The 72,089-nt window shown below is 40.5% G+C and overlaps 1 long non-coding RNA gene and 1 pseudogene across 2 annotated transcripts; one reads left to right on the top strand and one right to left on the bottom strand.

The window, feature by feature from the left end:
• Positions 1 to 1,672: 1,672 nt before the first annotated feature.
• Positions 1,673 to 3,603, bottom strand: LOC122435531 (annotated as a pseudogene).
• A 20,873-nt stretch (positions 3,604 to 24,476) lies between these two features.
• Positions 24,477 to 42,614, top strand: LOC122435338. 2 transcript variants are annotated; one of them, XR_006267639.1, is made up of 2 exons: positions 24,477 to 24,674; positions 40,693 to 42,614. It is a non-coding gene; the product is annotated as an uncharacterized LOC122435338 (long non-coding RNA). The 2 variants fall into 2 exon arrangements; XR_006267640.1 differs by lacking the exon at positions 24,477 to 24,674 and adding an exon at positions 40,453 to 40,498.
• The last annotated feature ends 29,475 nt before the right edge of the window (positions 42,615 to 72,089 follow it).

A 72,089-nucleotide genomic window follows, 5' to 3' on the forward strand; every position in this document is an offset into this window, starting at 1 on the left:
CACTTCTAGTAGGGCCCGTCTGAGTGTCTGGAAAGCCTGTTTCATTGGCTCAGTCCAAGTCCAGTTTGAGGTCTCTTTACTTTCCTCATATAAGGGCCAGGCCTTCTCAGCAAACCCCATGATCCACAGTCTACAATATCCAACAGTCCCCAAAAACTCTCTCACCTGGCGGGGGGTCTTGGGCTCTGGTATCTGAAATATTGTTTCCTTCATGGCCTGAGTTAGCCACCTTTGCCCCTGCCTGATCTTATACCCCAAATAGGTGACCTCTTGCCGGGATATTTGCGCCTTTTTTGCACTAGCATGATATCCCAAGGTGCCTAGAGTCTGTAAGAGGTCACCGGTGGCATGGCTGCATGCCTCCTCTGTGGTTCCAGCCAACATAAGGTCATCTACATATTGCAGCAGGATGACCTCTGGGTGGCTGAGTCCGATATTCATAGAGGTCCTCACTCAAAGCCTCATTAAACAAGGTAGGGGAGTTTTTGAACCCTTGTGGGAGGCGGGTCTAAGTTAGTTGTACTACCGGTTGGCCTTCTCCCTCAGTCCACTCAAAGGCAAATATCTCCTGGCTCTGGGCCGCCAGGGGTAGGCTGAAAAAAGCATCTTTTAAGTCCAACACAGTGTACCAAGTGTACTCAGGCAGCAGACTGCTCAGGAGGGTATACGGGTTGGGGACAGTAGGGTGTATGTCACTCACCCGCTTGTTGACTTTTCGTAGGTCTTGGACAGGTCTGTAATCCGTACTCCCTGGCTTCTTCACCGGTAGTAAGGGGGTGTTCCAAGGGGATTGGCACCGCTTGAGAATTCTGGCACCCATGAGCCATCGAATGTGGGGAGTGATCCCCCACCGAGCCTCCTGGCTCATAGGGTATTGTCTCACCCTCACAGGAGTCGCCTCGGCTTTTAGTTCAATGACGACCGGATGTCTCTGTTTAGCCAGTCCCATTCCTGCTGTTTCTGCCCATGCCAATGGGTATTTGTGGACCCACGGTTGTATATCTGGTGCTATAACCTCTGAGGGCTTAGGCACAAAAAGTCTGTATTCATCTCTTAAAGCTAGAGACAAGACATGTATTGGCTGTCCAAGTCCATCCGTGACTGACATTTCCCCAGGGTCAAAATGGATCTGAGCATTAACTTTAGTCAACAAGTCCCATCCAAGTAGAGGGGCTGGGCATTCTGGTATCACCAAAAACGAATGGGACACCTAGTGGGTCCCCAGATTTACTTTCTGTTCCATGGTCCAACAATATCTATTTTGTCCCCGTGGCTCTCTGCACCAAGCTGGTTTTTTTTGACATTGGTCCCAGTTTTTGATTTAAAACAGAGTGTTGGGTGCCAGTGTCCACCATGAAGCCAACGGGTTTCCCTTTCACATGTATGGTTACCCAGGACTCGGGGAGGGGTGCCGAGTCTTGACTCCCCTAGTCACTGTCTTCCCTCGCATATAGAACTTGAGTTCCAGGGGAAATTTTCTCTCTCTGGGTTGTTCCTCTCTTTGGGTCCCTCTTAGGGCACTCATTTTTCTGGTGCCCCCGTTCTTTGCAGTAAGCACACTGATCTTTCTTTAGGGCCTGCCTTTTTGGTCTCTCTTTTTCTCCCGACAAAGTTGTTCCTCCCTTTCTTCTGGGGTCTCTCTATTATTAAATACCTTTTTAGCTGCTTTCAGTAAGTCTTGTATTGTCTATTCTCCTAACCCCTCTATCTTTTGTAATTTCCTCTTAATATCTGGGTCTGCCTGATTCACAAACACTAGTAGAACTGCAGCATGTGACTCTTCAGCCTGGGGGTCCATAGGTGTATATTGCCTGAAAGCTTCCATCAGCCTCTCTAGGAAGGCTGCCGGGCTCTCAGTGGGCTCTTGTCTTACTAAATTTACCTTTGCCAAATTTGTCGGCTTCTTAGCTGTGGCCCGCAGGCCAGCCATTAGAGTCTGGCGGTACAATCGGAGACGCTCCCTAACAAAATCCCAGTTAGGCCGCAACAGAGGAAACCCCTTGTCTACGAGATGAGGCCGGGCGGTTGGTCTCCCGTCAACCCCCGGGACCTGTTTCTGCGCCTCTGCCAGGATTCGCTCCCATTCTTCCGTGGTGAAGAGCACCTGCAACAGCTGCTGACAGTCATCTCAGGTGGGGTTATGAGTGAACAAAATGGAATCTAAGAGGTTAATGAGGCCTTGGGGTTTCTCCAAAAAAGGAGGATTTTGGGTTTTCCAATTATACAGATCACTCGTGGAAAAAGGCCAGTACTGATAGGTTTGCTTTCCGTCCAGGTTAGCTGGTCCCACTCGGACGGGGAGTGCCTGTACAGTAGATGAAGGTAACTCTGGGTCTCCATGATCCTGCTCACCCCTATTTTCTCTATTCTTTCTCTGGGGTCGGGGTTTCTTTATCCCTTCTGATTCATCGGGGGGGGGGAGCTCTTCCCCCCCCGGGGGGAACCTGCAACGGAGGAGGGGCATATGGCGGGGGCCTAATTTCCGTCTCCAAGTCAATCAGGTTCCGGTCCGAGGATTCCTGCAAGACCGGTTTTGGGCCCTTATTCTTCTTGGCTTCCTCTGGGGCAGTGGGAGTTTCTATAACCAGGGCCTGTACATTAGGAGAATCAGGGAGTTTGTGAACAAAAGGTTTTAACCATTTGGGCGGATCTTTTACTAGATCTTGTCAGACCATAACATATGGGACTTGGCTCGGGTGGCCCCAGGGATCAGGAGCCATAACTTTTTCTTTTACCGCCCAAATAATAGAAGGTTGAAAAGTTTTCTCTGGAGGCCATCTAACTTGGAAGGCGGGCCACTCTGCAGAGCAAAAGATTATTAATTTACTCTTTGTAACCAGTAGCGACAGATCATACGCTCTAGCCCTGACATCCGAGAAATGATCAGTCATGAGAGAGAGTGGGGTGGATTTTCTTTGCCCCATAGCGAGAGTCAGAAGAAAGTCACCGAGAATTACCACCAAAAAATCCTATCGGGAGTGGTGGCAGCCAGGAGGTTGGGCTTGTGGTATGCTTTGTGGAACTATTTGAGTGCCTTAGTCGTTGCACGGAAGTTTTCTTGTTGGGGGTGGGCACCCTAAGGGTTTCTAGCTCGTTCTGTGACCCCCTTATCCTTTCACAGGAGTCTTCCAGTGGCAGGCGCCCTATCGGCTCTTAAGTGCCTGTCCCGTGCCCACACAGACGGGTTTTTATTTGGCCAGATTCTCGGTTTAGAATACAAGAAAAAAGAAAAGAGTTTCACCCTCTCGGGCTCCCGTTACTGGGGCTGACTTGTTGGGAGGCCTTCAGAATCCGCCAGGGAGTAACCCTGGCCGGGACTCGTCAGTTGCCCCAACAACTGTCTGCCTGTTCACTGAAACTCCCAGAAACAGAAATGAGGCTCCAAGGCTCTATAGGAAGAAGTAGACAACGACACACCAGAGAACAACGAGACAGGAGACAATGCTGGCAGTTATACAGAAAAACACACAGACAGACACACATCGGCCGACAACACAGATCCTCTGGAACAAGGGTCACCTTACCGAATGGCATCCACTGTTCCCCAGATTCGGGCTTAGGAGAGCAGGTCTCCTTCCCGCAGAGCTGGCTGCCTTCCAGCATGCTCGCTGGCCTCGCCCTCACGCCAGCCGGAACGGCCAATCCGTTCCCTCATGGAAAGCTTTCCTTCACGCCAGACACCTTCCTGCCTTTTAGCAGGGCCTCGGATTTACTCTGGGCTTTCTGCACCAGATAACTTCCTGCTTCACAGCAGGGCCTTGGATTTACTCTGGGCTTTTCTAGACCTGCCTGAGCACTGGTGCTATTACCTGTCCTTTTTCCCCTTTGTTCCAAAGAGCGTTCTTCCCCGGTCAAGGGATCCCGGACGAGCCCCCAAATGTTCTGCCTGTAGTCCGAGTCCCTGGTCGGGAAAGAAGACTCCTCGAAACAATGCAACTTGCAATAGGGGAATTTATTATTGACTCGAGCCAGGGCCTCCCGCCCTCACCAAGTGTGTGAGGACGAAAGGCCCCGAGCCCCAGTTCTCTCGGGTATTTATTAGGTCAAAAAAGCAGCAGGTAGTTGGCGCAAGTGGATTGGTTACACAGCGGGTAGTTGGCGCAAGCGGATTGGTTACACAGTTGCAAGGTAATTTTTGTTGGCCCAACGTGGGGCTTTCAGCTTTCCCCTGATAGGTTCCCTTTTTTCTTGCTAGGCATATGTTGATTGGCTAGCTCCAGGAGGCCTGATAATTATGTTACCCCGGGAAACTACTCCTAATCTAGGCTGCCTGTCATGGCGTTAGCTGTGACAGCCTCACAGTATTAGGATGCATAGAAAATGGACCTTTATTATTTAAGTTTGATTTTCCTTTTGAAAAAGAAATCTGAGAATGTTCAGTTCCAGTTTCAACTTTTTATCAACATCACCTCCTCTGCTTAACTCCTTTGATGTCACCATTTGTTCACTCATTTTAAAGTATGAAATTCAGCCAGGCTGGCTATTTAAAACCTGGGACAGAAAATGGTATAAATGAATTGCTAAAAAAGAGTAAGTTTCACTTGAGGGCCAAAGCAAATCCATTTTCCCCCTAGATTTTGAAATTGCTTCCATTGTTTCCCCTCTACATTAGTACACTAAATAACGTGCTATAATAAGGCAGAGTATTATTTTTAAAAAATGATAGTCAAGAGCCACTAAATTGGTTCCTTTAAATTACAACTTCAATTTGACAAACACTGAACTCAAAGGATCAGAATTTTTTCTCTTAAAGGATTTTGTTCTGGGAGTAACACTGTAGGTACTTATCAACCCTTCACACCTTAGAGTAAATGAAGAATATGGCATGAATATTGATGAAAGGGATGGGATTATAAAAGTGAGAGAAAGAGGTGCCCAGAAGTGAAGAGTTGGGAAGGGAAGGGAAAAATAAGAAAAAAAAAAGTGGAGGTTTAAGCTCACTAGCTTTAAAAGTTATGACTCGCTCTCAATGAGTCATTAACTCTGAACTGTCATCAAGAGGACACAAAATCTTAGTGAAGAAGTGATGAGGAAAAGAAGAGTTCTCCACTCAGCCAAATAATTAAAGCAATACTATTACCACTGCCACTACTACTAATCACCATTTATTGAGCATATGCGGTGTGTCAGACATGGTACCAGGGCTTTGAAAGACTTATTTCTTTCAGTGATGCCAATGATCCTTTGAAATAGTATTTTGCCCATTTGAGAAATGAGAAAATTTCAAATAAAAAACATTGCATAATTGGCCCAAATGTATAGCTGCTAGGTGGTAGCTGCTAGGTGGTAGAATCAGGGTTCATACCCAGGCCTGTCTGGCTGACTCAGGCATGATGTTTTCCCCACCATAAAACACTGGCTCTGTGCACGTCCTAATGGTGGTGGAAGCCACCCCACCCTACCCTACCCCACCCCACCCCTCCCCCCTAATCACACATGTCTGTCCTGACCTTGTCGTAGGGGCTGATTTTCTGTATAGATAGTGCAACTGGTCTAAGGAGAATGTCCTCCGATCTATTCTAAGAGGTGCCTGTGACCTCTGCCACACTGCCCACATCCTTCTGCTGCCACCTCCCATTCCCTGCTCTGAGCTTGTGCTCAGCCAGGAGCCTGAAACATTCATTCATACAAAGATGCCAGCAGGGGCAAGTATATTTGTCAATTGCACTTTGAGGTGCACAAATATTTTTGTGTGCATTTATCAAGTATGGCCCAGTGTCAGGTGCGGTAGCCAGGGAAAGAAAAATGAATGAAACACAATCTCTGCCCTCAAGGAGATCTAAGTCTAGTGCGGGAGAACTGTATGGTTCTGAAATGTTCATTGATGAAGACTTTCAAAGAAGAGGATGCCTGTATTTAAAGGACAAGTCCTGATTTAGATTACATTAATGGCTTGAAAGCAACGAAGGGATTTCCACATGCCTGTGGAGCAAGCAGCAGCCTTCAGAGGAGCTCTGGTCTCCTGAAGGTGAGGACAGAGGGAGCCTAGCCTTTGAGACCTGATCTAGTTCAGCAGCATCAGACGCCCTGCTCACACCAGGCTGGGGTTGGGGAGGTGGGCAGTAAAGAGGGATTATGGGCCAACCATGGAAGGATTCACAAGTAGGGAGGTAAACAAACAGAGATGAGACCCTCTGAGGCAGTAACAAATGGTTCTGTGTTGTTTTCTGGGAGAATCCTTTTCTGCGATGCTCAGAGTTTTGATCTTATTTGAATGAGGACTTGTAGATACTTTGTCTCAGAAGTGAAGCAGTTATGTAAAATGTGAACCATGCTTCCTTTTTTTGACTCCTGCTTTATGCCACTGTATTGTCCTCGTTTGGAACATTGGGGTTCATGGTTGAAACCGTGGGTTGGGGAAGGTGCTGGCTTGTGCTGGCTTGTGCTGGGAGGAGAGAGGGACCCATCATCATCCCTTCATCCCTCCCCAGATGGCTGGGGAGGAGGGGTGGAGGAAAGCCAGGAGAGTGGCAGCAAGAGAAGCCAGCCAGCCTGGAGCCTGACAGAAGGAAAACACTAAAGGAGGAAAATAGAAGACGAAAGACTCCAGTTGTGTAGGGAAATACTGAGATAGAAATGATAACATTCAAGACCATAAACCTCTTGCATTTTTCTACTGTGTTAAAATTTTATGTCCCTTACTTGGGCCATTGAGCCAGTTCCTGTCTGTTTTACAAATGAGTTCTGCCACTCCTGTGCTACCTTGGTGACAAATCAGGTCTTTGGGGAGGGCCACCTGGCAAGAGGCTGGCAAGTGGGGACAAAAGTGAGGAGTGGGGAAGAGCCAAGGTGGACAGAATGAGGTGGCTGGATAGGTGATTTGGGAGTCTCAGGGGAATAAGACGACGTCCTGTGTAAGGCCACACCACTCAGGAGTCACTTTTTAAAAATTGAAGTATAGTTGATTTACAGTGTTGTGTTAGTTTCTGGTGTACAGGAAAGTGATTCAGTTATATAACTATATATTGTGAAGTAAAAATGAAAGTGTTAGTTGATCAGTTGTGTCCAACTCTCTGCAACCCCAGGGACTGTAGCCCGCCAGGCTCCTCTGTCCTTTGGATTCTCCAGGCAAGAATACTGAAGTGGGCTGCCATGTCCTTCTCCAGGGGAACTTCCTAACTCAGGCAGGGAATCAAACCCAGGTCTCCTGCATTGCAGGCAGATTCTTTACCACCTGAGCCACCAGGGAAGCCCTATATATTATACTATACTTCAATTAAATGTATATATTCTTTTCCATTATGGCTTATTACAGGATATCAACTCTAGTTCCTCATGCTATACAGTAATAGTTCCTTGTTTATCTACTTTATCTGTAATAGCTTGTATCTACTAATCCCCAGGAGCCACTTCTGTGCACTGCCCCTCTCCCCAGCTTGCTCTGGCTTCTTTGCTGCCCCTCACTTCTGCCTCAGGTGGCAGCCTACACTTTCCCCCAGGGGAATTGTTGACTACTTACATTATTGTTGGCCCAACAAAATACTATGCATGCATGCATGCATGCATGCTTGCATGCTCAGTGCTGTCTGACTCTTTGCCACCCCGTGGTCTGTAGCCTGCTAAGCTTCTCTGTCCATGGGGTTTTCCAGGCAAGAATACTGGAGTGGGTTGCCATTTCCTCCTCCAGGGGATCTTCCCTACCCAAGGATCGAACCCACCTCTCCTGTGTCTCCTTCATCATAGGTGGATTCTTTATCACTTGAGCCATCAGGGAAGCCCAACCTTACCATACTTCGATCATTAAGGTTATTAGGAAGAAAGTTGGGCAGGGAGAGGGATGAGGGATGGAACCTCCAAAACCCAAATTTAAGGAAGAATACACCCAGAAATCTTTGATAAGAAGCTTGATCAAATTAGCACTATCATTTTAAAATGGAAAAGTCAGTCCCTAAGCTGCAAAAGGCAGCATTAATATACATTTGTAGGCAATGGGGTCGGGGGAGGAGAGGTTGAACTCTTTGCTGGTGTCTACATGGGTTGGGCTTTAGCAGCTGAAGCTGCATGTGCAGGGGCTTTGGGGGGATTTAAGGACACAGGCTGCAAAAAATCTGGGGAAAACTGAAAATTGCTGGTGTGTGTTTGTGTTTGTGGCGGGGAGGGGGACTGGGGTGAAAGCTGCCTTGGGCATTTTTTCTCACCAGTATAAACACAGCTCTCTAATATAAGGTTTTACATTATTAGCTCTTAAAAATATAAAAAAAATTGTTTTTATCATTGTGTAGGCAGAGCATATTTGCATCACTGAACCTGCCTATGCATGCTGGGCACAAATATCTTATTCTTTCCTCTTCTTTTTTTTCTTGTTTTAAAGCAGACTTTGAAAGGTGCATATGAGCCCAGTTTCCATAGCAATTGCAAGCATCAGTGATAACCCAGAGCTTCTAAGTTATAATATACAGGCTACCCTATTAATGAGTTTCAAACTGCATTTCCCTGAGACAACGGCTCAGCCACTGATAGATAAGGTCAAACCCCATCTCCAAACTTTAAATTAAATCAGGATAGATCAAAATGCAACAGAAGGAGTGTCCTTTTGGAAAGTGTGCTGTTAAAAAAAAATACATTCTTTGTGGAGGCAAAACAGTTGCTTTTCTGGTTTGTAGTGCCCAGATGGAAAAATCCTAAAACAGATACTGCTTCTTCTGGGTTATTAATGGCATGTTGTCATTTCCTTATGCTATTTGTGAGTGAGTTTTTCCCATGGTAGCTCAGACTCTAAGAAAGCACATAATCCTTTACCCCAGGAAGAGCAGATATGATGGTTAATACTTAGTAGATCTGAAATGACACTAGTTCAACTGTAATTGATCAACTTGCTTATTCATGTACTTAGTGCCAAGACTCAGTGCCTGCCTTCAAGGAGTCCCCGGATTAGTGACAACTTAGCCTTGTCACCAGACCATTTCTATACTGTGCAAGAGAGCTGTAGAGAGGCCTTCAAGTGGCATTGCCAAGGTCTTAAAAGCCCTTCCCATGGAGTTGATTTCAAGGACAATACTTCCAAGTAAAGTGGAACTTAGCCAAATGAAGAGAGGTGGGCCAAGGGAGATTGGCATTCCAGATGTAGGTCAAAGGCAATGTGGTTTGTTTCAGGGACCTGCATGGTGTCTTATGAAAGAGAATTTGAGGGATTAAAGAGGTAAGAAGGGTGCTGAAAGGTTTCACCTACAGTGCCAAGGTCAAGGGAGCCATTGCCATTTTATTTATTTATTTTTAATCAGAAGAAAATTATTTTACAATGTTGTGGTGGTTTCTGCCATACATCAACATGAATCAGTCATTGTTATACGTATGTCCCCTCCCTCTTGAACCTCCCTCCCAACTCGTACCCCATTCCACCCCTCTAGGTTGTCATAGAGCACCAGATTTGAGCTCCCTGCATCATACAGCAAATTTCCACTGGCTATCTAATTTTACATATGGTAATATATATGGTTCAATTCTACTCTCTCAATTTGTCCCACCTTCTCCTCCCACCCCCGCCCCCGTGTCCACAAGTGTGCCACTGCCATTTTTAAGAAGGAGGGTGACGTAATCAGACGCCTGCTTTTGAAAAACTGTATGCTACAGGATGGGGCCTGGAAGAAACAGGGTGGAGGGGGGAAAGCTGGAGACAGGAACACAGACCTGACATTGGTCTCAGGAAGCTGATGATTTTTAACATTCTACTGTGGACCCTCTTCACTTCTCACTCACAGCAAAGGCACACCCCACTCTCCACCAGCGCCAGGCAAAGCTTGGTCCCCAGAACAGCAGCATCAGCATCACCCAGAAGCTGGTTAGAAATGCAAATTCTCAGGGCCCACCCCAGACTTATGAAATCAGCATCTCCAGGACCAGCGCCCAGCAATCTCAGCAGGCTTTAACAAGCTTCCTGGGGGATGCTCATGGATGTTCAAGTTTGAGAACTTCTGCCATACTGTACAGCTTTTTAATGAGCTGAGTTCAACTCTCTGTGGGACAAATCTCACTGTTACTCTGTGTGTGTGTGTGTGTGTGTGTGTGTGTGTGTATGTGTGTAAAGTGTATACAATTTTGCAAAAATTCATCACATTAGGTGTCACGACAATGCACAGCCATTAATGTGCACACACATTAGGTGTCTCAACAGATTTGGTGAGAATGAACAGATATGAGTCTTGATTCAGATTACAACTCTACTCCAGCTGTCCCCCACCTGTCCATATGTAACTCTTCCCCAGCCCCTCCTCCTCATCTTTCTGTATACTGCCTCCCCATACACATCCACACACTCACTTGTGCAGTGGATGTCCCTGTCACCCCCAGCTCAGAGTCCCAGGATTTATCTGTATTTTCATCTTCTCTTGGGCTATTCATTTTCCCCAGAATATGTGTCTTCCTGTTTTTATCACATATCTTATTCAGTCTTCCACATTTTGTATCAACCACACCTCAATCTCCTAAGCCAGAATAGTAGGTGCCAACCTTGGGGTAATACAAAAGAATATAGTAATTGACAGTGAAACATTTAGAGTCAAAAAAATCTAGGTGTGCCCTATGTTCATAGCAGCACTATTCACAATAGCCAAGACACGGAAACAACCTAAATGTCCATCAGCAGATAGATGGATAAAGAAGATGTGGTTCATATAGACAACTGAATACTCCTCAGCTGCAAAAAAAAGGAATGAAATAATGCCATTTGCAGCAACAGGGATGGAGCTAGAGATTATCATGCTAAGTGAAATAAGTCATAAAGAGAAAAACAAATGTCATGTGATATCACTTGGTTGTAGAATATAAAATATAACACAAATGAATCTGTCTACAAAACAGAAAAAGACTCACAGAAACAGAGAAGAGACTTGTAGTTGCCAAGGGGGAGGGGAGAGATGGACTAGGACTCTGGGGTTAGTAAATGCAAACTATTATGTATAGGATGGATAAACAACAAGGTCCTACTGTATAGCACAGGAAACTATATTCAATATCCTTGGATAAATCATAATAGAAAAAATATAGGAAAGAATTATATATGTATATAACTGAGTCACCTTGCTGTACAGCAGAAGTTAATACAACATTCAGTTCAGTTCCGTTCAGTCGCTCAGTTCTGTCTGACTCTTTGCGACCCCATGAACCACGGCACGCCAGGCCTCCCTGTCCATCACCAACTCCCGGAGTCCACCCAAACTCATGTCCACTGAGTCAGTGATGCCATCCAACCATCTCATCCTCTGTTGTCCCCTGCTCCTCCCGCCCTCAATCTTTCCCAGCATCAGGGCCTTTTCAAATGATTCAGCTCTTCACATTAGGTGGCCAAAGTATTGGAGTTTCAGCTTCAACATCAGTCCTTCCAATGAACACCCAGGACTGATCTCCTTTAGGATGGACTGGTTGGATCTCCCTGCAGTCCAAGGGACTCTCAAGAGTCTTCTCCAACACCACAGTTCAAAAGCATCAATTCTTCAGCTCTCAGTTTTCTTTATGGTCCAACTCTTACATCCATACATGACTACTGGAAAAACCATAGCCTTGACTAGACAGACCTTTGTTGACAAAGTAATGTCTCTGCTTTTTAATACAACATTGTAAATTATAATTCAATAAAAATAGATTTATTTTACACATGGTATATATGTCAATACTACTCTCTCCATTAGTCCCACCCTCTCCTTCCCCTACTGTGTCCACAGTCTTTTCTCTATGCCTGCATCTCTATTCCTGCCCTGCAAACAGGTTCATCAGTACCATCTTTCTAGTTTATATGTATATGTGTGTGTGTGTGTGTGTGTGTGTGTGTTAATATATAAAATCTATTTCTCTCTTTCTGACTTACTTTACTCTGTATAACAGGCTCTAGGTTCATCCAGTGGGAAGAAGCTATATGGGCACAGGGAGCTCAACCTGGTGCTCTGTGACAACTCAGAGGGGTGGGATAGGGTGGGAGGGGGGGAAATTCAGGAGGGAGGAAACATATGCATACTTGTGGCTGATTCACGTTGTTGTATGGCAGAAGCCAACACAAGATTGTAAAGCAATTATCCTCCAATTAAAAAATAGAATAATTTATTCTTTAGCAGGATAGTTCTCAGACAAACAAAACAAAACTAATACATTTTAACAATCAAAGTTTGAATCCAAGCTTTACCATTAATTAGGTGAGTGACCTAAGGGAAACCATGTTACCTCCTTAAAGCAAGTTTAATAATAACAGTGGCTTTCATGTATGATTGTTGGAATGATTAAGTGAAACGAGGTTAGTGAAACACATGGCCTCTAATAAGTACTCCATAAGTGGAGGCCGTTATTGTTATTTTTCTCATCTGCCCACATTCCTTTTCCCCATCTGTTAAACTGCTAATCATTTCTGGAAGAGTGCTGGACATACCCGAGTCTATTTCTTCTCTCCCCCTAGACTGAGGGCCACTTGAAGACAGGAACTGTGACCACATGTCTGATGCCTCCCGGCACAGTGCTTTCTACCCAATAGATGTGAGAGAACTGAGCTGAGAAGTTGAATCTGGAAACTTCTTCCTCCTGTCCAAATTGGATTCTCTCATTCACCTACCATTTACCTATTCAAACACAGTTGTTTCTTCCCTGAGGCTCCTCAAGCTTCAGCACCATAAGCTGTGAGGGGCACAGGTGAAAACAAAGTGAAAAGGTGACAGTCCCCAAAGCCACGCTTGAGTGGCAGCTGCTTCAAGTAACCTTCTCTTTGAAGATGTCCTTTGTGTTTTCATCACCACTAAGTCTGCAAAGTAGGAGATGAAATGGAAGGGCAGCAAGCAGGATTTAGATATAAAGCCAGTCTTAATTTTAATTTTAAAATGCATTGAAACTTCTAGGACACAGCCAAGTTTATGAAATAAAGGAATTAATTCTGTCTCATGAATCCAAACCACCGGTAAGAACTGCATTCCGTTATTAATAGCAATACCTGACACTTTATATTCTCAGGGTGTTTCTAAATCTTTTTTCTTCTGAATTTGCTTTATTAATTGTTATCAACTTTGATAGCAACATACAATTTTTAGAGCTGGGAGGAGTCTTAAAGTCCCTTTAGTCCAACTAAAGGGTTACCTCTAGCTCACCTTAGAGGTTAGTTTCTCCATTTCATAAGTACTTACAGAGACCAAAAAGGCACCCAAGGCATGTGAAGCCAAGGGGAAGTGATATTTGTATATAGCCACACAATCTCTCCCTTTATATCTGGGAAACATAAATTGAAGACAGATTGGAGCGTGTTTTCAAATTGATTCGGGCACTGCTCTTGTATTTAGAACTCAGAAAAGCCTTCAGGGAGACTGTCCTTTCTCAGAAAGCCTGACTCCAGACCAGCCCCTTATACCCTCTCTGGCTGACATTCTGCCTCTTCCAGCTGTGCAGGAAGGAGCACCTTGGTACTCTGGGAGTATCCAAGCATAAAGACAATGTGGGAAAATAAGAAAGATGGGCAGTGCACATGGAACCATGCATGACTCCTGAATTCCTCATCTTCTCTGAGTGAGGGAAGAGGAGACACCCCTGGTCCCTTCCCTGCCTGTGTCTCTTCAGCTTCCTTAACAAATGTGAGATGCAAAACTACCTGTGCCATGGGGTTGTGTGGAAGATTCATGAAGTAACACCTGGAGAAGGCATAGGACAGTATCCGACACCATTAGCATAACTTAATATTCTCGCTATTGTGAGAACTGTCATGAAGCACTCCATGGAGCTCTGGGATCAGTCCCAATCATCCAGGGCCCTACCTTTAGATGTGGCCTTAAACAAAGGCAAAATTTGCTGCTCACAGTCGAGGCAGTGCAGATCCCAGGAGCCAGTGTTACTTAGGGTTAGTCGTTCAGTCATGTCTGACTCTTTGTGACCCCCATGGGCTGTAGACCACCAGGCTTCTCTGTCCATGGGATTTTCCAGGCAAGAATACTGGAGTGGGTAGCCATTCCCTTCTCCAAATCTTCCTGACTCAGGGATCAAACCCTGGTCTCCTGCATTGCAGGTGGATTCTTTACCATCTGAGCTACCAGGAAAGCCCTGTATGCTAATGTCTAAATCAGAATCTGTTTCCCCAGGAAAACCAACCTGGGATTGACCTCTACCACATGCTGAGCTGAGTATGATATAATGTGAAACCTGAAGCTGTCTGCCCAGTCCTCAGAAATGGGCCATCTGAAGTCCATTCTAGCTGCTGAAGTTTCAGAGGTATGTCTGGCTACTGGGTTTTTCATAGCAGAGCAGCACACAAAGCTAGGACTAGAAGGTTGTTAGCAGCAGGAAATAAACAAGGGACAGATCACCCACCTTAAGCATTGCTACACTTAAGTACTGCTTTGACAAGACCCTCCTGCCCCCAAATTTTGACATGAGACCCAGGAAAAGCCAATGCTGCTTTTTCCCAGTTGGCTCTGTTGGAGCCTTAATCAGTTTGTTCTCAGGACCCTCCACTTTCCTTTTATCCAGAATTTATTAGGGATTTCTGACCCATGAGTTCATCTGACTCTGGTTGAGATGTGATTGTCAGTATGGACACTGTTTTGATGACAATCTTAAGTTCAACTGACAATAAATAAACACCAGCTACATTTTAAAAAATCTCTCCAACATACATAAAAATGTGAATGGCCATGCCATCTGTTAGAAAGTACATGCAAGTTATCATCATGAGATGGAAGCTCTTCCATGTTTTGAAATTTTAGTTTTAGTTTTGAAATTCACTAAAAGTTTCTCACCATTTTTGAATGCTATTTATAGCTTTGGTGTATCAATTCCAAGACTCTAATCTTTGCCCTTCTGATCCCCTGTGATAAGGAAGAAAAATTATATTCTAATATTGTCTTCCTCTTCTATTGATAAAAATGATCTTCTGTCTGTGACATAGGATTTATAGCTCAGACGGTAAAGCATCTGCCTACAATGCAGGAGACCCGGGTTCGATCCCTGGGTTGGGATGATCCCCTGGAGAAGGAAACGGCAACCCACTCCAGTATTCTTGCCTGGAAAATCCCATGGACCGAGGAGCCTGGTAGGCTACAGTCCATGGGGTCGCAAAGAGTCGGACACGACTGAGCAACTTCACTTTATGATGGAGAAGAGTGAAAGTAATGTGTGTGCTCTTTAGATATACTTATTTATTTTCATGCAACATCATTAATATCCCTGGTGTATCCAAACCTGTTTATATCCCATCTGTTTTCTTCCTGCCACAAACAAAACTTCCGTGCCCTGGAAGACTTTGATTCCACTGTTTTGAAGCTTCAGAGACAATGTGTGCAAACATTCTGCATTATATCAGCATCATGTGAGCAGAAGAAAAAAAAATTGGAAAAGAAAAACAATGAAAGCAAAGGAATTCTAGAATCTATAAAGTTAAATCTCATCTTAGGATCAGAAATGAGAGCAATCACAAGTGGAAGGTTATATGTGCATTGGTGGATTCTTGACCTGTTGAGCCTACAACCATTTTGTTTGCTTAAACATTAATCCTTCATGTATTGATGTGCTGCAAGTTTAACTCATCTGGGTTCATAGTGGCATGTAGTGGCATGCCACTTTCCTAAAGAACGGCAATGGAATGAACTTTCCTAAAAAATCCACATGGTGAGTCTCACTTTTTTAAGTTCATTGGCTCTAGAGGGCCCAAGAATGTAGAAGTGAGTATATAGATTTGGTATTGTCACTAATGTCCCTTTGGCTAAGTAACTTTCATAGAATATCCTTAAACTTGAAATGTTAGATATGTTTTGTTTATGTGGCTCTGAGAATGCAAAAATGAATAATCAGATCCATGCTCTCAATGAGCTCCTTTAACTGGGGCAAAGGTTTGCTTAATAGATAGAGCCATTTCCTTCTCCAGGGGATCTTCCCAACTCAGGGATTGAACCCGGGTCTCCCGCATTCCAGGCAGATGCTTTAACCTCTGAGCCACCAGGGAAGCCCAATAGATAGAGCATGTTGCGGCAAATATTTAATAGGTTAGTGTTGAGGAAGCACAGATAAAAGATATTGAATGTCTATTTCAAATAGACTATCTCCCTTCTCCCTAGCCAAATTTCTATCTGTAGCAGCACATCTTTGGTAAATGATTAAGGACAGCAGAATTTTCTGATCACCCCCAATGTCCATCTTTAATCTTCTTAGCATGTTGAAGCAACATGTTGTATTGGACATTACTTGAATTTGGAGTCAGAACACATTAATTTGTATCCAGGATCTGTGTCTTGTTAACTGAGTCTAAGACTTAACTGATGTCACGTAATTTTGTCATCTGTTAAAGGGTATAAGAGACAATTATGAAGAAAAATAATAACAATAGGTAATATTTCTTGAGTTTTTACTATGTACCAGGCCCTGTTCTAAGTGTTTACAGGTGTTTGCATTTATTATCATAATCCTTCGAGATAACTAACATTATTAATCTAAGTTTTCTGTGCTGCATGCTGTACTTAGTCGCTCAGTCATGTCTGACTCTTTGCAATCCCATGGACTATAGCCCACCAGTCTCCTCTGCCCATGGGATTCTCCAGGCCAGAATACTGGAGTGGGTTGCCATGGCCTCCCCCAGGGGATCTTCCCAACCCAGGGATTGAACCCAGGTCTCCTGCATTGCAGGTGAATTCTTTACCAGCTGAGCTACCAGGGAAGCCCAGTCTAATAAGTTTACAGATGAGAAATTGGATGTAAGAAAAGTTAAGTAGTTTATATGACATTACGATAGTTTCCTGCAAGTTAACTGGCTACTCCAGGACTAGAAACAGGACAGTCTAATTTCTTCACCACTATGCAGAAGCTAATATAACCTGATATACCTATCTCAAAGGCTTGTAATGACGCTCAACTGAGATATATGTAAATACTTTGTAAGTTATAAATTTTATAAACATGTGAATACAGATTTTAATAGTGCAGTATGAGTAGTTTAACAACAATTAGCATTTGCATACAATTGTTAAATTTGCATCATGTATAATTTAGTAATAGAGTATGCCAACCAACATTTTAATATTTAGAATGCCATGGGACCTTCTGGGAACAGAATTTGAAAGATGGAACTACTACATAAAAATTAGCATAAATAGCCTGACTACTTTCTGTAATTCTCTTTCCCTTGGAGCAGACTTCAATAGAATGAGGTTTATCTAAAATTCATTCAGCCTGCTTCAGGATGGCAGGCTTTACTTTTTTTTTCCAAACCTCACTGAAATGACAGTAAAGAAGTGTAAAAGGGAATACATTTATAATAGAACTGAAAAGGGGATAAAGGACCAAGGATTGACCAGAGATTTTGACAAATGTCTGAAAGACTGAAAACATATGGAGTTATTTAACAGATAAACTAGTTGTGGAAGTATCAGCTCACAACACAGAAAGCAGATGGGGAAGAGGCAGCTGAAGGTGGAGGAATTCTGAACGAGGAACTCGTAGATACAAAGAGTTGAATTGAGAAATGGTGTGGAACTCACAGTGATTAATTGAAATACTACATCAAAAATAGTTATACCATGTCCTTCACCCCCACGTCCTCATGTGAAGAGGCTGTCTCTACTTTCAAATAGGAGAATAGTTGTATAAAGGAATTGAAAGGTCTGGAGTCCTGTTGTGGTTCTTGGGTACCCTATGGTAAAGGTCCCTTTGTTTTGACTATATGAAAGATGTCCAATCTGCCTCCCTTATTTCTGCCCCTTCACCCTCCAAAATAAAGCTTCCCAACAAATGATATGCCTTCCCTTTCATATGGAGAAATATCTACTTAGCACCAAAGAAAATCAATGCCAATTATTTCTTTTTAATCAACCTATTTCTATACTTTAAAAAAAAATACTTCTTTGGCTGCCCTGCAGTATGTGGGATCTTAGGTCCCCAATCAGGGATTGAAGCTGTGCCCCTTGCACTGGAAGCACTGAGTCTCAACAACTGGACTGCTAGGGAAGTCTCTAATTCCACATTTATAAGTCCAAATATACAATGTAGGATGACATGACATTTGAAAAAACCAACAACTCACATTAGAAAAACCTAATGTAATTTTTTTTAACCCAGAGGAGAGAATAAAAAATAAGTTAAAGTTGAAGGAATAAAAAATAAGTTAAAACCAAATCTATTAAATATCCTTCAAGAGATTTGAGAAAATATTGCATGGGTAAAATAGTAATAAGATGTTTTAAAGAGGAACATGCAAAAAATAAAATCATGGAAGTTTAAAATATGATTTGTTAAATACACATTAGAAAAGAAAAAAGAAAGAGAAAACTAAGATACAAAGAAAATCACAAATTGGAGGCTAGATATCTAATCAGAGTTCCAGAAAGATAGAGCAAGAAAATGGAGAAAAGGAAATAACCAGAGAAATAATAGAAGAAAATTTCCTAGAGTTTAATTAAACATCATCAACTTGAAGGAGCCCAATAAATATTCAGCAGAATAAACACAGAAAAGCTCACATTGAGACATGTAACTAAAATTTTGTAATAACAATGATAAAGGCATAATCCTAAAAGCTTCTGGTGATAAAAGGTCAGTGGGAAATGGAAAAAGAAACCATCGTGATAAATAATATTACAAACACCACTTGCTAGAAGACAATGGGACAATGTCTCAAAATTTCAAAGCAAAATGTTTTCAACATACTATTCTTTATCCTAAATAAAGACCTTTTCAGACAAGCAAGGACTGAGGAAGTTTAACAACTACACACAGTTCTGAAAAAAAAATAAAGTTGCTTAAGAATGTGGTTCAGTAAAACCCAAAATAGAAGGAATCCAAGAATAAGAAAAATTAGGAAGACTTGAGAGCCAAGGATCAACACAACGAAAATAAATTCCAGGGCAACAATTCTATAGCAAGCCTCTAACACAACAAGTCATTAAATACAGACATATGAGGGCTCTATAAAGAATTTCTAAGCACATGGATTTATTTTAACCAAGTGTATGATTTTGAAGTGGGTAGTCTTGCTGATCAGGTGAAAACATGGACTGCATTTGTGAACAAGGAAAAAACTGGACAATTAAAAACACAAAGAAAAAAGATAATCAAAAAGAACATGGTCAATGGGAGTTCCCTGGTGGTCTGCTGATGAGGACTCTGCACTCTCACTGTCAAGGGCCCCAGTTTAATCCCTGGTTGAAGGAAAGAAAAGAAAGTACCACAAAATTTGATATAGCTTTTACCAGGTGAGATAGGGAAAGCAACACAGGGCAGAGGGTTTGAGGGTGTGTTTTGGTTGGGAGGGAAAAGTTGTGAAATAATAGTGTTCTAACAAGTGCTAATGCATTTCCTTTTATCTAAAATGTTATTAATAGGAATCAAATGTCCGCTAGCTAGAAACAAACTAACCACACCACAGTTGTGTCCAACTCTTTGCAATCTCTTGTACTGTAGACCCTCTGTCCATGGGGTTTCCCAGGCAAGAAAATTGGAGTAGGTTGCCATTTCCTCCTGCTGGAGATCTTCCTGACATAGGATCAAACCTGTGTCTCCTGCGTCTCCTGCATTACAGGTGGATTCTTTACCACTGAGCCACTAGGGAAGTGCAACTACACCTCATAGACATTTGCAGCTTTGCAAAGAAGTGATATGTAGAAAAATGCATTTAACACTAAAACCACTTTGAATGTAATTTAGTCTTGGATAACGCACAAGAAATTCTAAGATCAGGTGTTGATCAAAGGTCATGATTGTGAATGTCTTATCCTGATGTGGCATAGACATATTGGGTAGTTTGTCTGGAGGATAAAAAGCTAGAAAGAGGTCTTTATTTTATGGTACATACACACATACACACACACACACACACACACACACACACATACAGATAAATACTGAGGAACAGCATTCAAGACTATCAGAGTTTTCTAAACAATGACTGGTGCTATGAACACTCACACATGTTCTCCAGGGACATTGCACTCTAGAATGTTCTAATCATAAATTCATCAGTGGCAAGAAGAATGGGAACCATCTGTTTCAACTCTTCACCCCACCACCACCTCCACAAATGCTTTCCTCTGCTCTTGAGCAACAGAGAATTTTTTTTTTTTTCAAAGAATAGCCCATGGAACATAGAAATGGCATAGAAAGGATTCAGGTGCTCAGATTTTGGAATGGGTGGAGAAACACCTAATCTATTCATCTGTACTACTTCTTAATTAACAGGGAGGGAACACAGCCCCACCCATCAACAGAAAATTGGATTAAAGACATACTGAGCATGGTCCTGCCCATCAGAACAAGACCCAGTTTCCCATGTAGTCAGTCTCTTCCATTAGAAAGCTTCCAAAAGCCCCTTATCCTTCTCCAACAGAGGGCAGACAGACTGAAAACCACAGTCACCAGTCTCATCACATGGACCACAACCTTGTCTAACCCAATGAAACTATGAGCCATGCCGTGTAGGGCCACCCAAGATGGAAAGGTCATGGTGGAGAGTTCTGACAACATGTGGTCAACTGGAGAAGGGAATGGTAAACCACTTCAGTATTCTTGCCTTGAGAACCCCATGAACACTATGAAAAGGCAAAAAGATAGGAAACTGAAAGAGGAATTCTCCAGGTCAGTAGGTGCCCAATATGATACTGGAGAAGAGTGGAACAACATGATACTGGAGAAGAGTAGAGAATAACTCCAGAAAGAATAAAGAGATAGACCCAGAGCAAAAACAACATCCCATTGTGGATGTGACTGGTTATGGAAGTAAAGTCCGATGCTGTAAGAGCAATACTGCATAGGAACCTGGAATGTTAGGTCCATGAATCAAGACCAACTGGAAGTGGTCAAACAGGAGATGGCAACAGTGAACATTGACAGTTTAGGAATCAGCAAACTAAAATGGACTGGAATGGGTGAATTTAACTCAGATGACCATTATATCTACTACTATGAGAAAGAATCCTTTAAAAGAAATGGAGTAGCCATCATGGTCAACAAAAGAGTCTGAAATGCAGTACTTGGATGCAATCTCAAAAACAACACAATGATCTCTGTTTGTTTCCAAGGCAAACCATTCAATACCACAGTAATCCAAGTCTATGCCCCAAATGGTAATGCTGAAGAAGCTGAAGTTAAACAGTTCTATGAAGACCTACAAGACCTTCTAGAACTAACACCAAAAAAAGATGTCCTTTTCATTATAGGGGACTGGAATGCAAAAGTAGGAAGTCAAGAAATATCTGGAGTAACAGGCAAATTTGGCCTTGGAGTACAGAACGAAGCAGGGCAAAGGCTAATAGAGTTTTGCCAAGAGAATGTACTGGTCATAGCAAACACCCTCCTCCAACAACAAAAAAGAAGACTCTACACATGGACATCACCAGATGGTCAATACCAAAATCAGACTGATTGTATTCTTTGCAGCCAAAGATGGAGAAGCTCAATACAGTCAGCAAAAACAAGACCAGGAGCTGACTGTGGCTCAGATCATTAACTCCTTATTGCCAAATTCAGACTTAATTTGAAGAAAGTAAGGAAAACCACTAGACCACTCAGGAATGACCTAAATCAAATCCTTTACAATTATACAGTGGAAGTGACAAATAGATTCAAGGAATTAGATCTGATAGAGTGCCTGAAGAACTATGGACAGAAGTTTGTGACATTGTACAAGCGGCAGGGATCAAGAACATCCCCAAGAAAAAGAAATGCAAAAGGCAAAATGGTTGTCTGAGAAGGCCTTACAAATAGCTGAGAAAAGAAGAGAAGCTAAAGGCAAAGTAGAAAAGGAAAGATATTTCCATTTGAATGCAGAGTTCCAAAGAATAGCAAGGAGAGATAAGAAAGCCATCCTCAGTGATCAATGCAAAGAAATAGAGGAAAACAATAGAATACGAAAGACTAGAGATCTCTTCAAGAAAATTAAAGACATCAAGGGAACATTTCATCCAAAGATGGGCACAATAAAGGACAGAAATTGTATGGACCTAACAGAAGCAGAAGATATTAGGAAGAGGTGGCAAGAATACACAGAAGAACCATATATTAAAAAGATCTTCACAATCCAGATAATCATGATGGTATGATCACTCACCTAGAGCCAGACATCCTGGAATGCAAAGTCAAGTGGGCCTTAGAAAGCATCACTATGAACAAAGCTAGTGGCGGTGATGGAATTCCAATTGACATATTTCAAATCTTAAAAGATGATGTTGTGAAAGTGCTGCACTCAATATGCCAGCAAATTTGGAAAACTCAGCAGTGACCACAGGACTGGAAAAGGTCAGTTTTCATTCCAATCCCAAAGAAAGACAATGCCAAAGAATTTTCAAACTGCTGCACAATTGCACTCATCTCACATGCTAGCAAAGTAATGCTCGAAATTCTCCAAGCCAGGCTTCAACAGTACCTGAACTGTGAACTTCCAGATGTTCAAGCTGGATTTAGAAAAGGCAGAAGAACCAGAGATCAAATTTCCAAAGTCTGTTGGATCATAGAAAAAGCAAAAGAGTTTCAGAAAAACATCTACATCTGCTTTATTGACTACACCAAAACCTTTGACTGTGCAGATCATATAAATTGTGGAAAATTCTGAAAGAGATGGGAATACCAGACCACCTGACCTGCCTCTTGAGAAATCTGTATGCAGGTCAAGAAGCAACAGTTAGAACTGGACATGGAACAACAGACTGGTTCCAAATTGGGAAAGGAGTACATCAAGGCTATATATTATCACCCTGCTTATTTAACTTATATGCAAAGTACATCATGAGAAATGCTGGGCTGGATGAAGCACAAGCTGGAATCAAGATTGCAGGGAGAAATATCAATAACCTTAGATATGCAGATGACACCACCCTTATGGCAAAAAGCAAAGAAGAACAAAAGAGCTTCTTGATGAAAGTGAAAGAGGAGAGTGAAAAAGTTGGCTTAAAACTCAACATTCAAAAAACAAAGATCATGGCATCTGGTCCCATCACTTCATGGCAAATAGATGGGGAAACAGTGAAAACAGTGGCAGACTTTATTTGGGGGCTCCAATATCCCTGCAGATGGTGACTGCAGCCATGAAATTAAAAGATGCTTACTCCATGCAAGAAAAGTTAGGACCAACCTAGACAGCGTATTAAAAAGGAGAGATATGACTTCACCAACAAAGGTCCGTCTTGTCAAAGCTATGTTTTTTCCAGTAGCCATGTATGGATATGAGAGTTGGACTATAAAGAAAGCTGAGAGCCGAAGAATAGATGCTTTTGAACTGTGGTGTTGGAGAAGACTCTTGAGAGTCCCTTGGACTGCAAGGAGATCCAACCAGTCCATCCTAAAGGAAATGAGTCCTGAATATTCACTGGAAGGACTGATACTGAAGCTCAAACTCCAATACTTTGACCACCTGTTGCAAAGAACTGATTCATTGGAAAAGACCCTGATGCTGGGAAAGATTGAAGGCAGGAGGAGAAGGGGATGACAGAGGATGAGATGGTTAGATGGCATCACTGACTCGATGGACACGAGTTTGAGCAAGCTCCAGGAGTTGGTGATGGATGGGGAAGCCTGGAGTGCTGCAGTCCATGGGGTTGAAAAGAGTCGGACATGACTGAGAGACTGAACTGAAACTGAAATCATGAAGTATTGGACTATAAGTCTGTCTCCGACATGGAAATCTATAACATATTGTTTGACTTAGAGCAGTATCTCTGCTGCCTCTGGTCCTTTGAATCACATGGAACTGCCCAGTTTCATAGGGGCTTCCCCTATGGCTCAGCGGTAAAGAATTTGCCTGCCAATGTAGGAGATGCAAGGAGTGTGGATTCACGTTTGATCGCTGGGTAGGGAAGATCTCCTGGAGAAGGGCATGGCAACCCACTCCAGTATTCTTGCCTGGGAAATCCCATGGACAGAGGATCCTTGCTGGCTACAGTCCAGGGGCTTTCAAAAGAGTCAGACATGACTGAGAAACTGAGCATGCACTCAGTTCTATAAATACCCAGCCGCAGAGAGCATCATTCTGAAGATCGCACTGTACAGGGTCCCTTTCCTTTTCCCCTTAAGACTGTCTCCTTCTTGAATTCCTTCTCAAGCACTTCCTACCATTGGCACTGTACATTGGTCTCAGGACCTACCTTTGGATTTCCTGCTATGGCATCCCATTGAGCTGTTGTCAACTCACATCTCTCAAATTTCTACTTTGCCCCCACAGTTTGGCATTGCTCCAGATTGGGGGTATCCCTTAAGAACCTCAGACTCAACTCTGCCTCCCCTAAGGTTTCACTAAGATGGCTGATCAAACACAATGATGAACTCCCTCTGAAAACTCAGTTTGTGGCAGGCATGGGAAGAGAACCAGAAAGCATCCATCCACATGGATATGTGAATTCTGCAGGCTGCCTTCTGCCTGACATAGTCTGGGATTCAGGAAATCATGAGGCTGAGCATCCTCCAGGGGCCACAGTTCCGCCTACATGATCGCATTCCCTGAAAGGCAAACTCTGCCCTACTTATTCTATGACTCACTCGGCGCCTGTTCCCTCTTGGAATTCACCCAAGGAAAAGAGTCCTCTCAGCAAAACAAAGTTTGCCTGCTTCCTTGTGTGTGGCCTGCTTATGTTATTTTTTTGGAGCTTTACTTTACAAGTGTTCAGCAGCCTGAGGGCCCTTTCTCTCCATTTTGTTTTGTGTGTTGTCTTCAGATTGGATCTTGACTAGAACTACTTTTTCTTCATTGGTGGCTTTAAAACTCACAAGGTGAACTGTGACCCTGAAAGATCAAAAGGAATCCCCTCCAGGTAAGTAAAAAGAGTATCATGTATCTGATAAACATGCTTCCCAGGGCTAGAATGGGGGCCTCAGGAAGGATTCCAGTTCTTTCTTGGTTATTGGAAAATGGGACCAAGAGAACTAGAAGTATTAATATTTCAGGGTAATCTCAGGGCAGAGTTTATAACCCAGTAGATACCTGAGGCCAGGGAGAAGTGTATTTGAAAAATGCTCTGTGTTTGGGAATGAGATGACAAGACTATTTCCTCATTCCTCTGAATGGCAAATTCTGATGATTGGATTTTACAGGTCTTAGCCTGGGCTATGTAGGAAACAGAATTTTAGGCAAAAAGCTTATATGGTGACTTTATCAGAGGGAGCAAATCCGAGAATCCCGGAGTGAGGAGAAAGGGAAGAAGTACTTCCCTGAAGTAAGGAAGGCAGGACACAAATAAAGGAGATCATGTTTTCAAGCTAGTCACAGCTTCACAACTAGTGGAAGCAATTGCCTGATCTTACGAAGCCTCTTCAGAAAGGCTGTATGAGCTATTGCATTTCAGAACAGTTCATCGTAATGGAAGAAAGAAAAAAAAAATGTATCCTCTGGACAAAGCAGACTCCTGTCATGCGAGAAGGTCTCAAATGAAGAGATATAGATGCTGGCAGTTGGAAGTCAGGCCAGGGTGCACTAAAACTGTTTGTGCAGAGGGGAATATGAAGATTTCAATAGTATCTGCTGGGCTGATTTGGAAAATGTGCTCATTTTCAATTTCTATTAGTTATGTTTTAGAGATCATTTTTGGGTTATAGAACAATTGTGATGGAGAGATTCCAAGATGGCCCCCAATTTTCCCTGCCTCTTGCTATTCATATCTTTGTGTGATCTCCTCCACTCTAGTGTACGAGGGACCTGTGAGTTTCTTCCGACTGCTGGGAGAATTGATGGGCTGGCCCTTCCACAATCAGGCCACATAAAATTGTGACTTTTATCGGCCTAGCACATGTTCTCCCTTTCTGTATTTGATGAAGTAAGCCACCATGTTGGAGAGGTCCACATGTCAAGGAAACTTAGGTGGTCTTTTGGCTAACAGCCCCCAAGGAACTGAATCCTGTCACAATACATACACCTAGTGTTACCTAGTGTTAACACCTAGAGTTACCGAACTTGGGACTGGTCACCTGCGCGTAATAAAGCCAATTGACTGACATCGGGCTGTGGTGAAGGAAAGTGCAGTGTTTATTGTAAGGTACCATACAAGTCATCTGGGCCAGCTAGTGCTAAAAAAAACCCCAACTCCCCAGTGGGTTTCAGCAAAGCATTTTTAAAGGCCAGGTGAGGCAAGGGAGTCCCAGGGTACAAGGTCAGCTTGGGCACAATTTTCTGATTGGTCTATGGTGAGATAACTGGGCAGTTTCACAGGTGTTAACATTATCTACCCCTTGGCACCAGTAGGTCTAGGGGCTCATAGTCATGACGTAGTTACCATCTTCCATTTAGTGGGAGTGTTAGTATCTGTAAAACAACTCAGGAAATGTGCATCAGATGCTGTTATCTAGGTACTTCAGAGAGGAGCTACAGCAGAGGATCTGGGAGAGAAGTCTGTCCAGGGAAGGCCCCCATAACATCCTGCTCAATTATACTAGAAGCAAATCCTTCCCATTTGAGCTTCAGATGAGACTCTAGCTCTGGCCAACACCCAGGCTTCATGATGTAATGTTGTTGTTATTTAGTCACTCAGTCATGCCTGACTCTTTGCGACCCCATAGACTGTAGCCTGCCAGTCTCCTACCCATGGAACTTCCCAACCAAGAATACTGAAGTGGGCTGTCATTCCCTTCTCCAGGGGATCTTCCCATCCCAAGGATCGAACCCGCTTCTCCTGCATTCACAGGCAGATTCTTTACCACTGAGCCACCAGGGAAGCCCTTCATGACACACAGGACCCAGCTAAGCCATGCTGGATTCCTGACCTATAGACAGTGAGATAATAAGTGTGTATTGTTTTAAGCTGCTAAGTTTGTGGTAATATTGTTATTCAGCAACAGATAACTAATATAGAAGGAAGCAGGGCTACGAAGTTTGGTTACAGGACAAGATGAGCCTCTGGTGAATATTAGGAAATGTAAAATAAAAAAGACTTGGAGAATGGAACAGCCTGGAGATCAAGTGCAGACACGATGATCCTTTCAGCAACAGGAAGGATCCTGAAATGCTACTGCCAAGTGGAAAGAAATTTTTAGGACATTGTAATTAGAAATGCTCAATGGACAGAAACAGACTCACAGACATAGAAAACAAACTTATGGTCACCAAAGGGGGAAGAGGGTGGGGGAGGGGTGAATTAGGAGTTTGTGATTATCAGATACACACTATTATATGCAAAAAAGATAACCAGCAAAATCCTACTGTATAGCATAAGAAACTGTGTTCAATATCCTGTGTAACCTATAAGGAAAACAAATATGAAAAATAATATATATATGTATAACTGAATCACTTTGCTATACACTAGAAATGAACACAACATTGGAAATCAACTATACTTCAATTTTTTTTAAAAAGGAAATACTCAAAGACAAGAGTGTTCAATGAGAATGTGTGATTCGTGTGTTACAGCTCATTAGACACTGAAGAAGAAACATGTTTGGAGGACTTCCCTGGTGGTCCAGTGGCTAAAACTGTGAGCTCCCAATGCAGGGGGCCCAGGTTCAATCCCTGGTCAGGGAACTAAAGCCCACATGCTGCAACTAAGAGTTTGAATGCCACAACTAAAGATTATGCGTGCCACAATGAAATGTTTACATAAAGACTTGCACATAGTAAGACTTCTACAGATGACTTTGAGTTGACTGTGTCCCTTTGCTATAAGGAACTGTAAGCTTACAGTAATGATGCAGCTGGGCTGGGGGTTCAGTGAAGCAAAGATTTCTCAAAGCCCATACCCTCTAGGAGAGACACTGAGAAAAGGGAAGTGCAGTAGTAAAAGGAAGACTGTACTTAAGGCTGAGTGCTGAAGAGTTGATGCTTTTGAACTGTGGTGTTGGAGAAGACTCCTGAGAGTCCCTTGGACTATGAACAGATCAAACCAGTCAATCCTAAAGGAAATCAACCCTGAATATTCATTGGAAGGAATAATGCTGAAGCTGAAACTCCAATACTTTGGTTACCTGATGAGCTCACTCATTGGAAGACCCCAATGCTGGGAAAGGTTGAAAGCAGGAGAAGAAGGGGATGACAGAGGGTGAGATGGTTGGATGGTGTCACTGATTTAATGGACATGAGTTTGAGCAAGCTTCAGGAGATGGTGAAGGACAGGGAAACCTGGTGTACTGCAGTCCATGGGGTCACAAAGAGTCAGACATGACTGAGCAACTAAACAGCAACAACCTGTCCCAGGGGGACTTAGAAAAGAAGAGACGATGGAAGAGTCTCACTGGATGCATAGGACATGATATTGCAGCCCTGAAGGATGATGGTGCATGTGTGCATGCTCAGTCGCTTCTGTAATGTCTGACTCTTTGTGACCCTATGGACTGTAGCCTGCCAGGTTCCTTTGTCCATGGGGTTCCCCAGGCAAGAATGCTGGAGTAGGTTGCCTTGCCCTCCTCCAGGGGATCTTCCTGACCCAGGGATGAAACCAGGGCCTCCTGTGTCTGCTGCACTGCAGGCAGATTCTTTACCACTAAGCCACTGGGGAAGCCTGAAAGATGATGTTAGGATAATTAAATTTTTTCCTGTATTTGATGCTGTAGTAAGATAATGCATACATGCAAGGGAGAATCTCTGGTCTCAGGAAGACATGGTATGGTAGTTAGGCTCATGAGCGAATATTGTTTTATTCAGGCTTTCTTTAGCCACAGAAGCCAGTAGCTATATGGATTTTGTGTGCTCAGAAGGAGAGAAAGGGGAAATTTTTCACCTGTAATCCATATTTCCTACATATAGGCTGAAGCATCCTATTCTTTTTTCTCTGCCATTTTGTGATGGTTCGATTTCCTACAAATAGTTCTGAGGCTTAAGCTACAAAATAGTTGCTTTATAGCTAAATGAGAGATTTGAGGATTATCAGATGTGATATCCATGGTTGATTTGGGGCTAGGGAGTGGCCAGAGGGGGAGTATTCTAAATCCCAGAATACAGTGTTTCATTTCTTCCTCCAAGACTATGGCTGTTTATAAAATACTGTCGAAATTATAGAGTTCCTTCTATATTTGAAAGCACTGTCTTGGGCCTTCTAGAATAATCAAAGAAATAGCTCAAGGTAAAAAAAAAAAAAAAAAGCGCTTAGCAAGCACCTGAAGCACTGAGCTAACACCATCAAAACACTTTGGGTTAGAACACTTGGTGGGGAAACCATCACCAGAACAATTGATTTTTCAGTACATTCAACAACCGCCAAGTAGTTATACCCATCAGCTTAATGGGGAAAATATACACTGCCGTATAAACCTCTGAATGTGTTTTACAATAGCTACAATTTGAGAGAAGTGAGACCTTATTTAAAAGATGGATTCTTAAAGCTGTTGCAATTTTTGAGTAACACTAATGAGCAGGGGAGGAGCTGGCTTCCATAACAGTGCTTTATTAAAAAAAAATGCAACTCAACAGCCCACGTCCTGTTTCTTGCTCTAAACAATTCCTGTTACCCAAGGCAGGGTGCCAGGGAGAGGGGAAAGATCTAACAGAAAGATCGAATCACAGAGGACCCCAGCAAACAGGACCCCTCCTCACACTCTCACCAGCCAGCCATCTTCCTATCCAATATTGCTTTTAGAATGTGAACAATGTACAGATGTCTCTTAAAAGGAAAGAAACAAACACAAGTGCTACCTTCACTTATTTCTTCTTGTATTATTTAAATATGTAAGGAGATTATGCTAGGTATAAAAATCTGTTCATAGGTATTGTTATTGTACAAATGCAAATCCAAACTAGCTTAAAACATGAGATATAAGCAAAGCTACAAAATGACAAAGTACAATTTAACAACATTAATGTGATAAATAAGGTAAATGTGATGAAGTCAAACTGGGAATCACAGTGTAGATATTCATTCACTCATGCATTTGTTCATTCATTCAACATGCAATCACAGAATACCTGTTTCCAATAGCATTCTCCTGGCGGCTGCAGATAAGTCAGTGAGTAAGACAAACTTTTCTACCTTCATGGAACTTACATTCTAGTGGGATAAGACAGATAATAAACCAAATAAATAAATGAAATATATAGTGTTTCTGATGAAAATGAGTGCTAAGGAGAAAAATCTAGGGAAGGAGAGAGGAAGATGTGCAGGGCAAGGGAGTTGCAATTTGCAATATAAGAAAAACCTCAAAGAGAAGGTGGCATTGGTATAAAAACTTGAAGAAAGTGGGAGAGTGAATATTTGGGTATTGTTTGGGGCGGGGGGAGGCAGTGGTGAGTGTTCCAGAGGGAACAGTGGGTGTGAAACTTCTTAGGCAGAGGTGAGCCTGTTTCTAAATGGTTCTGTTATAAGGACGGGTGCTTTTGAGTTTAGCGATCTTTCATTGCCACTTGCCATAGGACAACTCAGTTTCCCCACCATTTTTCCTTTTTTTTAAAGCCACTATGAAACCTTTGCTTTTATTGGGTGGCTGTTAGATCATTAGTATTTTACTTGAGGCTAAAGATGTTCTTATTACATCCATTTTTCTTTTTTAAAAAATTATGTAATGTAATGGTTGGGGCTTCCCTGGTGGCTCAGCCAATAAGAATCTGCCTGCAACGCAGGTGACCCAGGTTCAATCCCTGGGTCAGGTAGATCCCCTGGAGAAGGGAAGGGCAACCCACTCCAGTATTCTTGCCTGGAGAATCCCATGGACAGAGGAGCTAGGCAGGCTACAGTCCATCGGGTCGCAAAGAGTCAGACACGACTGAGTGACTAATACTTAATGTAATGGTTAACTGTGTGTCAACTTGACTGACCTCAAGGATGCCCAGACAGCTGGTAAAACATTATTTCTGGGTGTGTCTGTGAGAGTTTCTCTGGAAGAGATTAGCATTTGATTCAGCAGACTGAGTAGAGAGATTCACCCTCACCAATGTGGGTGGGCAACATACAACCTCCACAGGCCCAAATGAAACAAAAAGGAAAAAAGGAAAAAGAAGGGCAAATTTTCTCTTCTTAAGCTGGAATGTCCATCTTCTCCTGCCCTTGGACCGCAGAGCTCCTTTGATCAGACTCCAAATGATCAGACTCCTGGGATTACATCCATGGCCCTGTGGTTCTCAGGCCTTTGGGACTTTCTCAGTCTTCCAGCTTGCAAATGGCAAATTGTGGGACTTCTCAGCCTCCATAACCACTTGAGCCAATTTCTATAATAAATTCCCTCTTCTATCTATCTATTCCCTATTGATTGATTCTCTGGAGAACCCTAATAGAGGTAATGACAGTACAGTGGTTGTGTAACATCAACATAAACTCCATCACATATAGAGGCATTGAAACACAGCAACACGGCTCACCAGTAATTAGTTAGTGGGGTTATATGGATGATGCTTAATTTAATACTTTTTCATTACCATCAAAATTGAAATACTGAATTAGCAGAATTTCACAGAACATTCACAAACTTCTAATGATATGTCCATGGACCTTCTATGATCTGGGGAGTCCCACTTTAATAAGCAAGGAGAGATTACTTTGAAGGTGGCCTTCTTATGGGCTAGTTTGTGGCTGTGCATTACTCCAGTGAATATGGATGCTGATATGGGTGAATGATTCAATACATGGTTGGGGAATTTTCAGGTTGTGTGGCTAGAAAAGAAATCCATATCAACATTCTTGGTTCTTTTTTGTCATACTCACCTGTGAGAAATGCTTCTGTGATTTAGACTATGTTATCACCCAGATCCTCTGTCCACAATCATTAGGGCAGGAAACAACTTTGTCAGTTTTTCAGCATAGAGAGATATAAGTCTGGGCAAAGCAACATCTGCACTTTTTCTATTGCACCTCAAATCTGTGGCTTAAACAGGATGGAGAGCCTGAAAGCAAATTTTGCCATGCTGCCCCATTAGTCAAATGGCAAGACCAGGTCTTAGGCGTGTAGGGGGAATGGCATGTCAGGTAATGAAAGCTCAGGCAAAATGTCTTTTCACCCATATCTAAGGAGGTTCACAGTTCTGAAAAAAATTTGTTTCCAAAAAGCATAACATTAGAGTGGTAAGTAAGACCCCATCATTAGAAATGAATGTAGTTGGCAATATATGTTACAATAAATGGTGCATATCTTTGACATTTAAGGTGAGATTGGAAGAACTCCAAGATACTTTGTAAAGGAGTTGAGCATAATTAAAAAAAAAATTTACCATAGTTACACGTTCTTGACCAAAGTTAACTTCACATGAGAAGTTATTTTACAGAAGAGTAAACTGAGGCACAGAGAAGGTTAAGTAATTCACTCAACTGATTTTAGCAGAGATTGGGAAAGCAGATTGTTTTGATAGGCTATTCAGATTAAACTGAACTGGATAAAACTGATTTAAGTTCTGTCCTTAAATTTTTCTCATCAGGAGTAATCTTAGACCAATCTTTCTTAGACTAGTCCTCCTAACTTCTGATGTAGATGTCCATGATATTCTAGGGTATAATCTTGGCAGAACTGTGTGATTATTGCCTTTTAGAATAAGAACATCAATTTTGTGGTACATATATACAATGGAATATTACTCTGACATAAAAAGGAAATCGTGCCATTTGCAGAGACAGATGGACCTAGAGATTGTCATAGAGTGAAGTAAGTCAAAGAGAGAAAAACAAACACGGTATATTAACACATATATGTGGAATCTAGAAAAATGGTATAGATGAACTTATTTGCAAAGCAGAAACAGACACTGACATAGAGAACATATGAATATCAAAGGGGAAAGGGGGGGTGAGATGGATTTGGAGATTGGTATCGGCATATATACACTACTATGTATAAAAGACATAATGAATAAGAACCAACTGTATAGCACAGGGAACTCTACTCAATGTTCTGTGCTCAGTCATTCAACCCTGTTAGACTCTGCAACCCCATGGACTGCAGCCTGCCAGGCTCCTCTGTCCATGGAATTTTCCAGGCAAGAATACTGGAGTGGGTTGCTATTTCCTCCTCCAGGGGATCTTCTCAACTCAGGGACTGAACCTGAGTGTCTTGCATCTCCTGCACTGACAGGTGGATTCTTTATCACCGGGCCACCTGGGAAGCCCTACTCAGTGTTCTATGGTGACCTAAATGGGAAGGAAATCCAAGGAGGAGTGGACATATGTATACATGTGACTGATTTATTTTGCTATACAGCAGAAACTAACACAACATTGTAAAGCAACTATACTCCAGTAAAAATATATATATATATATCAATTTCATCTGTGCAAAAGTCTTTCATTTATATCCTCTGCTTATGCCCTTAACACCAGCACCACTTTCCTTCCAACACACACACATTACGTACACAATGTACATTTGAGAGACAGAACTGTCTGGGATCCCAAAGGATTAACATATCATTTGATCAGCTCTAAGAGGTGAGAAATGGAAATCTCATATTCAAGAGCTTACTTCTTCTTTCCTGTGGGATATCAGAAGACTCATGGCCTCAGCATTAGATAACATCAAGGAGCATAGCATAAGGATGAGGAACAGGGACTCTAGAGATAGACTTCAGTTCAGTTCAGTTCAGTTCGGTCGCTCAGTCGTGTCCGACTCTTTGCGACCCCATGAATCGCAGCATGCCAGGCCTCCCTGTCCATCACAAACCCCTGGAGTTTACTCAAACTCATGCCCATTGAGTTGGTGATGCCATCCAGCCATCTTATCCTCTGTCATCCCTTTCTTCTCCTGCCCCCAATCCCTCCCAGCATCAGGGTCTTTTCCAATGAGTCAACTCTTCGCATGAGGTGGCCAAAGCACTGGAGTTTCAGCTTCAGCATCAGTCCTTCCAATGAACATCCAGGACTTATCTCCTTTAGGGTGGACTGGTTGGATCTCCTTACAGTCCAGAGGACTCTTAAGAGTCTTCTCCAACACCATAGTTCAAAAGCATCAATTTTTCAGCGCTCAGCTTTCTTCATAGTCCAACTCTCACATCCATACATGACCACTGGAAAAACCATAGCCTTGACTAGATGGAGATAGACTTACCTGTGTTGAAATCTCAGCTTTACTACTAACGAGGTGGGTGAGTTACTTAATCTTCTTTGTGCCTCAGTTTGCTCATCTGTAAAATGACTTTAATAATTTTACCTAATTCATCAGGTTATTATGAGAATTAAATGAATTAATATTTGCAAAGAACATAGAGCAGTGCCTGGCACATCATACATACTATATAATAATACACTGAAATAAATAAGTAAATAAATAATACACTGAAATAAATAAGCAAAAAATAAATGAAAAAAAGTAAGAGAATTATTATAAATTGTGAAGACATGACAATGGGGTTGTCATAAAGTGTCAGAATCCTGAAATAACAGTAGGTTTTTATTTCTCAATTTGTGTGGGGTTTTAGTTATGCAGATGTTGTTGTTCTTGAATAGAAAGCAATCAATGACCTCAGAACTATCAGAGATTTTTCCCCTTAAGGTGAGCATGAGTTGTAAGAAAAAAATAATACATATTCATGAAAACACACTGATAGGCTGAGAAATCAACAATTGCTTGGTATTCCTAAAATGTCTTCTTTTGGTATATCACAAAGGACCTCAGGAATGAGTAACATTTGTAGAATAAGAACTCAGTAGGCATAAAGACCCAGAAAGACCCAAATATCTTAATTGTTGCAGGAGTACTTGCTTTTTACTTTATAAGAACTGTAGTGCATGCTGTCATGCACTGCTAAGATGCTACCTGAGGGCCAAAGCACTTGTTTTCTCAACTTTGGGGACTGTTGGCAGCTAAAAGCCTTTAGCTGTTAGCCCACTCTAGAAATTATCCTCTGCTGAAGACATCTGCCTCAATAAGGTCAGACCCCCTTCCTATGGGTCCTTCCTATGAGAGACCAGGATCCAATGACTGCTCAGATGAATATATAAAAACCTCTCCCGCTTGATGCATTTTGGAACAATTCTTCAGGGCCATCCTAGGTCTTCATCTCCCCCACAGGATTGGCTAAGGCCTTTGTTGTAATTGCTTCTCAATTCAATGGCTCCATCTACCCAAACCTGCTTCTGTTCTCCCACAGTTGTTAATCCCCAAAGCACTCCACAATAAACCTTCCTCACAGAAATCTCTGTCTCAGAGCCTAATTCTTGGGAACCTGACCTACAACAGATACTTACTGAGTAGAGTGTATACCAGCTGCAGTGATATGAAGCCATGGGCATTCTGATATTTAATTTCCCTTTTTTCCAAGATATCTTCATGTTTTCAATCTTCTTTAAGGGTTTCCTTAGTTTCTTTAACCAGGTCATTATTTATTGGTCCCTGGATCAGATCTCATCAAAGCACCAGGCTACAGTCAGAATCCAAGAATGCAAAATATCCATAGAACAATGGCCAAGTCCAGGGTGAATAGAATTTCCTATCAAAGGTCCTTTACTTAAACTGATCTTTGATGAATGAGTGTTTAAGTGGTTCTGATTATGATTGTTAAAGGACAGCTAAGGTCCAATCATGCAACACCCTCCCCTCAAAATTACACAAAGCAACTTTCAAATGGCCCAAAAAAGGGATAGTTCTGTTTAAATGCCTTGTTCTTTGAAGAGCCCACATAATCACATCAAACTTACTCTTATCATTGAGCATAAATGGAAGGTATAATCAGTGTAGCTGAGAAAACTTGGACAATGTGTTTGGTTTAAAGACACCTTGTCTGAGTAAATGCTGAAGATTTTATTTTTCACCTTAGGCTTATAGAAACAGATATACTTCTATTCTTCATGTGAAGTGAGGCAAGATCTGGATCCAGCAGAAATGGATTCGTTTATCTTTGTGAGTTCCTAAGTTCTCACACAGTGCCTTGAGAATGCTATTACAAAATTCCTGAAGATACATAATTCTGACAGTAGTAATGGCCTGAATCCTGATACCCAGTATGAGAAACCAGCCACGTCCCAAGTTTCCTGTAGTCTTTTGTAACAACACATAGTATCCAACAGTACAAGTATATTGGATAAGTATCACTGCTTACTAAACACACAAAAGAATAGTGATGGTAGCAAAGTTAATTATGCCAATTTAGTGTAGATTATAGCCACATGATGAATTAATAAAGTTATGATGAATGGTATCTTGGTATCTTGATGAATACTTGGTAATTGTAACAACACTGACAAATAACATTTTGTAAAAATGAGATTGAAAATGTGGTTACCAATTATGGATTCAACACATCAGAGATACCTCCATTTGGAATCCAGAGCCAGCACTACACATTACTAAAAAATACCACATGGTGCAAAAGCATGTTGATAGTGAAGTGGGATCATGTGACCTGCTCTCATACCTCTTGGACTGAATTTAACAGGTTTTGATTGGCATCATCTTTCAAAGGCAGTCTAACTATCTGCATTTCACATCCTTGAAGGCATAAATATACATCTCCCTGTACCAGGATGGTTGATATATACCCAGGTTAATCAATAGACTTCCATGTTATGCCAGTCCAGATGACAAAAGGTCTAAGTCTCTGGCTTATGTACAACACTTACTCCATAAAACAAACTGTGTCTCATCTCTGACCCCTGCCCTCAATAGATTTTACATTCTGTTGAAAGTTATTTCAAATCTTGGTGAAGAATGGGTCTCTCTTGCTGGATAATTTTCTTGAGCATCAAAAATTATAACATTTCCTTTCATCAAGAAACTCTATTGAATTGCTTTGTCGTCGACTCAATGTACAAGACATGCCTTTATATATTATGGAAAGATATTCTCTCGGATTGCAGTGCTGAAATAAATGACACAGCACTGTGAGGCAAACAGCAATTCCTTTAGCAGATTGATTCTGTTTGTGACATTTAAGTCTCTACACCATGACTGATTGCACTAGGGAAGAGGGTGTGGCAGATTACATTGTTCAAAAATGGCCCACCCCACAGATTCTTCTGCAATGTGACCTTGCTCCAGACTCAGCAAGAGGTGGAGTCTATTTCTTTACCTTCTAAATCTGTAGGCCCAGTGACTGTCTAGATCTTTAGAATATGGGAGAAGTGACATTGCCAATTCTAAGCAAAGTCATTAGTTGGCCTGGCAAATTCTTCTTCCTACATACTGGAAGCCAGCCTCCAGGTTAGAAGTATCACAACACTGAAGGCACCATACTATGAGAAGTCCAAGCCACAGGGAGGATGAAATCCCATGTGAAGACAGAGAGACGGGGAAAGAGAAAGAACAAAGCACCAAGCATGTATATGAAGAAGTCACCTTGGAAGTTGCTCTAGCCCCAGTTATCCCAACTAATGCTGCATCGGTTCAGGAAGGGCCCAGCTAAACCCTCCCTGAATTTCTTTTTTTTTTTTTTAAACCTTCCCTGAATTTCTGACTCCTAAAATCATTAACAAAATAAAATGATTACTTTTTCCCATCCATGAAGTTTGGGGATAGCTTGTTACATAGCAACAGATAACTGAAGCAAAGGGCTTTGCTAATAACCTGATTAATGAAATGCTTAGGGATGCTGAACTGAACTAAGATCGAGAGACTGCCAACTTATTTTTTCCTGTGAACTTTCTGCATATATTGGCAGCATTGATCTTTCTTTATTCATCTAACTTTGGGCCAGCTACCCAGTTTTCTAAAAATAAGCAATTAATTTACTTATGGATTAAAAAAACCTGATTAATTGATTGAATATTCTGAAAAGTATAAGAAGTTAGGTGCATGATTGAGACAAAGAAGCCACATGCCTGCTTTTACATTCCGGCAGTGCCACTTGGAAGCTCTATGGTGTTAAGCAATTCATGCTTCGCATCTGTAAAATAGGGACAATAATAATAACTACCTCGCTGGGTTGTTAAGAGGATTTAATTAATTCAAACTTAAAATCATGTCTGGAACTTTGGAAGTGTTATATAGATTTTAGCTGGTATTACTTGGATATGTAGCTTGGCCTCTACAATGTTGACCATTGCAGTGCCCTTCTGTTCAGCATTGTGGGAGTTTATCTTCTGATTCAGACAGAGCTGAGGCTGAATCCTAGATCAACCATGTCTGTGTAAGTCTGGAACCCTGTCTGGGCCTCAATTTTCCCATCTGTAGTTTACGGATAGTAATACTGACTTCTCAAGTTGTTGTGAAGATTAGGTGTGCTCACCAGGCAAAGTACTGGGTTCGGAGCCTGACATGTGGGTTAGTGTGACGTCCTTGTTGATTTCTTTGGCACTCCAGCCTCCCTGTTTGTTTACACATAGGATGAGACTCGGGGCTTCCCTGGTGGCTCAGATGGTAAAGAATCCTCCTGCAATGCGGGAGACCTGAGTTCAGTCCCTGGTTTGGGAAGATCCCCTGGAGAAGGGAATGACTACCCACTCCAGTATTCTTGCCTGAAAAATTCCCATGGGAGGAAGAGCCTGACAAGAAGAGGCTGACTGGTTTTCAATTCTTCAGCCATGTTAGGCAGAGAGTGTATGTACTCAAGTCCATTCTGCCGTTTTCAAGAAAAACCTGGAAGCATACCTATTTCCAAGAGTAACCTGCTGATATCAGGCTTTCTTTTCTTTTAACAGAATGCCATTCTTGTCATACAAAACTGTACCGTTTGGGTAGCAGTAACTGGCTGAGGATGAGCGGCATCAATTATCTATTACAACTCCAAGCTATCAATCAAAACACATGCTATTTCCTATGCCCCAGGCAACCAAAGGCTTCAAACTAACAAGAACTCACAGGAGCAAATAAACATGAATGTTGAGCTACAAAGTTCCCAGGAACACAAAGGCACAAAAGCAGTCTTTAGTCCCCATCAGCTCACTCTGGCTGGTACCAGATACAGGTGGAAATAGAGGTGTGGTGGTGGAGGAAGAATGGGGTGAAAAAAAAATCCCATGATGGGGGCTGGCATAAACTTAAAAGAGAATATAAACACCAACTTTCTGGCAGGAAATAAACAAAACCTCATTGAAATCAAGTTAGGAGGGTTTGGCCAATGATTTCTGAAGACTTGCCCCTCTGGACAAAAGCAGTAAGAAAACTGAGAATGATGTCTACTCATGAGAAAATAATGGCCAAGTCAGAAAAAAATAGAGAAGTGGATCAGAATAAATCACCTTTTAAGTGAGCAGAGTCAGAGACCAGGAAGGACAAAATTCCCAATACCTGTTTTGTATCAGCATGGGAAACCAGCTCATTTTAACCTGTCACGGTACATAAATCACTCTTAAAAGTTGGTGGAGGCAAGAATTCTCCCTCTAATACATCATATTTACCTGAAAATGGGCTTCCATAAAACTATAATGGCGATGTAAAACCTGTAAGGATTAACCCCCAAGAGAAGATAATTTTGAGAGGAACAGGTGAAATGTATTCTTTATAGACATCAAAGCATGATCAAATTCTTGGTATAATGGGAAAAATAAAGGAAAATGTAAAATCACAGCATAGAGAGTTCTAACTAATAGTAGTAGGTGCACTCAATTCCAGATTCCTCTATCAGAAGTAATCTAGTGATCTCGAACCTACATCAAGACCCCAGTAAATCATATCATAATGTGGTGTTTATTGAGTACCAATTGTGTACTAGATTAAGTCCTCTTCCTTTCAAATGCCTGGCTTTATGTAATCCTTACAATAACTCTCTGGTGCAGGAACTGTTTCTAACCCTCATTATGTAGGGAAATAAACTGAGACAGAGAAATTGACTTACTTGCCCAAAATCACACCACGAAGTGTCTAAGTCAGGATTTGAATTTAAAACTCCTTGATTCCAGAGTCAATATTCTCAAGATCTGTGCTATACTACCTCTAGATAATACCTTCTAGATAATCCTTATGTACTTTATGAAGACTTCTCTAACTTGTTTACCTAGATCATTCCATGTCATCTGATCACTTTTACTTTCTACATTCTATAACTATAGAGTAAATAAAACTAAAAGTGAATATAAATTCCATGTATTATAACAGGAGAAGACAGCGCAAATGCTTTAGGAAATATTCAAGCATATTTTATACTATTCAAACACTTCCTACAAAGAAAAAATACACAACAGATATTGCTCACTGACTGACAAACCACTATCTGGGCTTGGAAGAAACATTTTTGTAAGGCTTAACAATGGAAACAGTGACAGACTTTATTTTCTTGGGTTCCAAAATCACTGCAGATGGTGACCGCAACCATGAAATTAAAAGACGCTTGCTCCTTGGAAGAAAAGCTATAACCAACCTAGACAGCATATTAAAAAGCAGAGACATTACTTTGCCAACAAAGATCCGTCTAGTCAAAGCTATAGTTTTTCCAGTAGTCACGTATGGATGTGAGAGTTGCATCATAAAGAAGGCTGAGCACCGAAGCATTGATGCTTTTGAACTGTGGTGTTGGAGAAGACTCTTGAGAGTCCCTTGGACTGCAAGAAGATCCAACCAGTCCATCCTAAAGGAAATCAGTCCTGAATATTCATTGGAAGGACTGATGCTGAAGCTGAAGCGCCAATATTTTGGCCACCTGCTGCGAAGAGCCGACTCATTAGAAAAGACCCTGATGCTGGGAAAGATTGAAAGCAGGAAGAGAAGGGGACGACAGAGGGTGAGATGGTTGGATGGCATCACTGACTCAATGGACATGAGCTTGAGCAAGCTCCAGGGGATGGTGAAGGACAGGGAAGCCTGGCATGCTGCAGTCCATGGGGTTGTGAAGAGTTAGATATGACTGAGCGACTGAACAACAACAACAAACAAAGTGAGTCAAGAGCCTATGTTAGCCTCTAAGAGGGCCCCTAGTGCGCTTCTGTCTCCTGGAATGCATGCCTTTGTGTAACCCCTTCCCCTTGAGGGTGGGCTGGACCTAGAAGCTTTATTCTAATTAATGGCAGCAGTCAAGAGATGTCCCTTGTGAGTTGAGGTTACAGAAATCCTTCTGTCTCTTTCTCTCAGAGTCCTCATTCTGGAGGAAGCAAACTGCCATGCTGTAAACTGCCCTATGGATATTTCCACATCGCGAGAAATTAAAGGTGGTCTCTGGCCAATAGCCAGCAAGAACCTGAACCATCAAACAATTACCCAAATGGAATCCTGCCAAGAACTATGTGAGTGAGCTTAGAGTTTGATCCTCACAGAGGCAAGACACCTTGATTGCAGCCTACCAGGGATCTGGAGTCAGAGGACCCAGTTTAGCTGCTCTCAGATTCCAGATCCACAGAAAGCAGGGGGTAGTAAATGTTTGTCATTGGAAGACACTAAGTTTTGGGGTAATTTGTTATGCAGCCATAGGTAATGAACACAGTGTCGCTCTCTTCTTGTGATATAAGGGTGGTGGTGCTGCAGATATTTCCATCTAAGTCAGTCAAGTTAGGAAAGAAAAAAAAAAAAAAAAAAACCTCTCCGAGGAAATCTTATTGCCGTGGCAACAGTTACTGTTTTTCTTTGTCCAATGTAAACACTGGATAAGAATCCCAGTAGTTCTTAGCCCACAATTTCCCCCATTAAAAGGGGAATTAAATGTTGAGGGAAGCGTAGCTAGTAGGCCTCTCATATGGCCTTTGGGCCAGGATTCATACCACAGTGGTTTCTCCCACATTCCAGTACTTACTTCAGGACTCAGTAGAAGAAACAGTATGGGGAGTTATTACTTAGTCTTTGGCCAGAAGAATGGTGGTAAATGCAAGCCACTTAGATCTCCCACTTCTAGCCAAATAAAGAGAATATTACTTTCAAAAAGAGAAATGGGAGTGGGGAAAACAAGCTGAATCCTTTGTGTTTGTTAAATGCTCCATCCACTGACATGAAGCTGTCTCATTGGCCCCTCACTGATTTACACTTGAGGTGGTCAAAGTATATTTTTGTGATTTTGGCCTTGTATTCAAAATATTAAGGGTAACTATCAGAGAAGTGACCATTCAGATACACAAATTTGGGGGCAACAGAAGTAGGGTGAGAACTGAGTGTTCATTTCCCCATAGCTAAGCCTTTCTTTTCCATGGCCCCTCTCTACTGAGTAGACATCTCTCCAGCTAACATTTCTGTCCTTCCCTGGTAATATGGAAGTACCACTTCAGGGACAGTGCCCCTGGGCCACCACCGGCTCCACAAAGTTCATATGTCTTTCCCAGGAATTTCTGCCCTTACGTCCCAGAGCCTGTTCACATTTTACAAATTGAGGTCATTCTTGAAACTTGTTTATACACCAGCACTTTTTAAAACTTGATGTCCCCAGAGCTACACAGGAACAGAGTTAGTGTTCAGAATCACAGGCCCTGCATCTCAGAAATTCTGACTCATTAGAACTGAAATGGGGCCCAAGACTGCATTTTTCCAAGCATTTCCATGCAATTGATTCTGTTGGAGGTGATACACAGCCATCTTTGATGAATGGCCTGGAAAACTCTTTATCAGAACTGTGCTGTAACAAAGAGCTGAAAGATACACATGAGCACATATAGGAACACAGACACACAGAGGAGTATCTTGTTATATGCAGTAAATTGTTTCTAAAAAGGTTGTATGTGTATCACATTTTATATATCAGTTCACATGTGAAATGCTTGGCATTCACATGGCATTTCCTTTCAGGAAAAGGACTGTACCTTCAAGTTATTTCATCCGTAGCACCTAGCATGGTGCCTGGCACTTGGTATTGGTTGAACTAGTATTCATTGAATGAATGACTGACTATTCAATTTGTTCAAAGTGAGGGTAAGTCCAAGGGTAATGGGATGATAAGTCAGCATATTCAATGTACAGCAAAGTATCTTAACATCATTTACTCCTATCTCCATTTAATAATGATAATGTACTGCTCTTATTTTATGTTTCAGAAGGGTGAAAACAAAATATAAGAGGGACACTGAAACAGCTCTGTGAATGAGAAGCCTGTTTAGTGTCTTCTTTTCCTCTCTAACCTGAAAAGTTATAACCTAAGCCTTGCCAGGAGACTTTATGATCTATTATATTTGTAACTCCAAGGAGAAAGAGAAAGGATGTGATAAATGGAACCAATGTAAAGCCTCAAATTCCTCTTTTGCAAGTAACAGAGAAGACAAGCTTTCTTCTTGAACCAACAAATTACAAGATAGTAGAGAGCCAGGTGAAATCAGACTCTCTCAAATAGGTATGGAACAGTGGTACAGATTCTAAAACAGAAACTGGTGAGAACTTTGCTAGCCAAGCATATGAAACTAAAAAATACCACAAAGAATTGCCTTTGGTTGGCCTCTGGAGCAGACTTTTTTTTTAACTGCTAATAGGAGGTTTTTCAGCTAGTTTGTTTATGTGACAGCTTGCCTGTTAACAGAAAAATATTGATTCCTCTGGCTTAGCAATGAGGACCCTAAGACATTTCATCCCCAAACTCATAAATTTGTAATAAAAAAATTAAGCTTTCCCAAGGAATTTGCTTGGCCTCAAATGCTTGATTGAACAAGGCACAGATATTTTTCCTGATTCTGCAGTTAAAACCCAGACTTTCCACTTTCTCTGGTTTGACTTATTAAGTAAGCCTTTTGAAAAATGGAACTTGTACTCAGTGTGTTTTATTTTAACCCCACTGATGATCTGCATCTCAGCGGTAAATTTTTAAATAGCTGTGTTATATATGCTGAATAAATGATGAACCCGATTGTGCTTTGAGCTATCCTCATAGAGCATCAGGCAGGGTCAAGATTGAGAGACAGAAAGAAAGGGAGGAAGAAAGATTTAATATATGGCATGTTCTGACAAGTGAAGAATTATTGATTGATGCCAAACTAGGCTCAAATAAACTAAAACCACCTTATATGGTGCAATCATTAGTGACATACTTGCCACATGACAAGAAGGATCTTCTGAAAATGTGTGCAAATAAACTTCATCGTCAACTTTTAATAAAGGTGATCAGGTATAAGTGCGGATAATAACAGCTGCTCACATTGTGTCCTTTCAAATAAGAGTTATGATCATTGTTTTTTTTTTAATTTTCAACAGCTTTATTGAGACATAATTGACATATGATAGTCTGCACATATTTTAAGTATATAATCTGATAAGTTTTGACATATGCACACACCTGTGAAGCTATTACCACAATCAGGAAGCTGAATATATGTATCACCTCTGAAAGTTTTCTTATGCTGCTTTATAATCTCTCCCTTCACTCCTCCCACCCCTTGCTCAAGTAGCCATTACTCTGCTTTCTGTCATAATGGATTAGTTTGCATTTTCTAAAATTTTCTGTAAATAGAATAGTATACTACATACTCTTCTTTTGTTGTTGCTGGGACTCACTCAGCAGGATTCTTTTGAGTTTCATCCATGTTGCTGTATGTATCAAATTTCATTAAGCTTTTTTTTTCGTTGTTGAGTAGCATTCCATCATAAGGCCATATGACAATGTTGATACATCAACCTGTTGAGGACACTTGAGTGGTTTCCAGTTTGGGGCTATATTACAAATAAAGTTGCTAGGAACATTCATGCACACATCTCTGTAAGAATACATGCTTTCTTTTATCTCTTGGATAAATTCTTGCTTGCGAAATACTTGCAGGAATCCAGACATGGCTTAGCTGGATGTCTCTGCTTCAGTGATTCTCATAAAGCTGTGATCAAGGTATTAGCTGTGTCTGTTGTTTTATCTGAAGTCTGAGTCTAGGGAGGATTTGTTTCCAAACTCACTCATGTGGTTGCTGGCAGGTTCATTTCCTCACAGGCTGTTTGATTATGGGTGTAAGTCCCTCTCTGGCTCTGGACCTGGGAATGCCGTCAGTTCTTTGACACATGGGGTTCTCCATAGAGCAGCTCATCTTCCCCTCAGAGCAAGACAACAATAGAGCAAGAGAGGGCAAGCAAGAAGGAAGTCATGTTCATTTTATAAGCTTATCTCAGAAGTGTCATCCTACTGCTTTTGCAGAATTCTATTTATAAAAAGTGAGTCACCCCTGGGTCTGGCCCACACTCAGGGGAAGGGCTTATATAGGAGATAACGATCATTGGAAGCCATCTTAGAGTCAGTTGTCAGCCTACCACAATGCCCTTTATCGAGCTGAGGAAGTTTCCTTCTGTTCATTTTTTAAGGGATTGCAGTTTTTATTTATTTTTAAAAGATATTTATTTATTTATTCATTAGCTTCAGATGCACCTCTTGCAGGATCTTAGTTCCCTGACCAGGGATTGAACCTGTGCCCTCAGTAGTGAAAGCCTGGACTCCTAACCACTGCACTGTCAAGAATTCCCAGAGTTTTTATCAGACAAGTATGCTAGATGGTGTCAAATGAATTTTACTACTGTTGAAATAATCACTTTTTTTTTTAGTTCATTAACATGGCGACATTTTAAAGTTTGTTTACATTGATTGACTTTCAAATGTTACCAAAATGGAACCTCTGGGATAACATCACTCCATTTTGATATATTAGTCTTTTTATATATTGTTTGATTCTACTTGATAAAATTTTATTTATAGTTTTTGCATCTATATTAATGCAGTATGAGGGATATTGGTCTGTACTTTTTTTACTTGTAATATATTTGCCATGTTTTCATGAGAGAATGGTAGTTGTTGGCCCCATAGAACCAGTTAAGAAATTTAAGTGTTTTGTGCTTCGTCACTCAGTCATGTCCAACTCTATAGTCCACGGGTTCACAAAGAATCAGACATGACTGAACGACGAAGCACAAAGCATCTCCTCTTAAATTTGGGGGAAAAGTTTGTATAAAATTGATATTATTTCTTCCTTATATATTTGGTAGAATTTATGAGTGAAGTTATTTGGGCCTAGAGTTTTCTTTGTGGGAAGTTTTTTCACTACAAGTTCAATTTTCTTAACAGATATAGGCCCATTCAGGTAATCTATATCTTCTTGAGTAAGCTTGGTAGTTCAGGTCCTTCAAGAAATCTTTTCATTTCATCTAGGTTGTCAAATTTATTAACATAAAGTTGTTCATAACATTCTCTATTTGCCCTAGAGATTGTCATACTGAGTGAAGTCAGATAGAGAAAGACAAATATCTATGATAACTTTTATATGTGTGTGCTAAGTTGTTTCAGTCATGTCTGACTCTTTTCGACCCCATGGACTGTAGCCTGCCAGGCTCCTCTGTCCATGGGATTCTCCAGGTAAGAATATTGGAGTGGGTTGCTATTTCTTCCTCCAGGGGATCTTCCTGAGCTAGGGATAGAACCCAAGTCTCTGATGTCTCCTGCATTGGCAGACGGGTTACCACTAGCGCCACCTGGGAAGCCCATATATAAAATAGATGACCAATAAGAACCTGCTGAATAGCACAGGAAACTCTACTCAATACAATGCAATTACCTATATGGAAGGGCTTCCCTGGTGACTCAGATGGTGAAGAATCTGCCTGCAATGCAGGAGACCTGGGTTTGATCCCTGGGTTGGGAAGATCCCCTGGAGGAGGGCATGGCAACCCGTTTTAGTAGTCTTGCCTAGAGAAAACCCATGGACAAAGGAGCCCGGTGGGCTATAGTCCATGGGCTTGCAAAGAGTCAGACACAACAGAGTGACTAAGCACAAAGCACCTATATGGAAAAAGAATCTAAAAAAGACTAGATATATGTGTATGTTTAACTGAATCATTTTGCTATACACCTGAAACTAATACAACATTATAAATTAACTATACACGAATAAAAATTTAAAAAACAAGACAAAACCCTCACTTCTTACTCTTTTAATGTATATAGGATCTGTAACACCACCTTTCTCATTTCTGATATTGGTAACTTGTGTCTTGTCTCTCTTTTTCCTGAGCAGTCTGGGTAGAGGTTTATCAATTTTATCTTTTTTTCTTTAAAGAAATAATTATTGGTTTCTTTGATTTATTTTGTTTTTTGTTTTGTTTTCTATTTCACTGATTTTAGCTTTGACCTTTTATTAACTTCTTGCACTTACATTACTCTTCTTTTTCTAGTGTCTTAGGCTGGAGGCTTAGGTCATTGATTGAGGCTGCCTTTTCTAATATAAGCATTTAGTGCTATAAATTTTTTGCTGAGAATTGCTTTGGCAGCAGCCCATGAATTCTAATATGTTGAGTTTTCATTCTCATTTAACACAAAGTATTTTATAATTTCTCCTTTGATTTCTTTTTTTATCCATAGGTTATTTAAAAGTGTGTTATGTTATTTAGTTTCAAAATATTTAGGAATGTTACAAATATTTCTGTTATTGATTTTTAATTTAATTCCATTGCCATTACAGAATCTAATTTTTATGACTTAAATACTTTAAAATTTATTGACACTTGCATAATGAATGGCCCAAAATATGGTCTATCTTAGTAAATGTTCCTTGTGTACTTGAAAGAAAGATGTTTTGATGCTCCTATTGAGTGGACTGTTCTATAAACATAAATCAAGTTGCTTGATAGTATTGTTCAAGTCTTCTATATCCTTGTTAATTTTCCATCTACTTGTTCTATTAATTATTGAGAGAGAAGTAGTTTTAAAATCTCCAGTTATAATTGTGTATTTTTCTATTTCTCCTTACAGCTCTATCAGTTTTTACTTCATATATCTTAAAGTTGTTTTATCAGGTTAATACATGTTTAGAGTTGTTGTGTCCTCTTGTTGAATTAACCCTGTTTTCATTGTGAAATGACCTTCTCTATCCCTGGTAATATTCTTTACTTTAAAACAGAGTTTGCTATGAATATAGTCACTAAAGTTTTCTTTGGGTTTCCCAGGTGACTCACTGGTAAGGAATCTGACTGCCAAGCAGGAAACACAGGTTTGATCCCTGGAGAAGGAAATGGCAACCCACTCCAGTAATCTTGCCTGGAGAATCCCATGGACAGAGGAGCCTGGCAGACTACAGTCCATGAGGTCACAAAGAGTCAGACACAACTGAGCACGCACATGAGTTTTCTTTTGATCACTGTTAGTATGATTAGCTTTCACTGTCCTTTTACTTTTTACCTATCTGTGTTATAATATAAAGCTGCCTTTAAATTGGATTTTTAGACCCTTACATTTAAGGTGATTATTGTCATTCTTTAGCTGATATCTACTATCTTGCTATTAATATTTGTTTTCTATTATTTGTCCCACTTGTTCATTGTTTCCATCTTTCTTCTTTTTCTGCCTTCTTTATATTGTTTAAAAATTTTATATCTTCTGTTGACTTAGTAGCTGTGACTTTGTTTTGTTGCATTAGTAGTTGTTTTATGGTTTATACTATGCTTCTTTCATTTATCATAGTTTACCTTCATGTGATACTATATTACTTCACACACAATATAAGAATCTTACAATAGCACAGTTTCAATAATTCAACTTGATTAATTAATTGATTGATTAGTTATTCTCCTCATTATGAGTCTTATTTTTCTGCTTCTTTACATGCCTTGCAGTCTTTGACTCGATGCCAGTCATTGTGAATTTCACTTTTTTGGGTTCTGTATATTTTTGTATTCCTATAATAATTCTTGAGTTTTGTTCAGTGAGTTTTGTTCAGGGATTTTTGTTGTTCAGTCACTCAGTCATGTCCGACTCTGCAACCACTGGACTGCAGCACACCAGGCTTCCCTGTCCTTCACTGTCTCCTGGGGTTTGCTCAAACTCACATCCATTGGGTTGGTAATGCTATCTAACCATCCCATCTTCTGATGCCTGATTACAGTATGTGAAGAGTCAAACCTTTTCAGGTAGTGCTTTTATGACTTGTTAGGCAGGTCTGGAGCAGTGTTCAATTGAGAACTAATTATTCCCTATTCCAGAGGCAAGAACTTCCTGAGTACTCTACCCAACACCCCATAAATTATGATTTTTCTCAGCCTTGCAGGTGATAACACATTATCCTGGCTCAATGTGGGTATCAGGCACTGTTCTTCCTGATTCTTTCTGATGTTTTTTCCCCCAACCTCACTTCTACACTTCTACCCTCCCTGGATCTCTGCCCAGCTCTCTCTAGTTGCCTTAAGCCTCCCATACTCTAGGCTCTTTATCTTCAACTCAGGCTCTGCCTGGGTTCCCCTTCCTGCACCACAGCCTGAAAACACTCTTAAATGGTGGGTTGGGGCTAATCATAGTTTTCACCTCATTTATTTCCCTCTCTCAAGGATCATCATCCTTTACTGTCTGATTTCCAGTGACTTGAACAGTGTTGTTTCACATATTTTGTCTAGTTTCTGTGGTTGTTTCAGGCAGGAATACAAATCCTGTCCATCTTGCTCTTTCCTGGCTAGAGGTAGAGATATGATTGTTCCATTTTAAGATGAAGAAATGATCTCAAGTCTGAGAACTTCAAGATGACTTAGTGTGACAGTAAATGACAGTGCTGGAATTCATGTGCAGTTCTTTTGATCCCTTCTTTAAAAACATTATCTTGGAAGTATCTGTATGACCAGAAAAACTACAGGTTCTTTTCCTCCCAGTGTATAGTTTTGTTTGTTTGTTTTAATAATTGTTCACTTTATGTTTAACCCTTGGGTTGTTTGTTTTTAGGAATAAAGGTTAGTAGCTATTTGGGGCTGTTTATCTACTGTCCATCTTTCTTTTCAAGGAAAATAACAACCTTAAGAGCGCCATCCCTTAATGCCTGGGGTTTGCTGTGAATTGATAGAGAAACTTTTCTATGTTTGGACCTTGGGTAAAAGTTCAGCCTCTGCTCTTACCTCTTAGGCTCCCTTATAGGTTATACCCTTGCCCAGTTCAGTTCCTTTGTTCATTCCTTCCGCTGGTAGAGTACTCTTCTATCATTCTTCTCCACCAATTCCACCCACCATTTCAACCCCATCTGAAACTCTGTTTCTACTCTAAAGCTTTCCCAGCTACAAATCAGGTTCTTTTGGACAAGATACTATTGGGGGGTTCCTTCCAGCCCTGAAACAAGTTTTGTGGGGAGCTAATATGCTCTCCCCCTCCCTTAAATTACATCATATGGCATTAATTGACCCTGTTCCGTGTGCTTGGTTGCTCAGTCATGTCCTACTCTTTGTGACCTCATGGACTGCAGCCTGCCAGGCTCCTTGGTTCATGGGGATTCTCCAGGCAAGAATACTGGAGTGGGTTGCCATGCCCTCCTCGAGGGGATCTTCCCAACCCAAGGATAGAACCCAGGTCTCCTGCATTTCAGGCGGATTCTTTACCAGCTGAGCTATTAGGGAAGCCCTAATTAACCCTGAATTATATTCTAAAATTGAACCATGTATCTTTCCACTCTGTCTGGCAAACTGCATCATTAACAAGTTCTGAATAAATCTTGTTGAAAGAGTGAGCGCATTTATTTCCTAGTCATTTTTTTTTCCTTTTTTATCGGAAAACAAGTTTCCTGAGGGCAGATTTAGTGTCTCTTGCTTATTTTATGTTACATACAGGACCTACACTATGCTGGAAGTAGTAAGTATCTGCGGACGTGTGTGCTCAGTTGTGTCCAACCCTTTGCAGGCTTATGGACTGTAGCCTGCCAGGTTCCTCTGTCCATGGCAAGATTCTCCAGGCAACAATACTGGAGTGGGTTGCCATTTCCTACTCCAGGGGATATTCCCAAGCCCAGAGATGGAACCTGCATCTCCCGCACCTCCTGCATTGCCAGACAGATTCTTTACCACCGAGAAGACCACCTGAGAAGACCATTGAGTGTCTTCAAAGATGCTAATTCCAAGAAACCACTGGCAACCTGATTTTCCAGAATCATGGTACTAAGCTCAACTGATAATATATAAGTAAAGTAAAGTAAATATATGTTGAATGTACAATGAGATGGTTTTGGAATAAAGAGTTTAGCAGGACATTCATGCTTACACAGAGAAACAAAGATGCAGATAGTGCAGACACACTCAAATTTTATTGTTTGTTTGATACATCTGCTGCTTTGAGGCTTATACTTAATGTGAGTCTGTTGAATGATTTACAGGTATACTTATGCACTGAGATGAAGGGCTTTATTATAAATCTTCCTCCTTGTGCTGTAGGATACTGTGCATTTTTCAATGCTGTAAACATAAATAGAAAAGTGTTTTGTCTGTGACAAGGACAAATGTCAGTTGGCAAAGCTCTTAAAGATGCAGAGTTTTGAATTTGAGTTCTCATTATTATAGTGTCCCGATTCAAGAGATAAGCATAAAAAAATGCCTTATTCTTATAAATTTTATTCCATAAACCTTTGCAAAGAAAAATGTAATAAAAGTTATTATACAAAAGAAATACATGTAGAAAATAGTGTTAAGCAAAAATAAGAAAATCCATCTCTATCTCCAACATAGTTAATGATGGATAACATTTTAGAGCATATTCTCCCAATCTTTTTATATACATATTTCATTCAAAAATGTAATTATACTGAACATATTATTTTGTTACATGATTTTTCATTTACTGTCATGGAAACTATTCAGTATATATTCATAAAAATTCTCCAGATCATCATTTCTCACTGCTGCTTAGAATTTTAATATATGGATCTACTGTAATTTACTTACCCAAACCCCTAATTTGGGTCATTTTGGTTGTTTTCAATATTTTTGCTGTCATGAAATTGGAAGAATGTGTCCTTGCAGCTAAAGCTGATTATTTCCTTAAAATAAATCTCTAAAAGTGGAATTCTTGGGTCAAGAAGTGTGCAAAATTCTAAGGCTTTTGACACCAAAACTACCCTCATTCCAATTTAATCTCCCAGCAATGCATGAAGCATCTTTTAAATGTGGTTTCACCAGTACTTATAACCTTTATGCAGGAGAATTTTAAAGCATTCACATTTAGTAGTTGGAGAAATCAGGGTGCAGAAGAATCAAGGGTACACAGCATCAAAAGCAGAACTATAACCCCACTTTCTACATTCCTTAGAATGTACTCTTAGAACAGTGCTCATTGCATCTAACCAAGTAGTGCTTGGAAAAAGTGAGTTTTGGAGATTTTCTGAGCAAAATTAGGGTCTTTTAGTCAAACATGTATTGAAAAGTTAAACTGGTTGCAAAGCCAATTGTGGTGATGGAATGAGTCATGTCTGTAGGGTGGTCTCTGCAATTTAAGTTATTTGGCACCAGGAGGCAGCAGAAAGTCACTTTTGTTCTTTTTCCAAGGGTGAAGTGTGGTTTTCCTGAGAAGATAGTCTCCTTTCCACCTTCCCACTTATGGCATAATCACAAGTTACAGATCTTGCCTTGTACCCATACTGATATTTATAAAATTAGGACTTTCAGTTTGGTTCAGATAGAGATAGAAAAATAAGTTTATGTGTTTCCTCATGAAATCTTAGCTCTTCTTAAACCTATTTTTTTTTTAAAAATAGGGGATTATTTCACTATATGCTTTGCACTAGACTTGAGAAAGTTGATTTCTTTTTAAAAACAAGATTCTAACTCCAATATAATTTATTGCTCTTGATCTAGATAGTTTTATGATCTCTAATTTTCCTGGATGTTATGGCAAATGAAAAAAAATTAAAATAAAAAGACACAGCATGAAATATAGATCAATGGAACAAAATAGAAAGCCCATAGATAAATCCACCCACCTATGGGCACCTTATCTTTGACAAAGGAGGCAAAAATATATAATGGAGAAAAGACAATCTCTTTAACAAGTGGTCAGAGAAGGCAATGGCACCCCACTCCAGTACTCTTTCCTGGAAAATCCCATGGATGGAGGAGCCTGGTAGGCTGCAGTCCATGGAGTCGCTAGGAGTCAGACACGACTGAGCGACTTCACTTTCACTTTTCTCTTTCATGCATTGGAGAAGGAAATGGCAACCCACTCCAGTGTTCTTGCCTGGAGAATCCCAGGGACGGGGGAGCCTGGTGGGCTGACGTCTATGGGGTCGCACAGAGTTGGACACAACTGAAGTGACTTAGCTTAGCTTAACAAGTGGTGCTGTGAAAACTGATCAACCACCTGTAAAAGAATGAAACTAGAACACTTTCTAACACCATACACAAAAGTAAACTAAAAATGGATTAAAGTTCTAAATGTAAGACCAAAAACTATAAAAACTCTTAGAGGAAAACATAGGCAGAACACTTTCTGACATAAATCACAGCAAGATCCTCTACAACCCACCTCCCAGAGTAATGGGGAAAAAAATAAACAAATGGGACCTAATTAAACTTAAAAGCTTTTGCACAATGAAGGAAACTATAAGCAAGGTGAAAAGCCAGCCTTCAGAATGAGAGAAAATAATAGCAAATGAAACAACTGACAAAGAACTAATCTCCAAACTATACAAGCATCTCAATACCAGAAAAATAAATGACCCAATCAAAACATGGGCCAAAGAATCAAACAGACATTTCTCCAAAGAAGACATACAGATGGCTAACAAACACATGAAAAGATGCTCAACATCACTCATTATCAGAGTAGTGCAAATCAAAACCACAATGAGGTACCATCTCACGTCAGTCAGAATGGCTGCTAGAATTGAAAGAGACAGATGTACCCCAATGTTCATTGCAGCACTGTTTACAATAGCTAGGACATGGAAGCAACCTAGATGTCCATTGGGAGACAAATGGATAAGAGAGTTGTGATACATATACACAATGGAATATTACCCAGCTCTAAAAAAAGAACACATTTGAGTCAGTTCTAATGAGGTGGATGAAACTGGAACCTATTATACAGAGTGAAGTAAGCCAGAAAGAGAAATGCAAATACAGTACATTAATGCATATACATGGAATTTAGAAAGACAGTAATGACAACCCTATATACAAGACAGCAAAAGAGACACAGAAGTAAAAAACAGGCATTTGTACTCTGTGGGAAAAGGTGAAGGTGGAACGATATAAGAGAACAGCATTGAAACAAGTATACTACCATATGTAAAATAGATGACCAATACAAGTTTGATGCATGAAGCAGGGCACTCAAAGCTGGTGCTCTGAGACAACCCAGAGGGATGGGGTGGGGAGGGAGGTGGGAGGGGGGTTCAGGATGGTGGGATACATATAAACCCATGGCTGATTCATGTCAATGTATGGCAAAAAAAAAATGCAATATTGTAAAGCAATTAGCTTCTAATTAAAATAAATTAATTAATTTATAAATACCTAAAAAAAGAAAAAAATGGGGGAATTTTTACTATATACTTTGTGCTAGACTTGAGAAAGTTGATTTCTTTTTAAAAACAACGGGGTTCTAACTCCAATGTAATTTATTGCTCTTGATCTAGTTAGTTTTATGATCTCTAATTTTCCTGGATGTGATGGCAAATGAAACATAAAAAGACACAGCATGATGCAATTCCTCACTAACAAACAATACCTTAATTCTTTCCAACCTGGGAGACATATTCTTAACCTGATAGGTGCTTTTCAATATTAAACCTCCTCTTCCAAGGTAGATTGATTGTAAAAATGGCACACTATCCATGCCCCTCTTAATGCATACACCTTTCAGCATGACTTTGAAACTTCTCCCATCAAGAATGGAGTTTATAGCCCCACCCTTTGAAACTGTGCCAGCCCTGAGTTGCTTTGCCAAGAGAATGCAGTGGAATTGATGTGTTGCAGTTCCAAGTCTAGTAGACCTCATGGGGCCTTGCACACTTCTGCTTGCTCTCTTGGACCCCAGAGACCTATGTGAATAAGACTGAACCAGCCTACTGGGGGATGAGAGATCAGATGGAGGAGAACCATCTCAAACAAGGCCATGAGAGACAGTCCAGTGCCCAAGAGATCAGCCAGCTAACTACTGACACATGAATGCTTCCAGACAAGATCATTTTATCCTGGCCCAGACCATAAGAACCACCCAGCAATCAGAGCAGAAAAAGAAATAAAAGCAATCTAGATTGGAAAAGAAGAAATAAAACTCTCACTGTTTGCAGATGACATGATCCTCTACACAGAAAACCCTAAAGACTCCACCAGAAAATTACTAGAGCTAATCAATGAATATAGTAAAGTTGCAGGATATAAAATTAACACACAGAAATCCCTTGCACTCCTATACGCTAACAACGAGAAAACAGAAAGAGAAATTAAGGAAACAATATGATTCACTATTGCAACGAAAAAAATAAAATACTTAAGAATATATCTACCTAAAGAAACAAAAGACCTATATATAGAAAACTATAAAACACTGGTGAAAGAAACCAAAGAGGACACGAATAGATGGAGAAATACACTGTGTTCACAGATCGGAAGAATCAATATAGTGAAAATGAGTATACTACCCAAAGGAATCTATACATTCAATGCAATCCCCATCAGGCTACCAACGGTATTTTTCAGAGAACTAGAACAAATAATTTCACAATTTATATGGAAATACAAAAAAAAACCTTGAATAGCCAAAGCAATCTTGAGAAAGAAAAGTGGAACTGGAAGAATCAACCTGCCTGACTTCAGGCTCTACTACAAAGCCACAGTCATCAAGACAGTATGGTACTGGCACAAAGACAGAAATATAGATCAATGGAACAAAATAGAAAGCCCAGAGATAAATCCAAGCACCTATGGACACCTTATCTTCGACAAAGGAGGCAAGAGCATACAATGGAGAAAAGACAACCTCTTTAATAAGTGGTGCTGGGAAAACTGGTCAACCACTTGTAAAAGAATGAAACGAGAACACTTTCTAACACCATACACAAAAATAAACTCAAAATGGATAAAAGATCTAAACGTAAGGCCATAAACTATTAAACTCCTAGAGGAAAACATAGGCAAAACACTCTCCGACATAAACCACAGCAGGATCCTCTATGACCCACCTCCCAGAATATTGGAAATAAAACTAAAAATAAACAAATGAGATCTAATTAAAATTAAAAGCTTCTGCACAACAAAGGAAACTATAAGCAAGGTGAAAAGACAGCCTTCAGAATGGGAGAAAATAATAGCAAATGAAGCAATGGACAAAAATTAATCTCAAAAATATACAAGCAACTCCTGCAGCTCAATTCCTGAAAAATAAATAAGCCAATCAAAGAGTGGGCTAAAGAACTAAAAAGACATTTCTCCAAAGAAGACACACAGATGGCTAACAAACACATGAAAAGATGCTCAACATCACTCATTATCAGAGAAAAGCAAATCAAAACCACGATGAGGTACCATTTCACACCAGTCAGAATGGCTGCTATCCAAAAGTCTACAAGCAATAAATGCTGGAGAGGGTGTGGAGAAAAGGGAACCCTCTTACACTGTTGGTGGGAATGCAAACTAGTACAGCCATTATGGAGAACAGTGTGGAGATTCCTTGAAAACCTGGAAATAGTACTGCCATATGACCCAGCAATCCCACTGCTGGGCATACACACTGAGGAAACCAGAATTGAAAGAGACACATGTACCCCAATGTTCATTGAGGCACTGTTTATAATAGCCAGGGCATGGAAGCAACCTAGATGTCCATCAGCAGACAAATGGATAAGAAAGCTGTGGTACATATACACCATGGAATATTACTCAACCATTAAAAATAATACATTTGAATCAGTTCTAATGAGACGGATGAAACTGGAACCTATTATACAGAGTGAAGTAAGTCAGAAAGAAAAACACCAATGAATATATATGGAATTTAGAAAGATGGTAATGATAACCCTGTATGCAAGACAGCAAAAAGACACAGATATATTGAACAGTCTTTTGGACTCTGTGGGAGAGGGTGAGGGCAAGATGATATGGGAGAATGACATTGAAACATGTAAATTATCATATGTGAAAAGAATCACCAGTCCAGGTTCAATGCATGAGACAGGGTGCTCAGGACTGGTGAACTGGGATGACCAAGAGTGATGGGATGGGGAGGGAGTTGGGAGGGGGGTTCAGATGGAGAACACATGTACACCCATGGAGGATTCAAGTCAATGTATGGCAAAACCAATACAATATTGTAAAGTAAAATAAATAAATTAATTAATTAAAAAACAAAACAAAAAAGAACCACCCAGCTGACCCACAGACCCAAGAGATAGATTTATTGTTTTTTGTTTTTTGTGTTTTTTTTGGGGGGGGGAGGAAGAGAGTTATGCAGTATTATTTATGGTAACAAATAACTGACACTTTGAGTCTAAAACAATTGAGCTAATAGTGATTATGTACCATTCCTCCACTTGGAATTCAGGATAAAATAAGCCTGTGAGAGATAAGACTCTCTGTCTCTTTTGGCAGGTTTTATGAACATAGACAAGGAACAACAGACTGGTTCCAAATAGGAAAAGGAATATGTCAAGGCTGTATATTGTCACCCTGCTTATTTAACTTATATGCAGAGTACATCATGAGAAACGCTGGGCTGGAAGAAGCACAAGCTGGAATCAAGATTGCTGGGAGAAATATCAATAACCTCAGAAATGCAGATGACACCACCCTTATGGCAGAAAGTGAAGAGGAACTAAAAAGCCTCTTGATGAAAGTGAAAGAGGAGAGTGAAAAAGTTGGCTTAAAGTTCAACATTCAGAAAACTAAGATCTTGGCATCTGGTCCCATCACTTCATGGGAAATAGATGGGGAAACAGTGTCAGACTTTATTTTTCTGGGCTCCAAAATCACTGCAGATGGTGATTGCAGCCATGAAATTAAAAGATGCTTTCTCCTTGGAAGGAAAGTTATGACCAACCTAGATAGCATATTAAAAAGCAGAGACATTACTTTGCCAACAAAGGTCTGTCTGGTCAAGGCTATGGTTTTTCCAGTGGTCATGTATGGATGTGAGAGTTGGACTGTGAAGAAAGCTGAGCAGCAAAGAATTGATGGTTTTGAACTGTGGTGTTGGAGAAGACTCTTGAGAGTCCCTTGGACTGCAAGGAGATCCAACCAGTCCATCCTAAAGGAGATCAGTCCTGGGTGTTCATTGGAAGGACTGATGCTGAAGCAGAAACTCCTGTACTTTGGCCACCTCATGCAAATAGTTGACTCATTGGAAAAGACCCGGATGCTGGGAGGGATTGGGGGCAGGAGGAGAGGGGGACGATGGAAGATGAGATGGCTGGATGGCATCACTGACTCAATGGACATGAGTTTGAGTAAACTCCAGGAGTTGGTTATGGACAGGGAGGCCCAGTGTGCTGCAGTTCATGGGGTTGCAAAGAGTCGGACACAACTAAGCGACTGAATTGAACTGAACTCATGAACATAGATCAGTGAAGTGGTTTGACTATATTTATATCACTAGACACTTAGGCATTAACTTAAAAATAATTCATTGGCCTGGTGTCCAGCCATTCCCAATCATATGTCATGACTACAGGAAACCAGTCCTTGTTCCCTGAACATCAGAAAGGCTATAACACTGGCACAGGCCTATATTTAAACCTGATCATCTTTCCCTCCTTCTCTTTTTATCAAAATATTTTGGGTGATCTAAGGACCAGCTGAAGTCCTTAAAGTTCTCCTCTGTGAAACGTTCTTGATCACAGGTCTCCAACCTCTAGTACAATAAATTGCTCTTTCTTCTCTGTTTAGTAACTATTTTGTAGTGCCTATTGCAGTTTGACTCCACATCAAACATCTAAAATTCTACCAGTATTATCTAATCTGGGAGACTAAAAAGGAGTAAAGCAAGTTTTCAGATAGTGTTTTAAATATTTTCTTGCAGAATATTGTCATGAATTTCTCCCTGTGGGGAGGGTGTGGGGAGAGGCAAAAGCATTTTAGTCATGTTTAGAGTTCAGAGAGTGAGTATATTTTGGCTTAAAATATACCACAGAATCAGAATTAACTTAGTACTGGCCATCATGACATAGCCAAAGAGGTGTTTTATTTCTACTATTAAACTCTTATCTCTTTATGAAAAATGGAGCAGACCTCTACCATTAAACTACTGGCACTGAAAGAGAGAAACAAGAAAGACCTGGCTCAGTTCAGGTGGAGAGGAGTGACTCATGGAGACACTCTTCAGTATTTTGAATGCTACAGCTGGAATTCCATCCATCTTGTTAATGAACCTAAATTCAAGACTCTGACTCCACTGTAGTTCAAGGCCAGCACAGCTAAGCCTTGATCTTTTTTTTTTTTTTTTTCATTTATTTTTATTAGTTGGAGGCTAATTACTTTACAATATTATAGTGATTTTTGCCATACATTGACATGAATCAGCTATGGATTTACATGCGTTCCCCATCCCGATCCCCCCTCCTGCCTCCCTCCCCATCCCATCCCTCTGGGTCTTCCCAGTACACCAGCCCTGAGCACTTGTCTCATGCATCCAACCTGGGCTGGTAATCTGTTTGATCTTATAGAAAGACTTAAATGTCTCCATAACTGTGACCTACTTCTATCCTAAAAGTAAAAGGTCATAGTCTATAAACATATTTTGAAGTGAAAGTGAAAGTTGCTCAGTTGTGCCTGACTCTTTGCGACCCCATGGACTATACAGTACATGGAATTCTTCAGGCCAGAATACTGGAGTGGGTAGCTTTCCCTTCTCCAGGGGATCTTCCCAACCCAAGGATTGAACCCAGGTCTCTTGCATTGCAGGCAGATTCTTTACCAGCTGAGTCATAAGGGAAGCCCAAGAATACTGGAGTGAGTAGCCTATCCCTTCCCCAGTGGATCTTTCTGACCCAGGTATTGAACTGGGGCAGGGTCCCCTGCATTGCAGGCGGAATCTTTACCAACTGAGCTATCAGGGAAGCCCATAAGCATATTTTATTGGTCATATTTTACCATATGACCAAGAGGGAAGAGTTAAGGGATGGATATTTGATGCTGATTTGTTTAAAACATACATCTAAATAAGTCTCTTTTCCTTTGTTAAAGAACTTTTTATAAAAATGTTACATTTAATTGAAGCATGTTGGCTAGCTAAGGAGGAATAAAATACATTCCTAAATCAATAAGCAAAGCTAGAAACTTTTTTGCCGGACAGAGTCAGGGAAACAAAGTTTTGAATTTCATTGGCTAGCATGATATAGTCCATAGTAAAGACTTTAAAAAGGTTTCTGTGTACAAAGCAAAAATAATACAATTGAACCAATAGAGTTTTAAATGGTATCAAATAGAACATCAATAGTAAAAATAAGAAGAAAACTGAAAGCCATTGTGGATCAATAATATACAATAACATTGACATGAGAAGCATTCAGTTACAGAAGACATTCAATGTTTCACGAGCATATTAATTTCCTGAAAATAATAAGCCCACACTATCACATATTATCATTTTCTGGACCAATAGCTATGCAATTGAGTAAGTGAAAGTGGAACATTTTTTAAAGGTACAATAATAAGGGTGACAAAGCTGTACAAAGCTACTTGCCTATATAGCATCATAAGTATAAAAATTAAAAGCTTTAGCATGGAATAAATCCAAAAATGTTCTACATGCTCAGTTGTTTCAGTCATGTCCGACTCTTCCTGACCCTGACTATAGCCTGCCAGACTCCTGTGAATACTCAAGTAGGTTGCCATGCCCTGTTCCAGGGGATCAGACCTAGGGATTGAACCCGTGTGTCCTGTGTCTCCTGCATGGAAGGCGGATTCTTTATCTACTGAGCCACCTGGGAAGCCCAGAAATATTCCCCATAACACAGTTATTAGTAGACACGTGGTTGGACCGTGGTTAATTTTATGTGTCAAGGAATGGTTCTCTGCTTAAGCGTCTCTTTTACAGGATAGAAAAACTTCTGTTTACTTACCTACTTCTACTGGTTCATAAAGGAGACAGGGCATTAATAGTAGTGCAAGTACCCCCAAGTCCCATCCCACTCCAGGAATTCTAACTAGTGTGAGACGATGACAAATAGAGGACCCAGAAGATCTCCAAAGAGAAAAACGACAGCTAGTGAAACCTATTTTCTGACCTCCACCACACGATGTTGTCTCTTTCAGCCACCAAATTTATTTTTAAAAGGGTACATTCAGAATCTCAAAATATTCCTTTCCTGAAATAGTCCTTACTCTGAATGAAGGTTCTCATCATACCTCTTATGTTAGTTCCTTTAGAAAGCCTTTCATTTTCTTTCTGTCTCTCTGTCTGTCTGTCTCTCTCATACACACACACACACACACACAGAGAAAACATCAGAGTCTCAACTCCTAAACCAAGAATGGAGATCATGAAGATCAAAAATGAAACATGATTTTAAAAGAATAGATACTTGTATAACTGAATCACTTTGCTGTACATCTGAAACTAACACAATATTGTTAATGAACTATGCTCTAATATATATTAATATAAAAAATCCTTGCTAGATTATTCTGAAACAATACAAAATAGAGATTCTAAGTCATGGAAACCTATATCCAGGTCTTTATTTGGGTGTGTCTTTTTCTAGCTATGTTTTTACGTCCATGTGGGTTTCCATGTGTGTTCCTTTCTCTTCTGTTACTGTATTTACATCCTTCCCCCAACCTAGTTCTCCCTCTTTTAATCCCTTTTCTTATTCCTTTAACTATGGTCAATAGAAAATGAAAATAAGAAAGTGCATATATATTTTATTTGTTCTATTTATTGAATTTTTAATATTCTCTATTATTTTTATATAACATAGAAGAGTCTAATGTTTTAAATCTCTCTTAAAAAATAAAAACCCAGTTAAATTGTCTCTTTCTTATTAATCATCAATGGTTTCTACCCTCTTTGAGTCACTGATCCTAAAAAGAAACAAAACTCATCTTCTGTTCTTATTCTTTTAAAAATTTTTTAATGTGGACCATTTTTTGTCTTTGCTGAATTTGCTACAATATTCTTTCTGTTTTATATTTTGGTTTTTGACCTTGAGGCATGTAGGATCTTAGCTCTCCAACCAGGGATCTAACCCATACCCCTTGCATTGGAAGGTGAAGTTTTAACCACTAGACTTCCAGGGAGCTCCATTAACTTATTTTTATGAAGTCAGAGTTTTCATTTTCAGAAAAAAATGGGGAGAGCTTCCAGTTTTTTCTTGCACCCAGAATTTTGGTTGTTACTACTTCTGGACTTCAGTTCTTGAATTTTCTTTCTTAAAAATGAGAATTAATATTTGTTTTTCTATAATTTGCTGCATACATCATTGACTATGCCTAGCCTAAAATCCATTCTAGCCTTGCCATACTTAACCTCACCCTTTGAAATGAAGGATTCTACTTAGGAGAAATTCTTTTCTCTCTTTTTACATTTTCATCCAGTCCAAACAATTTTCTTGCTTTTGAAGGTCTCATGCTTTTCCCGATTTAAGCAGAAAACAGCATGTTCTAAAAGTAAAGAATCTTGGGGTTAGAAGGAATGAGTCAATATATCTAACTTTATTTTTTTTTTTAATAAACACCAAATACATTTTGTATTGGGGTATAGCCAATTAACAATGTTGTGGTAGTTTCAGGTGAACAGTGAAGGGACTCAGCCATACATATACATGTATCCATTCTCCCACAAACTCCCCTCCCATAAAAACAAAATTTTTAAAAAAATTGTAACTTTCATAAAATTAAAATAAATAAATAAATAATAAAACTATACATTTATTTATATATATGTATATACATATATCTAACTTGACTTAGCGGCCCCATAATTTTAGTGTTTTTGTCTTAAAGATGGGACAAGGAATAAGACCTATTAATGATTTAACTCTACACACCTTTACAAAGCTGGGCACTGACAGACACAGGGGATTCAGAAATGAATAATACGTGGTTCCTATCTTCAGGAAGCCCATAATCTGTGAGTGGAAAGATAAGTAAACACTCAATGTGTAAATAAAATCATTTCTATTAATATGACAGATTTTGGGAGCATATAACCCAGGCTGTGGGATATTCTTAAGAAGGGGATGCCTGATCTGGGCCTTGAAGGATGAGGCCTCAAAAATCCTCAGACTCTTGAAAGACTATCTGTGTGAAAGCATATGATGTTCAAAAAATGCAGTTGCAGTTGGAGAGGTTACTATAAGAATAACTGTTAAAATGTCACCTTTATACTCAAGATAGCACGGCATGGTGTCTGTGTGGTTTATTGGCAATGGCAGGCTTATTACTTTTAATGCTGTAATTTTCCCAGGGTCACCGTTCTACTTTCCCTGTTATATGTGTTACATAAAACTGTACTTCTTTGCTGCTACTGGAAAAAGCAAAAATGCCAGCAGAGGAAGTTGCTTTTGGATAATAGCATATTTTCCATGAAGAAAATGAAACGCCCACACACTCCTTTTATTATGCTTTGCTCCCTCCTTCATGGCTGTTGCTCCCACATCACTCCTTCTTTCCTTCTCCCCTTCTCCCCAGCGGTGCCCTCCTGTTGCCCTGGTGATGCTGGCAGGACCAGGAAGCCCTGTCCAGTGTTCTTGTTAAAGCTGTGACAACTCAATGTGTAGATGGATGATTTTCCAATTATCTTTTATGAATGGATATTTTAGCCAAAATACATCTACTCTCATTCAAGGCCATAAGAAGTGTCTCGACCTTTTTCAGGCTTTCTAGAACGCTATTCAGTGTCATAGGATACAGATGTTCTTGCTTATAAGCTTTGTACCAGCCTTTTAAAAAGTGAATTTATACAAGCAAGGACATTAGTTTCAATAAACTTTTGTTTTCATATTCACTAAAAAAAGAGAGAAAAGAAGTGACTGGAAAGCCAGGCTCCTTTCTGTGTCATTGGTGTCAGAGAGCAGGGGCTACCCAGATCAAACTTATTCTATATGTGGGATGTTAAGGACCATGAACCCATTCCAGGGCTGCGAAAAAGATAGAAGGATGCCATGAGGTAGGAAGATGAGTTTTGGGAACAGGAGTTTGAGTGGAATAGTGACTGGAAAATTGAGCCCTAGTGACAAAGCTGCTGTGTTTATTGCAGCCTGGTGAGGAACAAAGATACTGATCAAGGTGGGAGATCAGAAGTGGGCACTAGGGGCGCTCGCCAACAGAGAGCAGGCATGCAGGCTCTTTGGCACACCTTAGATGGCCATGCTGGCTGCAAAAGCCATCTTGCTCTCAACCATGCCAGTTTTGCAGCCTCACACCCTCCTCACTGGCAGTGCTAGGCGCTGGCCCCCATTCAAGCATAATGAGAAGGTTTCTATAATTATTGCTCCAGCCCTGGCATTTGCACACAGCTGCATTATCACACACTGATCGGCCCAGTCCTGGAGAGTGAGTTCCAAAGTGCTTGACAATGCCCCTGTCTTCAGGGCCCTAGACCATTCCTGGTCCCCACTATGACCAAAGTGTGATGCTTACCCAGGAACTGAGATGGTGGTTCTCTTATTTTGTGTAGGGTTTAATTTGAAAAGAAAGAAAAAAAAAAAGAATAGTGAACTTGCCTAATATCCTAGAGAGCCAGGGATTAGCAGGCTGAAGGTTGGACACTGGTAGAACCATTCCCTGGAACTCATTGTGGTCAGTGCCCTTCCTGTGTCAGCTGGGGTGAGAGGAATGTAAACACTAAAGCCCCATGTGTTCTCAGAGGTTCAGGTCTAGATGTGTCTCTGGTTTTCTAGGCCCAACAGGAGGGACTGGGAAAGAAGACGATGCCTTTTTACTGCTCATTGTGAATGGTGGTGCTTGAATTCTCAAATCTTTGTGTCTTATATCCCACTGTGGAACATGGTGGACAGACCAGAGGGAATATCAGAATTTGAAAAATTAGAAAGGATCACAGATATCTCCCAGTCCAACTGTCCACTAAGTGCAGTTTTTCCCCTTGAAAATATCCTGGAGCTGTCACCCAGACTCTTTCTGCTTCCAGGAAGTGGCTGCTTGTTCCTTGGCAAGGCAACTTGACTTACATCTGAACAGCTTTGATTCTTGGACTTTCTTTCTCCCTTCCAGCTATGGTGGAAAGAGAAAGTCGTATTGGGTGCCTCCTTTGCTTTAACACTTTCAAGGGGTTTCCATGGTCCTTGGGAACTTGCCTGGTGGTTCAGATTGGTAAAGAATCAGCCTACAATGCAGGAGACCCAGGTTTTATTGCTGGGTCAGGAAGATCCCCTGAAGTAGGAAATGGCAACCTACTTCAGTATTGTTCTCTGAGTCACTCAGTCATATCCAACTCTGTGACCCATGGACTATATCCCACCAAGCTCTTCTGTCCATGGGATTTTTCAGGCTGGAAATACTGGAGTGAGTTGCCATTTCCTTCTTCAGGGGAGCTTCCCAACCCAGGGATCATATCTGCATCTCCTGGGTCTCTTGCATTGCAGGCAGATTCTTCACCCACTAAGTATTCATGCCCAGGAAACCCCATGGACACAGGAGCCTGGTGTGCTACAGTCCATGGAGTCACAAAGAGTTGGACAGGACTGAGTGACTAACACTTTCACTTTCATCCGAGGTCCTTGGGATCAAGTTTGTGTTCACAATAGCTCTGCATGTTTGACCCTCCTCCCTCCCCCAGCCTCAAACCTTAATGTTCTCTTTCCAACTGAAAGTCAGAGAAACTAGACACTGGGACTGTCTGTCACTTCCCAGAACAAGTCCGGCCTTCTCACATATAAACTCCTCTTCCTGGAACATTCTGACCAAGCTCTCCTTTCTTTCCCCTTTAATCCTTACTCATCTTTTAGATCTTTTCCTGGGAGGCCTTCTCACATATAAACTCCTCTTCCTGGAACATTCTGACCAAGCTCTCCTTTCTTTCCCCTTTAATCCTTACTCATCTTTTAGATCTTTTCCTGGGAGGCCTCCCCTATTTCTATCCAAGATTAACTCACTTCGTTATAAGCTTGTAGAGCACTGCTTCATCCTTAACACAATGCTTGGTACATCGTAGAGGCTTAATAAGATTAGATGAATGAATAAAGGAGCAGATGAATTCAATCTCCCATAGCTTTCATTCTCTCATCTTAATTCCACCCTCTTTCAGAGGACAGCCCTTGAAATATTTGAAAATAATTACCCTAATCATTCCAGCATCAGTATGAGTCTGGTCCCAGCAGGAAATAGATGACACACTCAGGCAGGGTAATTGAAGAGAGCATGATCAAAGGGTATTTATGAAGATGTGAGCAGGGTTAGGCAAACTCTAGCAACCTCCTCCCTGCCACCCTCACCCCAGAGCAAGCAAGGACAGGAGCTTAAGCCTGAAGAGTCAAGGTGATGGGAAGGTTATCTGAGATCAGAGAGGGTAGCTGAAGCTGGAGGAGAGAGCCACCCAGCAAGCCAGCAGGGAGGCAGCCAAAGGAACCCACCTTACTCTCCGCTTACACTCTAATCTCCCTCAGTACCTTGCACTGACAAATAAAGGGCAGGGGGCCTCCTAGGATACAAACCGCAATGGAGAAGAATGGAGAATGAATGAACCAAGGCAAAGAAATCATCTGCTCCCAACAGCCACCCAGAATCTACTGTTGCCAGACTAAACAGCTTGAGTTATTTCTACTATTGCTCAAAAGGTGGTGGTTTCTGGACTCCTTATTATCTAAGCCAATGCCATCTGGAAGGTTCTGGATTGCCTGTCCCTAAGCACATTGCCAAAGACACCCTCTGACTAGCACAGAGGCCAGGGAATGGATATGTATCTCTGCCACTCTGAACACTACCCTTGTATCCAAGCAGAAGGCAAGGGTGGGATGATTTGAGAGAATAGAATTGAAACATGTACATTACCCTTTGTAAAGTAGATGGCCAGTGCAAGTTCGATGTATGAAGCAGGGCACCCAAAGCCAGTGCTCTGGGACAACCCAGAGGAATAGGGTGGGGAGGAAGGTGGGAGGGCGGTTCAGGATGGGGAATACACATGTATCCCTGTGGCTGATTCATGTTGATGTATGGCAAAAAAATCACAATATTGCAAAGTCATTATCCTCCAATTAAAATAAATAAATTAATCTAAAAACTGTCTAGCTTTTTTTTTTTTTTAAGTCGCTCAGTCATGTCCAACTCTTTTCTACCCCATGGACTAGTCCATGGACTTCTCCAGGCCAGAATACTGGAGAAGGTAGCCTTTCCCTTCTCCAGGGGACCTTCCCAACCTAGGGATCAAACCCAGGTCTCTCACATTGCAGGCAGATTCTTTACTAGCTGAGCCACAAGGGGAGCCCAACAATATTGGAGTGGGTAGCCTATCCCTTCTCCAGGGGATCTTCCCAACCCAGGAATTGAACTGAGGTCTCCTGCATTGCAGGCGGATTCTTTACCAACTGAGCCAGTACCTCCTTGATTATTGAATACATTTCTATTGTTTCTTATTGTGTTTATGATCAATTAAATTCCCCAGGCTTCCTCACACAAAAACCCGTGAAATCAAGCTTTCTCCAAAATTGTACTCATATTACGGATTTTTGTTTTAACCTAACTTTCAGATTTTACATTTATCCCTGTCAGATTATATCTTATTACTCCTGTCCACTATTCCAGTTATTAAATCCTTATTTTGTTATCTAGGGCAGCAGCTTTTCTTCTCCACTTTGAGTCCTGAGCTAATTTGATTAAGTCATTCTCTTTGTTTACACCTGTATTGGTGATGAGTGAACGAATCTCAGAGAGTTGGCCACTGAAAACTTCCTCTGGTTGAGAGGCTGAGTAGTATAGTATGGCAAGTCTGTGAAACAGAACACTATTTCTGCCGTCTATTAGTGGTACAGTGGATAATAAAAGATCTATGATGAGTTAATTTGGGGAAAATCCTAGACTACACAAGTTAAACAACTATCTTTCCTAAAGTGTCCCTCTGAGCTTTTAATATGCTAACATACATGAACTGTCTCTGGAATCAAATATTCAAGATTCTACTGGACTGATTTGACTATGGAACACACATGTGTTTGTGTGTATGTGTATATTTGTACACATGTGTATGTGTAGTGTTTTGTGGGATAGTCTTTCATAAAACACACCTTGGAAAATGCTGGCTGTGGAATCTAAGAGAACTGAGTTTCAGTCCCAATTCTACCACTTACCAGTTTAGGACAAGTTGTATAATCTCGCTAATCCTCAATTTTCTTATCTATTAAATGGGCATAAAATAAGATGTCATCTCATAGATTTGTGGTAAGAACAAAGTAAAATAATTCATAAATGAATGAATGCCTCTTACCAGGCAAGAATAGTGAATACTCAATTGGTGTTAGCCAACATTAAATAATATCTTTAATATTATATTTATTATCATTAATGTTATTTTGACATTGATCCACTAATTAGACTCTTATAGCAAGTATATGAAAATATAATAATCTAACCTAAAAAAGCTATAAGATACATAAAAAACTAGAAATATGTTTCTAATTTATAACATATGACTAATAAATGATGAATATTAAGATCTGAAAAATTCTCATGAATCAACAATAAGAAAAAAATATAGATCCTAATGAAAAATGGGAAAAGGACATGGGCAGATAATCTGCAAAGAAATATAAGTGGCCCCAAGCAGAAATTTTTATTTTTAATGAAAATCCCCATGGGTAGCTATTGTGCTGAAAGATGGGCTCTTTTATTTACTGCTAGTGCCACTGCAAAATGACAGCAACAATAATAATAGGCTGCTGGACTCCTTATTATCTAAGCCAATACCATCTGGAAGGTTCTGGATTGCCATTCATTGCCTGTTCCAAAGCATGATGCCAGGAACATCACAGTGCTCCAGACACCCTCTGACTAGCACAGCGGCTTGTTGACTTGAGCTGCTCCTGAGATTAACACAAGATCCTAAGGTCCTATTGGTCAGTGGCCAGACCATGGACTCTTTGAATTGGAGAAACTATATACTAGAAAAAAAAATGTTTACAGAGTTCGCATCACAAAGAATTGTCTGACTAGTACCGTTGGAAAGATCAAATTTTTAAAAGGACACAAAAGATTATGATGGCTAGTCTTAGGGACTCCCTTCAAAAAATGAAATTACAAATCTCCTTTTGCCTCCACTTTCAGAAGATCCTATCAAACTTACTGAGGAGTTAGAAAGATTATTAGCCATTCAGAAACCCTACTCACAGGTACCTTGATTGGCTGCTAAGGTCTGTTCTTCCTACCCTTGATTATACTATAGTTATCAGACAAGCAAATGGCCCCTTGGGGAAAACCTCATTTCACAGAGGAAACAGATGACCAGAATTTATCCTAGGCCATTATAGAAATGATCAGCTGAAAGATGATAAAATCAATAGTAGAGGTTTTCTCCCCTAAGGTGAATTAGTCCAAAGCTGAATTGCACTCAAAAAGAAGGTCTCTGTTGAATGATTTATATAGACATTTTTAAAGGCATACTGCATCAAACCCTGAAGTTCTTGAGCATAGAAATATTTTGATTTACATCTTAGAAATCTCTCTGATATAAAGAAGTAAATTAAAGAAAATGTAGTTAGATGGGTAAATCAGCCTTTTGATACCACTAAGGCTACAACTCAGCTCTTTGAGAAACATGAAACAACTCTCTTTGTCTTGCAAATCTGTATGAAACCAGAAATTCAGTTCTAGAAGCAATTCAAAATCTACCTATCCTTTTGACCAATTCCCAAACCTTTCTTATTCATCTCAAAGTGTTTGCAGATATTGTAAAAGATTAGGACATTTAAAACAGAACTGTCCTGCACTTAAGAAAAATAAGGAAAATTTTTAAACAGTAATTACACTATACCTCTGATAACAGATAAATATATCTTAAAACTCCTTGGAAAAAAATTTGGATACTCTCTCTGTGCTTCTTGAGATATAAATATTCTATCCCCATCTTCTCTAGGACCTACAAGAGAGCCATTCTTTGAAATGTAAACTGTAAAGAAATGTTTTTCAACAGAAAAAAAAAAAGAGGAGCTGTTAGACTATGGGAAAATATTCGAAAAATATTTATGGAAAAATATGGGGAAAATCTTAAATATCTTCTCTACAATTATTAATTTAAAAGAAACTTCAGCCCTCTGAGTGGGGAAGTTTATTCCAAACTGCCAGAAACAAAATCTGGATCCAACTGTTACATATAAACTAGTGAGTTTTGTATTATCCTACCTGAATCATGACTAAAATTTTAGAACAATAGTTATAAGGTCTCTGTTGGCATCTGTCTGTATGTTTATTTGTGTTGATATATATGTGATATTTTTCTACCTTCAGATGATATTACCAAAATTAAATTTTAAAAGAGGTCTGTTTCGTTGATTTGAAGGACAAGCTCTTGTAAGAAATGGGTGTTCCAAAACTCTCAGAAATAGAGAAACTAATCCACATTTTTTGCAAGTTCACAATATCTGAGATAATCTTCAGTAAATAAAGCTTGTTTAAATTTGTTGAGTAATCCAAATGGAGTAGAAGACAGATGGGCCCCAGGCTGAGCAGCTGGATTTTGTCCCCTGTGGACAGATATTCCAAAACAGCAAGAGTGAGAGAAGAGCTGAGCTCTGCCAAGATAAGAGATTAAAAAATCACATATTCCTCATTCTCAAGGTCAAGGAGACCTTCCTAACTACATATGTGCAGAAAGGCTCCTTGGAGGTCAAAAGAAAGGGGGTATCACCTCATAGTAAAGAATGTCAATCTACCCATAGGTCCCTTCGCTAGAATCCATCTTGGCTGAGAGATGCACACACACACACACACGGGAGAACCCTGAGATAAACCAAACATTGACTCAGAACCAGGCAAAGCAAGATGATTAGACAAGGAAACCTGGAAGAAATGTCCCATGTGAGTGATTCAAACTCCCACATGGGTGCAACTCTCTCTGAATCTGCCTGTCCACACATATCTTTTTTCCTCCAAATAAACACTTTACTTGTTTCACTGCTTTCCATCTCTTTACAGAAATTCACTTCTATAAAGCCAAATGGGCCAGGGCCATGTCACAGGCCAATAGTCTAGTGGCTAGGATTTGGTGCTCCTAGCCACAACCTGACTTTAATTCTCTGACTGAGGAACTGAAATTCTGCTTCAAGCTACTACAGGCTGGGGCCACTTGAGATTAGATACATATTCAGAGGTATCAGTGTCACATATAATGCAGACACACAACTTTTATTCTGAGTTTATTAGCTATACGTTCATGTTAGCTCTGTTACAAAACCTATCAGGAAAAGAAAGAAAATAGCTCAAGATGATGGCTGACTTTATCTAATGTCCCATGAAGGTTTTATGGGTAGTCTAAAGCTATGGTTTTTCCAGTAGTCATGTATGGATGTGAGAGTTGGACCACAAAGAAAGCTGAGCACCGAAGAATTGATGCTTTTTAACTGTGGTGTTGGAGAAAACTCTTGAAAGAGTCTCTAGGACTGCAAGGAGATCCAACCAGTCAATCCTAAAGGAAATCAGTCCTGAATATTCATTGGAAGGACTGATGCTGAAGCTGAAACTCCAGTACTTTGGCCACCTGATACAAAGAACTAACTCATTGGAAAAGACCCTGATGCTGGGAAAGATTGAAGGTAGGAGAAGGGGATGACAGAGAATGAGATGGTTGTATGGCATCATAGACTCAACAGACATGAGTTTGAGCAAGCTCCAGGAGTTGGTGATGGACAGAGAAGCCTGGCGTGCTGCAGTCCATGGGGTCACAAAGAGTTGGACACAACTGAGAGACTGAACTGAACTGACTGAGACATAATTGTTAGGAACAGTGATTTAGCTACATGTAAGTGGGATAAGATTTTTTAGGTGAACTTCTCAGAAATAATTATGTTTTATGATATGCTTACTTAAAAATAGTTTCCCAAGTCTTTTGGTAATTTCCATCACCCAGAACTGTTGATATTGCTAAGTTCAGTTAAATGACAGCACTTATGCATGGAATCTAAAAAATGCAAAAACCACCATCTAAGGCAAAACCCACCACAATATTGTGAAGTAATTGGCCTCCAATTAAAAAAAAATAATAAACAGAGAGCAAAATGGTGGTTACCAGGGGTGGGGGTGTAAAAGTGATAGTGTTGAAGATTACCAACTTGCATCGAGTAGTTAACAAATTATAGAGATCTAATGCATAGTATGATGAATACAGACAATAATATTGTACTATAATTATATAATGTGATAAATATTGCTTCAATGATAATAATTTTGCAATGTATAAATGTATCAAAGTAACAAGCTTAAATTTACAAAATGTAACATGTCACATTTATAAAAAAGAATTTAGTGTTTAGTATATTCTAGGTAATATTATAAGCATATTATATTTACTCATTTAATTCTCACAGTGAAAACTCTATGAGGTAGATTTTTTTATTTCTATTTTACAGATGAAAACAACAGGTACAAGAGATTAAGTATACCCTTGCTGGAACTTTTTTTTTTGGCTGTGCAATTTGTGAGATCTTAGTTCTCTAACCAGGTATCGAACCTGTGCCCTCGGCAGTGAAAGCACAGAGTCCTAAACACTGGACCTCCAGGGAATTCCTGAATTGTGAAATTCTTGACAGTGGTCTACCAAGAGCTTTAAAATATGTGTCTGCTTTGATTCAGTCTATCAGAAGCCATTATACATTGCCCATATCCCCTTCAGGTCTTATTTCTCCAGCCACCTTCAAGTGATGGCCCTGAACAGCCCTCTCTGGATATTTCCCTCAGCTGGAGACATCTGCCTCTCCGATGTATGACTTTGG

The sequence above is a fragment of the Cervus canadensis genome, chromosome X (assembly GCF_019320065.1).
Source record: "Cervus canadensis isolate Bull #8, Minnesota chromosome X, ASM1932006v1, whole genome shotgun sequence".
Taxonomy (NCBI): domain Eukaryota; kingdom Metazoa; phylum Chordata; class Mammalia; order Artiodactyla; family Cervidae; genus Cervus; species Cervus canadensis.